This window comes from Mustelus asterias, unplaced genomic scaffold (genome assembly GCF_964213995.1).
Source record: "Mustelus asterias unplaced genomic scaffold, sMusAst1.hap1.1 HAP1_SCAFFOLD_1730, whole genome shotgun sequence".
In the NCBI taxonomy this organism is placed as follows: domain Eukaryota; kingdom Metazoa; phylum Chordata; class Chondrichthyes; order Carcharhiniformes; family Triakidae; genus Mustelus; species Mustelus asterias.
The window spans coordinates 1-70729 of NW_027591675.1; the positions used below are offsets into that span (position 1 = coordinate 1).

A 70729-nucleotide genomic window follows, 5' to 3' on the forward strand; every position below is an offset into this window, starting at 1 on the left:
GGAGACCCGGGGGGGGAGTGGGAGGAGACCCGGGGGGGGGAGTGGGAGGAGACCCGGGGGGGGGGTGGGGGAGTGGGAGGAGACCCGGGGGGGGGGGGAGTGGGAGGAGACCGGGGGGGGGGGGGGAGTGGGAGGAGACCGGGGGGGGGGGGGAGTGGGAGGAGACCCGGGGGGGGGGGGGGAGTGGGAGGAGACCCGGGGGGGGGGGGGGGAGTGGGAGGAGACCCGGGGGGGGCGAGTGGGAGGAGACCCGGGGGGGGGGGGCGAGTGGGAGGAGACCCGGGGGGGGGGGCGAGTGGGAGGAGACCTGGGGGGGGGGGGGGGAGTGGGAGGAGACCAGGGGGGGGGGGGCGTGGGAGGAGACCCTGGGGGGGGGGGACGAGTGGGAGGAGACCCTGGGAGGGGGGGGGGCGAGTGGGAGGAGACCCTGGGGGGGAGTGGGAGGAGACCCGGGGGGGGGGCGGGGGGGGGCGAGTGGGAGGAGACCCGGGGGGGGGCGAGTGGAAGGAGACCCGGGGGGGGTGGGGGGCGAGTGGAAGGAGACCCGGGGGGGGGGGCGAGTGGGAGGAGACCCGGGGGGGGGGGCGAGTGGGAGGAGACCCGGGGGGGTGGGGCGAGTGGGAGGAGACCCGGGGGGGGGGGGGGAGTGGGAGGAGACCCGGGGGGGGGGGGGGCGAGTGGGAGGAGACCCGGGGGGGAGGGGGGGGGCGAGTGGGAGGAGACCCGGGGGGGGGGGGGCGAGTGGGAGGAGACCCGGGGGGGGCGAGTGGGAGGAGACCCGGGGGGGGGGGGGCGAGTGGGAGGAGACCCGGGGGGGGGGGCGAGTGGGAGGAGACCCGGGGGGGGGGGCGAGTGGGAGGAGACCCGGGGGGGGGGGCGAGTGGGAGGAGACCGGGGGGGGGGGGGGGGCGAGTGGGAGGAGACCCGGGGGGGGGGCGAGTGGGAGGAGACCCGGGGGGGGGGGGGGGCGAGTGGGAGGAGACCCGGGGGGGGGGCGAGTGGGAGGAGACCCTGGGGGGGGGGGGGGAGTGGGAGGAGACCCTTGGGGGGGGGGGGGGGAGTGGGAGGAAACCCTTGGGGGGGGGGGGGGGGAGTGGGAGGAGACCCTTGGGGGGTGGGGGGTAGTGGGAGGAGACCCTTGGGGGGGGGTAGTGGGAGGAGACCCTTGGGGGGGGTGGTAGTGGGAGGAGACCCTTGGGGGGGGGTAGTGGGAGGAGACCCTTGGGGGGGGTAGTGGGAGGAGACCCTTGGGGGGTGGGGGGGTAGTGGGAGGAGACCCTTGGGGGGGGTAGTGGGAGGAGACCCTTGGGGGGGGTAGTGGGAGGAGACCCTTGGGGGGGGGCAGTGGGAGGAGACCCTTGGGGGGGGGGGTAGTGGGAGGAGACCCTTGGGGGGTGGGGGGGTAGTGGGAGGAGACCCTTGGGGGGGGTAGTGGGAGGAGACCCTTGGGGGGGGTAGTGGGAGGAGACCCTTGGGGGGGGGGTAGTGGGAGGAGACCCTTGGGGGGCGGGGGGGAGTGGGAGGAAACCCTTGGGGGGGGGGGGGGGAGTGGGAGGAAACCCTTGGGGGGGGGGGGGGGAGTGGGAGGAAACCCTTGGGGGGGGGCAGTGGGAGGAGACCCTTGGGGGGCAGGGGGGGAGTGGGAGGAGACCCTTGGGGGGGGGGGGAGTGGGAGGAGACCCTGGTGGGGGGGGGGGGGGGGGAGAGGAGGAGACCCTTGGAGGGGGGGTGGGGGAGGAGACCCTGGGGGGGGGGGGCGGAGGAGGAGACCCTGGGGGGGTGGATGATGGAGATTGGGAGGACCTGGTTTGGGGGGGGGGTGGGGGGGGGATTGGGAGGAGACCCTGAGAGGGGTGGATTGGGAGGACCTGGGGGGCGGGGAGACTGGGAGTACTCGGGGGTGACTGGGAGGACCTGTGGGCTTTTGCCTGGGAGGACTCAGGGGGACGTGGGGGGAACTGGGATGTCTCAGTGTTTGACTGGGAGTTGTTTGAACTAAAAAGTTTATAAATTAGTCACAAGTAAGGCTTACATTAACACCGCAATGAAGTTACTGTGAAATTCCCCTAGTCGCCCACACCCCGGCGCCTGTTCGGGTTACACTGAGGGAGAATTTAGCACCCTAACCAGCACATCTTTCAGACTGTGGGAGGAAACCGGAGCACCCGGAGAAAACCCATGCAGTCACGGGGAGAACGTGCAGACTCCGCACAGACAGTGACCCAAGCCGGGAATCGAACCCGGGTCTCTGGCGCTGTGAGGCAGCAGTGCTAACCCACTGTGTCACCACCAACCTGGGGGTTGCTGGAGCCCATTATCTCGGATTTTATAGCTCAGCATTTTAAGTGGCATAATCAGACGGTCAGCATGGATTTACAAAGGGGAATTCACGTGTGACGAATCTATTGGAATTCTTTTGAGGATGTAACTAGTAGAATTGACCGAGGAGAACCAGTGGTTGTGGTTTATTTAGACTTACAGAAGGCTTCCGACAAGGTCTCACATAACAGAACATGATGTGAAGTTAAACCACATGGGATTAGAACATAAGAAATAGGAGCAGGAGTAGGCCATCTAGCCCCTCGAGCCTGCCCCGCCATTCAATAAGATCATGGCTGATCTGAAGTGGATCAGTTCCACTTACCCGCCTGCTCCCTATAACCCCTAATTCCCTTACCGATCAGGAATCCATCTATCGTGATTTAAACATATTCAACGAGGTAGCCTCCACCACTTCAGTGGGCAGAGAATTCCAGAGATTCACCACCCTCTGAGAGAAGAAGTTCCTCCTCAACTCTGTCCTAAACTGACCCCCCTTTATTTTGAGGCTGTGGCCTCTAATTCTAGTTTCCTTTCTAAGTGGAAAGAATCTCTCCACCTCTACCCTATCCAACCCCTTCATTATCTTATAGGTCTCTATAAGATCCCCCCTCAGCCTTCTAAATTCCAACGAATACAAACCCAATCTGCTCAGTCTCTCCTCATCTCTGGTATCAACCTGGTGAACCTCTGCACTCCCTCCAAGGCCAGTATATCCTTCCGCAAATAAGGGGACCAATACTGCACACAGTATTCCAGCTGCGGCCTCACCAATGCCCTGTACAGACGCAGCAGGACATCTCTGCTTTTATATTCTATCCCCCTTGCGATATAGGCCAACATCCCATTTGCCTTCTTGATCACCTGCAGGCTGGGTTTTTGCGTCTCATGCACAAGGACCCCCAGGTCCCTCTGCACAGCAGCATGTTGTAATTTCTTTCCATTTAGATAATCCAATTTGCTATTATTTCCTCCAAAGTGAATAACCTCGCATTTGTCAACGTTATACTCCATCTGCCAGATCCTCGCCCACTCACTCAGCCTGTCCAAATCTCTCTGCAGACCTTCTACGCCCTCCACACGATTCACTTTTCCACTTATCTTTGTGTCGTCTGCAAACTTTGTTACCCTACACTCAGTCCCCTCCTCCAGATCGTCTATATAAATGGTAAATAGTTGAGGCCCCAGTACCGATCCCTGCAGCACGCCACTAGTTACCATCCACCAACCAGAAAAGCACCCATTTATTCCGACTTGCAGGTAATGCCTTGAGACGGATAGAAAGCTGGTTAGCAGATAGGAAGCAAAGAGTTGGCATAAATGGGTCTTTTTCTGATTGGCAGTCAGTGACTAGTGGGGTTCCGCAGGGATCTGTGCCACGACCCCAACTGTTCACATATATTAATGATACGGTGGCACAGTGGTTAGCACTGCTGCCTTGCAGCGCCAGGAACCCGGGTTCGATTCCCGCCTTGGGTCACCGTGCGGATTTTGCGTGTTCTCCCCATGTCTGCGTGGGTTTCTCCCACAGTCCAAAGATGTGCGGGTTTGGCAAATTGGCCATGCTAAATTTTGTCCCTTAGTGTCAGGGGACTAGCTAGGGTAAATGGATGGGTTTACGGGGATAGGGCCTGGGTGGGATTGTGATCGGTGCAGACTCGATGGGCTGAATGGCCTCCTTCTGCACTGTAGGATTCTATGATTTGGAAGCGGGAACTAAATGTGTTATCTCCAAATTTGCGGATGATACAAAGTTGGGTGGGAGGGTGAGCTGTGAGGAGGATGCAGAGATGCTTCAGCGTGATTTGGACAGGCTGAGTGTGTGGGCATCGGCACGGCAGATGCAGCATAATGTGGATAAATGTGAGGTTATCCACTTTGGGAGCAATATTAGGAGGATGGATTGTTGCTTGAATGGGTGTAAATTGAGAGGTGGATACTCAGCGAGACCTTGGAGTCCTCGTGCATCAGTCGCTGAGAGTAAGCGCGCAGGTACAGCGGGCAGTAAAGAAGGCAAATGGTATGTTGGCCTTCATAGCGAGAGGATTGGAGTATAGGGATAGGGATGTTTTTGCTGCAATTGTACAGGTGAGGCCACAACCTGGAGTATTGTGAGCAGTTTTGGTCTCCTTATCTGAGGAGGATGTCCTTGTTATAGAGGGAGCGCAGCGAAGGTTTACCAGGCTGATTCCTGGGATGGCGGGTCTGTCATATGAGGAGGAGACTAAGTCGGTTAGGATTATATTCACTGGAGTTTAGAAGAGTGAGAGGGGGATCTCATAGAAACTTATAAAATTCTAACAGGGTTAGACAGGGTGGATTCAGAAAGAATGTTCCCGATGGTGGGGGGAGTCCAGAACTAGGGGGTGATAGTTTGAGGATAAGGGGTAACCTTTTAGGACTGAGGTGAGTAGAAATTTCTTCACCCAGAGAGTGGTGGAATTCACTCCCACAGAAAGTAGTTGAGGCCAAAACGTTGTGTGATTTCGGGAAGGAATTAGATTTCGCTCTTGGGGCTAAAGGGATCGAGGGATATGGGGGGAAGGGGGGGATCAGGATATTGAATTCGATGATCAGCCATGATCAAAATGAAAGACGGAACAGGCTGGAAGGGCTGAATGGCCTCCTCCTGCTTCTAGTTTCTATGTTGGTGAGGCCACACCTGGAGTATTGTGTGCAGTTTTGGTCTCCGTTTCTGAGGAAGGATGTTCTTGTTATAGAGGGAGCGCAGCGAAGGTTTACCAGGCTGATTCCGGGGACTGATGTATGAGGAGAGATTGACCAGGTTAGGATTGTTTTCACTGGAGTTCAGACGAATGAGGGGGGGGATCTCATAGAGACTCATAAAATTCTAACAGGACTGGACAGGGTAGATGCAGGGAGGATGTTCCCGATGGTGGGGGGAGTCCAGAACCAAGGGGGTCACAGTCTGAGGATTCGGGATAGACCATTTAGGACGGAGGAGACATTTTCTTCACCCGGTGAGCCTGTGGAATTCATTCCCACAGGAAGTAGTTGATGCCAAAAACATTGAATGTATTCAAGAGGCCGGCTGGATATAGCACTTGGGGCGATCGGGGTCAAAGGTTACAGGGAGAAAGCAGGATTAGGCTATTGAGTTGGACAATCAGCCATGATGGTGATGAATGGGGGAGCAGGTTCGAAGGGCCGAATGGCCTCCTCTGCTCCTGCTCCTATCTTCTCTGTTTACTGGGAGGACATGTGTGGGTTTGACTGGGAGGCCCTGGCGGGAAGGGTTAATGGGAGGACTTGAGGGGGATTGGGAAAGATGTGTAAGTTAAATGGATTAGCCATGGTAAATGTATGGAGTACAGTTAGAAGTCTCACAACACCAGGTTAAAGTCCGACAGGTTTATTTGGTAGCACGAGCTTTCGGAGTGCCGCCCTTCATCAGGTGAAGGAGCAGCGCTCCGCAAGCTCGTGATTCCAAATAACCTGTCGGACTTTAACCTGGCGTTGTGAGACTTCTTACCGTGTCCCAACCCCAGTCCAACGCCGGCATCTCCACATCATGTGTGGAGTTACGGGGATGGGACATTGCAGCACGTCTCTTAGAGAGTCGGTGCACTCTCGACGGGCCGAATGGCCTCCTTCTGCGCTGCAGGGACGCTATGGGGTGGATTGGGGAGACACAGCTGTGGGGCAAGAAACAGGGAGGGTGTGGACCTGGAATCTGTCGAGGACTGGGAAACGACCAGAGGTGGATAGAGTGGGACGTGGAGGAGGGGGGATGGGTGGATGCGGAGGGGGGGGGGGGGGGGAGTGAGATTAGGATGGGGGTCAGGGGTGAATTTCTGCTCCCTCCCCCCCCCCCCCCCACTGAGGTGATGAGTGGGAGTTACAGACCGGGATGTAGCCGAGGCTGATTCTGTCGCCAGTCGGGTTTTGATTGTATTTTCTGTTTGATTCACACAGGCCAGGATCAAGAAAATCATGCAGACTGATGAAGAAATCGGAAAAGTGGCAGCTGCCGTTCCCGTGATAATCTGTATCCTCCGACCTGGATTCCCCAACAGCAGAAAATGCTGGAAAATCTCAGCGGGCCTGACAGCATCTGTGGGGAGAGAACATGGCCAACGTTTCGAGTCTGGATGACCTTCCGTCAGAGCCCTGTTTCCTCCGGGTGCTCCGGTTTCCTCCCACAGTCTGAAAGACGTGCTGGTTAGGGTGCATTGGCCGTGCTAAATTCTTGAAGTTTATCTATTAGTCACAAGTAGGTGGGGGGGAGGGAGGAGCAGGGCAGGAAGCCGGGGAGGGATGGTGGGACTAACTGAATAGCTGTTTCACAAAGATTTTCTTAATTTTAAAGTTTATTTATAAAGTTTGTTTATTGGTGTCACTAGTAGGCTAATGTTAACATTTTGCAATGAAGTTACTGTTCACGGTGGCACAGTGGGTTAGCACTGCTGCCTCACAGCGCCAGGGACCCAGGTTCGATTCCCGGCTTGGGGATCACTGTCTGTGTGGAGTTTGCACATTCTCCCCCGTGTCTGCATGGGTTTCCTCCGGGTGCTCCGGTTTCCTCCCACAGTCCGAAAGATGTGCTGGTTAGGGTGCTAAATTCTCCCTCAGTGTTACCCGAACTGGAGTGTGGCGACTGGGGGGATTTTCACAGTAGCTTCATTGCAGTGTTAATGTAAGCCGACTTGACACTGAGGGAGAATTTAGCACGGCCAATGCACCCTAACCCGCACGTCTTTCGGGCTGTGGGAGGAAACCGGAGCACCCGGAGGAAACCCACGCAGACACAGGTGATTCATGTTGGTAGGACAAATTTGAATGCGGATTACAGGGTCAAAGGTAGGGTTCTGTGGAGGAACAGAGAGATCTTGGGGTTCATATCCGCAGGTCTCTGAAGGTTGCCCCTCAAGTGGATAGAGCCGTGAAGAAGGCCTATAGTGTGTTAGCATTTATTAACAGGGGGTTTGAGTTTAAGAGCCGTGGGGTTATGCTGCAACTGTACAGGACCTTGGTGAGACCACATTTGGAATATTGTGTGCAGTTCTGGTCACCTCACTATAAGAAGGATGTGGAAGCATTGGAGAGAGTGCAGAGGAGATTTACCAGGATGCTGCCTGGTTTGGAGGGTAGGTCTTATGAGGAAAAGTTGAGGAAGCTAGGGCTGTTCTCTCTGGAGCGGAGGAGGCTGAGGGGAGACTTAATAGAGGTTTATAAAATGATGAAGGGGATAGATAGAGTGAACGTTCAAAGACTATTTCCTCGGGTGGATGTAGCTGTTACTAGGGGGCAGAACTATAAGGTTCGTGGTGGAAGATATAGGAGGGATGTACGAGGTAGGTTCTTTACGCAGAGTGGTTGGGGTGTGGAATGGACTGCCTGCAGTGATGGTGGAGTCAGACACTTTAGGAACTTTCAAGCGGTTATTGGATAGGCACATGGAGCACACCAGGATGATAGGGAGTGGGATAGCTTGATCTTGGTTTCAGATAAAGCTCGGCACAACACCGTGGGCCGAAGGGCCTGTTCTGTGCTGTACTGTTCTATGTTCTATGTTCACCCGGAGGAAACCCACGCAGACACGATGAGAATGTGCAAACTCCACACAGACAGTGACCCAAGCCGGGAATTGAACCCAGGTCCCTGGCGCTGTGAGGCAGCAGTGCTAACCCACTGTGGGCGGCACGGCACAGTGGGTTAGCACTGCTGCCTCACAGCGCCCAGGGGCCTGGGTTCGATTCCCGGCCTCGGGTCACTGTCTGCGTGGAGTCTGCACATTCTCCCCGTGTCTGCGTGGGTTTCCTCCGGGTGCTCCGGTTTCCTCCCACAGTCCGAAAGACGTGCTGGTTAGGGTGCATTGACCCGAACAGGCGCCGGAGTGTGGGCGACTAGGGGAATTTCACAGTAACTTCATTGCAGTGTTAATGTAAGCCTTCCTTGTGACTAATGAATAAACTTTACTTTACCCGTCAGAGCTCTGACGAAGGGTCATCCGGACTGGAAACGTTGGCTCCATTCTCTCTCCACGGATGCTGTCCAGACCCGCTGTGATTTTCCAGCATTCTCTGTTTTTGTTTCAGATTCCAGCATCCGCCGCACTTTGCTCAAATCCCCGAGTCCAAGACACTGGCGTGTGGACCAAGGCTATAGATTAGTGCCAGGCCCTTCAGGAGGGAGGTGAAGATACACTCACGTTTGGAGCTCGTAGAATTGTTCCAGGGCAGGCAGAGGCCATTTGGCCCATTGTGTATGCGCCTGGCTCTCCCAGTGAGCAACTTGCCTCCTGCCACACCCCCCACTTTCCCCCCCCCCCCCCCCCCCCCCCCCCCCCGCCCGCCCCGGTAACCCAGCTCGTCCTTCCTCTCCAGATGATCCGATTCCCTCCTGAGAGCCTCGATTGAGCCTCCCTCCTCCATACTCTGAGGCAGCACCTTCCAGACCCGGGCCGCTCGCTGGGTGAAAAGGTTTTCTCCTTGTGCCTCCATGGCACAGCGGGCTAGCACTGCTGCCTCACAGCGCCCAGGGACCCCGGTTCGATTCCCGGCTCGGGTTTGTGCGGAGTCCACAAGACACAGGAGCAGAATGAGGCCACTCGGCCCATCGAGTCTGCTCCGCCATTCAATCCTGGCTGATATTTTTCTCATATCCATTCTCCTGCCTTTTCCCCCAAATCCCTGATCCCCTGCACATTCTCCCCACCCCTGCCCGTGTCTGCGTGGGGTTTCCTCCGGGTGCTCCGGTTTCCTCCCACAGTCCGAAAGACGTGCTGGTTCGGGTGCTAAATTCTCCCTCAGTGTAACCCGAACAGGAGTGTGGCGACGAGGGGATTTTCACAGTGACTTCATTGCGGTGTTAATGTAAGCCTACTCCTGACACGAATAAATAAACCTGAAAGCCTTCTTTATCCCAGTTAACCTTCGATCCGGGCCCCCGGTTCCCGATCCTGCTGCCAGTGGGAACGGTTTCCCCTCCATCTGCCCTCTCCAGATCTTCATAGAATCCCTACAGTGCAGAAGGAGGCCATTTGGCCCATCGGGTCTGCACCGACCACAATCCCACCCAGACCCTATCCCCATAATCCTAGCTGGTCCCCCTGACACTAATGGGCAATTTAGCACGGCCAATCCACCTAACCTGCACATCTTTGGACTGTGGGAGGAAACCGGAGCACCCGGAGGAAACCCACGCAGACACGAGGAGAATGTGCAGACTCCGCACAGACAGTGACCCGAGGCCGGAATCGAACCCAGGTCCCTGGCGCTGTGAGGCAGCAGTGCTAACCCACTGTGTCGCCCTAATCCCTCCTTGAATTTTGGCCCTCAAGAGTCCAGCTATTTGGGTAAATCGTCACTGCAGTCCTTCCAAGACAGATATCCATTTCTGTGATATTCAGCACTGACCCTCCCACAGTGCGGCACTCCCTCAGCACTGACCCTCCGACAGTGCGGCGCTCCCTCAACACTGACCCTCTGACAGTGTGGCGCTCCCTCAGCACTGACCCTCCCACAGGGCGGCGCTCCCTCAGCACTGACCTTCCGACAGTGCGGCGCTCCCTCAACACTGACCCTCTGACAGTGTGGCGCTCCCTCAGCACTGACCCTCCCACAGTGCGGCGCTCCCTCAGCACTGACCCTCCGACAGTGCGGCGCTCCCTCAGCACTGACCCTCCGACAGTGTGGCGCTCCCTCAGCACTGACCCTCCCACAGGGCGGCGCTCCCTCAGCACTGACCCTCCGACAATGCGGCGCCCCCTCAGCACTGACCCTCCGACAGTGCGGCGCTCCCTCAGCACTGACCCTCCCACAGTGCGGCGCTCCCTCAGCACTGACCCTCCCACAGTGCGGGCGCTCCCTCAGCACTGACCCTCCCACAGGGCGGCGCTCCCTCAGCACTGACCCTCCCACAGGGCGGCGCTCCCTCAGCACTGACCCTCCCACAGTGCGGCGCTCCCTCAGCACTGACCCTCCGACAATGCGGCGTTCCCTCAGCACTGACCCTCCCACACTGCGGCGCTCCCTCAGCACTGACCCTCCCACAGTGCGGCACTCCCTCAGCACTGACCCTCCGACAGTGCGGCACTCCCTCAGCACTGACCCTCCGACAGTGCGGCGCTCCGTCAGCACTGACCCTCCCACAGTGCGGCGCTCCCTCAGCACTGACCCCCCGACAATGCAGCGCTCCCTCAGCACTGACCCTCCCACAGTGCGGCGCTCCCTCAGCACTGACCCTCCCACAGTGCGGCGCTCCCTCAGCACTGACCCTCCCACAGTGCGGCGCTCCCTCAGCACTGACCCTCCCACAGTGCAGCGCTCCCTCAGCACTGACCCTCCCACAGTGCGGCGCTCCCTCAGCACTGACCCTCCCACAGTGCGGCGCTCCCTCAGCACTGACCCTCCCACAGTGCAGCGCTCCCTCAGCACTGACCCTCCCACAGTGCGGCGCTCCCTCAGCACTGACCCTCCCACAGTGCGGCACTCCCTCAGCACTGACCCTCCCACAGTGCGGCACTCGCTCAGCACTGACCCTCCCACAGTGCGACGCTCCCTCAGCACTGACCCCCCGACAGTGCGGCACTCCCTCAGCACTGACCCTCCCACAGTGCGACGCTCCCTCAGCACTGACCCCCCGACCGTGCGGCGCACCCTCAGCACTGACCCTCCCACAGTGCGACGCTCCCTCAGCACTGACCCCCCGACAGTGCGGCACTCCCTCAGCACTGACCCTCCCTCAGCGCTGGCACTGGGGACTGTCCGAGGGTCTTCGCGAAGGAGCTGCCCACTGACTCATTCCCCTGTTGGGCGGAGTGGCGCAAGGTCAGTGCTGATTTTCATTGGCGCTGTGCAATTCTGACAGTGCGTTCCACAGGGTGTGTGTGTGTGTGTGTGTGTGTGGGGGGGGATTGGTTGGGGGAGGGGTGGTGGGGAGAATCGGTGGGACTAGCATCGTGCGTGAGAAACCAAAGCAATTCCTTAACCCGTTTTCCGGTCAGCCCGGGCGTTGGAACTCTTCTTGGATTCCCTGCTGACCAAGGCCTGCCATGTGACCCAATCACGGAATGCCAAGACTATGACAACGTCCCACTTGTAAGGAAACTGCCTCCACTCGTTAATTTCCGCAGCCCTCCCATCGGTACGATGGGTTTGGGGTGTCTCGCCCAACCCTCCCCAGGGTACCTCGATTGGGCCATGTTCCCCACCAGTGCTGGGCACGCTTGGCGGGAGGGTCCTGGAGTGTTTGACCTCTGTGCTAATCTAGTTGCTGCGTCATCTGTGAGGACACCGGCCCTGCCCTGGGAGTGTTTGATGGGGGACAGTGTAGAGGAAGCTTTACTCTGTATCTAACCCCGTGCTGTGCCTGTCCTGGGAGTGTTTGATGGGGACAGTGTAGAGGAAGCTTTACTCTGTATCTAACCCCGTGCTGTACCTGTCCTGGGAGTGTTTGATGGGGACAGTGCAGAGGAAGCTTTACTCTGTATCTAACCCCGTGCTGTACCTGTCCTAGGAGTGTTTGATGGGGGACAGTGTAGAGGGAGCTTTACTCAGTATCTAACCCCGTGCTGTACCTGTCCTGGGAGTGTTTGATGGGGGACAGTGTAGAGGGAGCTTTACTCTGTATCTAACCCCGTGCTGTACCTGTCCTGGGAGTGTTTGATGGGGGACAGTGTAGAGGGAGCTTTACTCTGTATCTAACCCCGTGCTGTACCTGTCCTAGGAGTGTTTGATGGGGGACAGTGTAGAGGGAGCTTTACTCAGTATCTAACCCCGTGCTGTACCTGTCCTGGGAGTGTTTGATGGGGACAGTGCAGAGGAAGCTTTACTCTGTATCTAACCCCGTGCTGTACCTGTCCTAGGAGTGTTTGATGGGGGACAGTGTAGAGGGAGCTTTACTCAGTATCTAACCCCGTGCTGTACCTGTCCTGGGAGTGTTTGATGGGGGACAGTGTAGAGGAAGCTTTACTCTGTATCTAACCCCGTGCTGTACCTGTCCTGGGAGGAATAGAGTGGCTAGAGTGAATGTTGGACCCTTGGAGGACGAGAGGGGGGAGTTAATAGTGGGAAATGAGGATATGGCTGAGTCTTTAAATAAGTTTTTTGTGTCGGTCTTCACGGTGGAGGACACAAATAGTTTGCCAAATATTAACGATAGAGGGTTGGCAGCAGGAGAAATACTTAATACAATTAATGTTACCAGAGAGGCAGTGCTGGGTAGACTAATGGGACTGAAGGTGGACAAGTCCCCGGGTCCGGATGGAATGCATCCCAGGGTATTGAAAGAAATGTCAGAGGTAATAGTGGATGCGTTAGTGATTATTTATCAAAACTCGTTGCATTCTGGGGTAGTGCCGGTTGATTGGAAAACGGCTAATGTTACGCCGCTGTTTAAAAAAGGAAGGAGACAAAAGGCGGGTAACTATAGGCCGGTCAGCTTAACATCTGTAGTAGGGAAAATGCTGGAATCCATTATTAAAGAGGAGATAGCAGGGCATCTGGATAGAAATAGTTCGATCAATCAGACGCAGCATGGATTCATGAGGGGGAAGTCGTGCTTGACGAACATGTTGGATTTTTATGAAGATGTGACTAGGGCGGTTGATGGAGGAGAACCGGTGGATGCGGTGTTTTTGGATTGCCAAAAGGCGTTTGATAAGGTGCCCCATAAAAGGCTGCTGAAGAAGATTAGGGCACACGGAGTTGGGGGTAGTGTGTTAAAGTGGATTGGGGACTGGCTATCCGACAGGAAGCAAAGAGTCGGAATAAATGGGTGTTTTTCCGGTTGGAGGAAGGTAACTAGTGGCGTGCCGCAGGGATCGGTACTCGGGCCGCAACTGTTTACCATTTATAGAGATGATCTGGAGGAGGGGACGGAGTGTAGGGTAACTGAAGTTTGCAGACGACACAAAGATAAGTGGAAAAGTGAATCGTGTGGAGGACGGAGAAGATCTGCAGAGAGATTTGGACAGGCTGAGTGAGTGGGCGAGGATATGGCAAATGGAGTATAACGTTGATAAATGCGAGGTTATACACTTTGGAGGAAATAATAACAAATGGGATTACTATCTCAATGGAAACAAATCATGCTACCGTGCAAAGGGACCTGGGGGTCCTTGTGCATGAGACGCAAAAGCCCAGTCTGCAGGTACAACAGGTGATCAAGAAGGCAAATGGGATGTTGGCCTATATCGCGAGGGGGATAGAATATAAAAGCAGGGATGTCTTGATGCATCTGTACAGGGCATTGGTGAGGCCGCAGCTGGAATACTGTGTGCAGTATTGGTCCCCTTATATGAGGAGGGATATATTGGCATTGGAGGGAGTGCAGAGAAGGTTCACCAGGTTGATACCGGAGATGAGGGGTTTGGATTATGAGGAGAGGCTGAGGAGATTGGGTTTGTACTCGTTGGAGTTTAGAAGGATGAGGGGGGATCTTATGGAGACTTATAAGATAATGCGGGGGCTGGATAGGGTGGAGGCGGAGAGATTCTTTCCACTGAGTAAGGAAGTTAAAACTAGAGGACACAGCCTCAAAATAAAGGGGGGTCGGTTTAAGACAGAGTTGAGGAGGAACTTCTTCTCCCAGAGGGTGGTGAATCTCTGGAATTCTCTGCCCACTGAGGTGGTGGAGGCTACCTCGCTGAATATGTTTAAAGCGCGGATGGATGGATTCCTGATCGGTAAGGGAATTAAGGGTTATGGGGATCAGGCGGGTAAGTGGTACTGATCCACGTCAGATCAGCCATGATCTTATTGAATGGCGGGGCAGGCTCGAGGGGCTAGATGGCCTACTCCTGCTCCTATTTCTTATGTTCTTATGTTTGATGGGGGGCAGTGTAGAGGGAGCTTTACTCTGTATCTAACCCCGTGCTGTACCTGTCCTGGGAGTGTTTGATGGGGGGCAGTGTAGAGGGAGCTTTACTCTGTATCTAACCCCGTGCTGTACCTGTCCTGGGAGTGTTTGATGGGGGGCAGTGTAGAGGGAGCTTTACTCTGTATCTAACCCCGTGCTGTACCTGTCCTGGGAGTGTTTGATGGGGGGCAGTGTAGAGGGAGCTTTACTCTGTATCTAACCCCGTGCTGTACCTGTCCTGGGAGTGTTTGATGGGGGGCAGTGTAGAGGGAGCTTTACTCTGTATCTAACCCCGTGCTGTACCTGTCCTGGGAGTGTTTGATGGGGACAGTGTCGAGGGAGCTTTACTCTGTATCGATCCCCGTGCTGTAACTGTCCTGGAGTGTTTGATGGGGACAGTGTAGAGGGAGCTTTACTCTGGATCTAACCCCGTGCTGTACCTGTCCTGGGAGTGTTTGATGGGGGACAGTGTAGAGGGAGCTTTACTCTGTATCTAACCCCGTGCTGTACCTGTCCTGGGAGTGTTTGATGGGGACAGTGTGGAGGGAGCTTTACTCTGTATCTAACCCCATCCTGTACCTGTCCTGGGAGTGTTTGATAGGGGACAGTGTAGAGGGAGCTTTACTCTGTATCTAACCCCGTGCTGTGCCTGTCCTGGGAGTGTTTGATGGGGACAGTGTAGAGGGAGCTTTACTCTGTATCTAACCCTGTGCTGTACCTGTCCTGGGCGTGTTTGATGGGGACAGTGTAGAGGGAGCTTTACTCTGTATCTAACCCTGTTCTGTACCTGTCCTGGGAGTGTTGATGGGGACAGTGTGGAGGGTGTTGATGGTGGGCAGTGTGGAGGGTGTCGATGGGGACAGTGTGGAGGGTGTCGATGGGGACAGTGTGGAGGGTGTCGATGGGGACAGTGTGGAGGGTGTCGATGGGGACAGTGTGGAGGGTGTCGATGGGGACAGTGTGGAGGGTGTCGATGGGGACAGTGTGGAGGGTGTCGATGGGGGACAGTGTGGAGGGTGTCGATGGGGGACAGTGTGGAGGGTGTCGATGGGGGACAGTGTGGAGGGTGTCGATGGGGACAGTGTGGAGGGTGTCGATGGGGGACAGTGTGGAGGGTGTCGATGGGGACAGTGTGGAGGGTGTCGATGGGGGACAGTGTGGAGGGTGTCGATGGGGACAGTGTCGATGGGGGCAGTGTGGAGGGTGTCGATGGAGACAGTGTGGAGGGTGTCGATGGGGACAGTGTGGATGGTGTCGATGGGGACAGTGTGGATGGTGTCGATGGGGACAGTGTGGAGGGTGTCGATGGGGGACAGTGTGGAGGGTGTCGATGGGGACAGTGTGGATGGTGTCGATGGGGACAGTGTGGAGGGTGTCGATGGGGACAGTGTGGAGGGTGTCGATGGGGGCAGTGTGGAGGGTGTCGATGGGGACAGTGTGGAGGGTGTCGATGGGGACAGTGTGGAGGGTGTCGATGGGGACAGTGTGGAGGGTGTCGATGGGGACAGTGTGGAGGGTGTCGATGGGGACAGTGTGGAGGGTGTCGATGGGGACAGTGTGGAGGGTGTCGATGGGGACAGTGTGGAGGGTGTCGATGGGGGCAGTGTGGAGGGTGTCGATGGGGACAGTGTGGAGGGTGTCGATGGGGGCAGTGTGGAGGGTGTCGATGGGGACAGTGTGGAGGGTGTCGATGGGGGCAGTGTGGAGGGTGTCGATGGGGACAGTGTGGAGGGTGTCGATGGGGGCAGTGTAGAGGGTGTCGATGGGGGCAGTGTGGAGGGTGTCGATGGGGACAGTGTGGAGGGTGTCGATGGGGGCAGTGTGGAGGGTGTCGATGGGGACAGTGTGGAGGGTGTCGATGGGGACAGTGTAGAGGGTGTCGATGGGGACAGTGTGGAGGGTGTCGATGGGGACAGTGTGGAGGGTGTCGATGGGGACAGTGTGGAGGGTGTCGATGGGGACAGTGTGGAGGGTGTCGATGGGGACAGTGTGGAGGGTGTCGATGGGGACAGTGTGGAGGGTGTCGATGGGGACAGTGTGGAGGGTGTCGATGGGGACAGTGTGGAGGGTGTCGATGGGGACAGTGTGGAGGGTGTCGATGGGGACAGTGTCGATGGGGGCAGTGTGGAGGGTGTCGATGGGGACAGCGTGGAGGGTGTCGATGGGGGCAGCGTGGAGGGTGTCGATGGGGACAGCGTGGAGGGTGTCGATGGGGACAGCGTGGAGGGTGTCGATGGGGACAGCGTGGAGGGTGTCGATGGGGACAGCGTGGAGGGTGTCGATGGGGACAGTGTGGAGGGTGTCGATGGGGACAGTGTGGAGGGTGTCGATGGGGACAGTGTGGAGGGTGTCGATGGGGACAGTGTGGAGGGTGTCGATGGGGACAGCGTGGAGGGTGTCGATGGGGACAGCGTGGAGGGTGTCGATGGGGACAGTGTGGAGGGTGTCGATGGGGACAGTGTGGAGGGTGTCGATGGGGACAGTGTGGAGGGTGTCGATGGGGACAGTGTCGATGGGGGCAGTGTGGAGGGTGTCGATGGGGACAGTGTAGAGGGAGCTTTACTCTGTATCTAACCCCGTGCTGTGCCTGTCCTGGGAGTGTTTGATAGGGGACAGTGTAGAGGGAGCTTTACTCTGTATCTAACCCTGTTCTGTACCTGTCCTGGGAGTGTTGATGGGGACAGTGTGGAGGGTGTTGATGGTGGGCAGTGTGGAGGGTGTCGATGGGGACAGTGTGGAGGGTGTCGATGGGGACAGTGTGGAGGGTGTCGATGGGGACAGTGTGGAGGGTGTCGATGGGGACAGTGTGGAGGGTGTCGATGGGGGACAGTGTGGAGGGTGTCGATGGGGGACAGTGTGGAGGGTGTCGATGGGGGACAGTGTGGAGGGTGTCGATGGGGACAGTGTGGAGGGTGTCGATGGGGACAGTGTGGAGGGTGTCGATGGGGGACAGTGTGGAGGGTGTCGATGGGGACAGTGTGGAGGGTGTCGATGGGGACAGTGTGGAGGGTGTCGATGGGGACAGTGTGGAGGGTGTCGATGGGGACAGTGTGGAGGGTGTCGATGGGGACAGTGTGGAGGGTGTCGATGGGGGACAGTGTGGAGGGTGTCGATGGGGACAGTGTGGAGGGTGTCGATGGGGGACAGTGTGGAGGGTGTCGATGGGGACAGTGTGGAGGGTGTCGATGGGGGACAGTGTGGAGGGTGTCGATGGGGACAGTGTCGATGGGGGCAGTGTGGAGGGTGTCGATGGAGACAGTGTGGAGGGTGTCGATGGGGACAGTGTGGATGGTGTCGATGGGGACAGTGTGGATGGTGTCGATGGGGACAGTGTGGAGGGTGTCGATGGGGACAGTGTGGAGGGTGTCGATGGGGACAGTGTGGAGGGTGTCGATGGGGACAGTGTGGAGGGTGTCGATGGGGACAGTGTGGAGGGTGTCGATGGGGACAGTGTGGAGGGTGTCGATGGGGGCAGTGTGGAGGGTGTCGATGGGGACAGTGTGGAGGGTGTCGATGGGGACAGTGTGGAGGGTGTCGATGGGGACAGTGTGGAGGGTGTCGATGGGGACAGTGTGGAGGGTGTCGATGGGGACAGTGTGGAGGGTGTCGATGGGGACAGTGTGGAGGGTGTCGATGGGGACAGTGTGGAGGGTGTCGATGGGGACAGTGTCGATGGGGGCAGTGTGGAGGGTGTCGATGGGGACAGCGTGGAGGGTGTCGATGGGGGCAGCGTGGAGGGTGTCGATGGGGACAGCGTGGAGGGTGTCGATGGGGACAGCGTGGAGGGTGTCGATGGGGACAGCGTGGAGGGTGTCGATGGGGACAGTGTGGAGGGTGTCGATGGGGACAGTGTGGAGGGTGTCGATGGGGACAGTGTGGAGGGTGTCGATGGGGACAGTGTGGAGGGTGTCGATGGGGACAGTGTCGATGGGGGCAGTGTGGAGGGTGTCGATGGGGACAGTGTGGAGGGTGTCGATGGGGGCAGTGTGGAGGGTGTCGATGGGGACAGTGTAGAGGGTGTCGATGGGGACAGTGTGGAGGGTGTCGATGGGGGCAGTGTGGAGGGTGTCGATGGGGACAGTGTGGAGGGTGTCGATGGGGACAGTGTGGAGGGTGTCGATGGGGGCAGTGTGGAGGGTGTCGATGGGGACAGTGTGGAGGGTGTCGATGGGGACAGTGTGGAGGGTGTCGATGGGGACAGTGTGGAGGGTGTCGATGGGGACAGTGTGGAGGGTGTCGATGGGGGCAGTGTGGAGGGTGTCGATGGGGACAGTGTGGAGGGTGTCGATGGGGGCAGTGTGGAGGGTGTCGATGGGGGCAGCGTGGAGGGTGTCGATGGGGACAGTGTGGATGGTGTCGATGGGGACAGCGTGGAGGGTGTCGATGGGGACAGCGTGGAGGGTGTCGATGGGGACAGTGTGGAGGGTGTCGATGGGGACAGTGTGGAGGGTGTCGATGGGGACAGTGTGGAGGGTGTCGATGGGGACAGTGTGGAGGGTGTCGATGGGGACAGTGTGGAGCGTGTCGATGGGGACAGTGTGGAGGGTGTCGATGGGGACAGTGTGGAGGGTGTCGATGGGGGCAGTGTGGAGGGTGTCGATGGGGACAGTGTGGAGGGTGTCGATGGGGACAGTGTGGAGGGTGTCGATGGGGACAGCGTGGAGGGTGTCGATGGGGACAGCGTGGAGGGTGTCGATGGGGACAGTGTGGAGGGTGTCGATGGGGACAGTGTGGAGGGTGTCGATGGGGACAGTGTGGAGGGTGTCGATGGGGACAGTGTGGAGGGTGTCGATGGGGACAGTGTCGATGGGGGCAGTGTGGAGGGTGTCGATGGGGACAGTGTAGAGGGTGTCGATGGGGACAGTGTGGATGGTGTCGATGGGGACAGTGTGGAGGGTGTCGATGGGGACAGTGTGGATGGTGTCGATGGGGACAGTGTGGATGGTGTCGATGGGGACAGTGTGGAGGGTGTCGATGGGGACAGTGTGGAGGGTGTCGATGGGGACAGTGTGGAGGGTGTCGATGGGGACAGTGTGGAGGGTGTCGATGGGGACAGTGTGGAGGGTGTCGATGGGGACAGTGTGGAGGGTGTCGATGGGGACAGTGTGGAGGGTGTCGATGGGGACAGTGTGGAGGGTGTCGATGGGGACAGTGTGGAGGGTGTCGATGGGGACAGTGTGGAGGGTGTCGATGGGGACAGTGTGGAGGGTGTCGATGGGGACAGTGTGGAGGGTGTCGATGGGGGCAGTGTGGAGGGTGTCGATGGGGACAGTGTGGAGGGTGTCGATGGGGACAGTGTGGAGGGTGTCGATGGGGACAGTGTGGAGGGTGTCGATGGGGACAGTGTGGAGGGTGTCGATGGGGACAGTGTGGAGGGTGTCGATGGGGACAGTGTGGAGGGTGTCGATGGGGGCAGTGTGGAGGGTGTCGATGGGGGCAGCGTGGAGGGTGTCGATGGGGACAGTGTGGATGGTGTCGATGGGGACAGCGTGGAGGGTGTCGATGGGGACAGCGTGGAGGGTGTCGATGGGGACAGTGTGGAGGGTGTCGATGGGGACAGTGTGGAGGGTGTCGATGGGGACAGTGTGGAGGGTGTCGATGGGGACAGTGTGGAGGGTGTCGATGGGGACAGTGTGGAGGGTGTCGATGGGGACAGTGTGGAGGGTGTCGATGGGGACAGTGTGGAGGGTGTCGATGGGGGCAGTGTGGAGGGTGTCGATGGGGACAGTGTGGAGGGTGTCGATGGGGGACAGTGTGGAGGGTGTCGATGGGGGCAGCGTGGAGGGTGTCGATGGGGACAGTGTGGAGGGTGTCGATGGGGACAGTGTGGAGGGTGTCGATGGGGACAGTGTGGAGGGTGTCGATGGGGACAGTGTGGAGGGTGTCGATGGGGACAGTGTGGAGGGTGTCGATGGGGACAGTGTGGAGGGTGTCGATGGGGACAGGGTGGAGGGTGTCGATGGGGACAGTGTCGATGGGGGCAGTGTGGAGGGTGTCGATGGGGACAGCGTGGAGGGTGTCGATGGGGACAGTGTGGAGGGTGTCGATGGGGGCAGTGTGGAGGGTGTCGATGGGGACAGTGTAGAGGGTGTCGATGGGGGCAGTGTGGAGGGTGTCGATGGGGACAGTGTGGAGGGTGTCGATGGGGACAGCGTGGAGGGTGTCGATGGGGACAGTGTGGAGGGTGTCGATGGGGGCAGTGTGGAGGGTGTCGATGGGGACAGTGTAGAGGGTGTCGATGGGGACAGTGTGGAGGGTGTCGATGGGGGCAGCGTGGAGGGTGTCGATGGGGGCAGCGTGGAGGGTGTCGATGGGGACAGCGTGGAGGGTGTCGATGGGGACAGCGTGGATGGTGTCGATGGGGACAGCGTGGAGGGTGTCGATGGGGACAGCGTGGAGGGTGTCGATGGGGACAGTGTGGAGGGTGTCGATGGGGACAGTGTGGAGGGTGTCGATGGGGACAGTGTGGAGGGTGTCGATGGGGACAGTGTGGAGGGTGTCGATGGGGACAGTGTGGAGGGTGTCGATGGGGACAGTGTGGATGGTGTTGATGGGGACAGTGTGGAGGGTGTCGATGGGGACAGTGTGGAGGGTGTCGATGGGGACAGTGTGGAGGGTGTCGATGGGGACAGTGTGGAGCGTGTCGATGGGGACAGTGTGGAGGGTGTCGATGGGGACAGTGTGGAGGGTGTCGATGGGGACAGTGTGGAGGGTGTCGATGGGGACAGTGTGGAGGGTGTCGATGGGGGCAGTGTGGAGCGTGTCGATGGGGACAGTGTGGAGGGTGTCGATGGGGGCAGTGTGGAGGGTGTCGATGGGGGCAGTGTGGAGGGTGTCGATGGGGGCAGTGTGGAGGGTGTCGATGGGGGCAGTGTAGCGGGTGTCGATGGGACGGGGGAGTTAATGTTCTGCTTCATTTGCCTCCAGGAAGCAATGCATTGAGCTTGAGCAGCAGTTTGATTTCCTGAAGGACCTGGTGGCCTCCGTGCCGGATATGCAGGCGGATAACGAGGATAACCACATGGAAGGGGACAAGGCCCCTCGCAGGTCGGTACCGAGAATCAGCCAGAAACCTCCTCTTGGTTTGATGGACATCGTCCCAATCCCCAGACACAGGGTCCATCGCTGGCCCCTTCTTTAGTCCTGATGGACTTTCATCGGTGACTTGGCCAGCCTGTCCCTAATTGCTCCCTTGGAGAAGGTGGTGGGTGGGCCGCCATCTTGAACCCGCGCAGCCCCCTTGTGTGGTGTAGGTACACCCACAGTGCTGTTAGGGAGGGAGTTCCAGGATTGTGATTGGACATCAGTGAGTCCCCGTGTGTGGTGCAGGTACACCCACAGTGCTGTTAGGGAGGGAGTTCCAGGATTCTGATTGGACAGCAGTCAGTCCCTGTGTGTGGTGTAGGTACACCCACAGTGCTGTTAGGGAGGGAGTTACAGGATTCTGATTGGACATCAGTCAGTCCCCGTCTGTGGTGTAGGTACACCCACAGTGCTGTTAGGGAGGGAGTTCCAGGATTCTGATTGGACATCAGTCAGTCCCCGTGTGTGGTGTAGGTACAACCATAGCGCTGTTAGGGAGGGAGTTCCAGGATTGTGATTGGACATCAGTCAGTCCCCGTGTGTGGTGTAGGTCCACCCACAGTGCTGTTAGGGAGGGAGTTCCAGGATTTTGACCCCAGCCACAGTGAAGGAACGGCCGATATATTTCCAAGTCGGGATGGTGAGGGGCTCGGAGGGGGAGCTTGCAGGTGGTGGTGTTCCCCATGTGTCTTAAGATAGAATCCCTACAGTGCAGAAGGAGACTATTCGGTCCATGGATCCTGCACTGGCAACAATCTCTATCTCCGTAACCCCACGCATTTACCCCTGCTAATCCCCCTGACACTAAGGGGCAATTTAGCATGGCCAATCCACCTAACCCGCATATCTTTGGAGGAAACCCATACAGACACGGGGAGAACTTGCAAACTCCACACCCAGAATCACCCTGGGGCCAGAATTGAACCGGTCTCCCTGGCGCTGTGAGGCAGCAGTGCTAACCCACTGTACCATCGTGCTGCCCTTGTCCTTCTAGGTGGTAGAGGTGGCGGGTTTGGAAGGTGCTGTTGAAGGAGCCTTGGCGAGTCGCTGCAGTGCATCTTGTAGACGGTACACACTGCTGCCACTGTGCGTCGGTGGTGGAGGGAGTGAGTGTTTGTGGTTAGCGTGTCGATCGAGCGGGGCTGCTTTGTCCTGGATGGTGTCGAGCTTCTCGAGTGTTGTTGGGAGCTGCACTCATCCAGGCAAGTGGAGAGTGTTCCATCACACTCCTGACTTGTGTCCTTGTAGATGGTGGACAGGCTTTTGGATGGGGGGTGGGAGGAGGTGGTCGGGAGGTGAGCTACTCTCCGCAGGATTCCCAGTGGACAGGCTTTGGGGGGAGTCAGGAGGTGAGTTACTCTCCGCAGGATTCCCAGTGGACAGGCTTTGGGGGGAGTCAGGAGGTGAGCTACTCTCCGCAGGATTCCCAGCCTCTGATCTGCTCTGGTAGCCACAGTATTTATCTGGCTGGGTCCCAGTTCAGTTTCTGGTCGTAGAAAGTAGAAGCAGGAGTAGCCAGCCTGTTCCGCCATTCATTTTGATCGTGGCTGATCATCGAATTCAATATCCTGATTCCCCCCCCCATATCCCTCGATCCCTTTAGCCCCGAGAGCGATATCTAATTTCTTCCTGAAATCACACAACGTTTTGGCGTCAACTACTTTCTGTGGGAGTGAATTCCACCGCTCTCTGGGTGAAGAAATTTCTCCTCACCTCAGTCCTAAAAGGTTTACCCCCTTATCCTCAAACTATGACCCCTAGTTCTGAACTCCGACCCCCCCCCCCCCTGCCCCCTCACCACCATCGGGAACATTCTGAGTCAATAGTAACCCCCCCCAGGATGTTGATAGTGGGGGGATTCAGTGATGGCAATGCCAGTGAATGTCAGGGTGAAATGCTTTGAACTGATCTAAGCGGAGGCCGGATCTGAAGCCTGTCTCCTTTCCTGCCCTGGCTGGATGATGATGCAAGACTGTTCTCTTCCTGTGGGGGAGCACTTCAGCGGTCACGGGCATTCAGCCTCTGATCTTCGGGTAAGCGTTCTCCAAGGCGGCCTTCACGACACACGACAGCGCAGAGTCGCTGAGCAGAGACTGATAGCCAGGTTCCGCACACATGAGGACGGCCTCAACCGGGATCTTGGGTTCATGTCACACTTTCGGTAACCTCCACGACTTGCCTGGGCTTGCAAAGTCTCACTGGCTGTCCCGGCTGGAGACAATACACATCTCTTTAACCTGTGCTTAACCCTCCCTCCACTCGCATTGTCTGTACCTTTAAGACTTGATTAGCTGTAAAGACTCGCATTCCAACCATTATTTTGTAAATTGAGTTGGTGTCTGTATATGCCCTGCTTGTGAACACAACTCTTCACTCACCTGATGAAGGAGCAGCGCTCCGAAAGCTCGTGCTACCAAATAAGCCTGTTGGACTTTAACCTGGTGTTGAGAGACTTCTTACTGGCTGGGTGATTGCAGACAGAGAATGAGGGCCAGTCTGGGCGCCTGTAGCAGCACAGGTGGCACAGTGGGTTAGCACTGCTGCCTCACAGCGCCAGGGTCACGGGTTCAGTTCCGGCCTCAAGTCACTGTCTGTGTGGAGTCTGCCCGTTCTCCTCGTGTCTGCGTGGGTTTCCTCCGGGTGCTCCGGTTTCCTCCCACAGTCCGAAAGATGTGCAGGTTAGGTTTGATTGGCCATGCTAAAATTGACCCGAGTGTCAGGGGGATTAGCAGGGTAAATGTGTGGGGTTACAGGAAGAGGGCCTGGGTGGGATTGTAGTCGGTGCAGACTCGATGGGCCGAATGGCCTCCTTCTGCACTGCAGAGATTCTGCAGAAGGACAATTAAACCCAATTTCCTTTCATTCCAAAAGGGGGCGAAAGCCGGGGTCCGGACGGAGAAACACAAACGGAGGGGCCGGAGCCAAAGCAAAGGACAAGAAACAGTCCAGCACTGAATCGGAACAGGAGGTAAGTGTCAAACCCCCACCCCCCCCCCCCCAACCGACTCCCCCCCCCCCCCCCCCCCGACACTGGAGAGTATCTGATCAGAATGACCTGTCTGCGTCATCTGGGCGGTGGCACAGTGGGTTAGCACTGCTGCCTCACAGCGCCAGGGACCCGGGTTCGATTCCCGGCTCGGGTCACTGTCTGTGTGGAGTCTGCACGTTCTCCCCCCGGTGTCTGCGTGGGTTTCCTCCGGGTGCTCCGGTTTCCTCCCACAGTGCGAAAGACTCGCTGGTTAGGGTGCTAAATTCTCCCTCAGTCTCCAAAGATGTGCAGGTTAGGTGGATTGGCCATGCTGAATTCTCCCTCAGTGTAACCCCGAACAGGCGCCGGAGTGTGGCGGCCAGGGGATTTTCACAGTAACTTCATTGCGGTGTTAATGTAAGCCTAACTTGTGACTAATAAATAAACTTTAAACGGTGTGTGCATAACCTACAGAGGATTGTCAGTGTAGCCCAGTCCCATCACGCAAACCAGCCTCCCATCCATTGACTCTGTCTACACTTCCCGCTGCCTCGGGGAAAAGCAGTCGGCATAATCAAGGACCCCCCACGCACCCCGGACATTCTCTCTTCCACCTTCTTCCGTCGGGAAAAAGATACAAAAGTCTGAGGTCACGTACCGACCGACTCAAGAACAGCTTCTTCCCTGCTGCTGTCAGACTTTCGAATGGACCGACCTCGCACTAAGCTGATCTTTCTCTGCACCCTAGCTGTGACTGTAACACTACATTCTGCACCCTCTCCTTTCCTTCTCTATGAACGGTATGCTTTGTCTGTATAGCGCGCAAGAAACAATACTTTTCACTGTATCCCAGTACATGTGACAATAATAAATCAAATCAAAAAATAATAGAACGTGGGCAGCGATGCCTTGCTTAGTCAAATTGCCCATTAGCCACAGCCCCCCTCCCGCACCAGCACACGTGCTGACAGTGGAATATCACATTAGAATGGAATGCCGACCGGAATACCCACCTCTGCTCCTTCCTCCCCACCAGGACGAATCCGAGGACAGCGAAACGGATGAGGAGGAGGTGTCTCGGTCCAGCACGGACAAACCCGGAGACCAAATTCAGAGGTGAGCGTCCCCACGGCTTCTGGGAATCCCCCTTTCATCTCCCCACCCTTCCCGGTTAAGACCAGGACTTGAGAGAAAGATCGATAGGTTGAGTTGTCGGCGAGTATGTTTCGGGCAGAGGAGTACTGTGTGGGAACGTGTGAGGGTGTCCACTCTGGCAGGGAGGACAGAAAAACAGACGGTTATTCCAATGGGGAGAGACCGCAGAATGCCGCGGTGCAGAGGGATCTGGGCGTCCTTGTACACAAATCCCAAATTGTCAGCCCGCAGGTACAGCAGGGGATTAGGAGAGCAAATGGAATGTTGTCCTTTAGCGTCCTTTACAGTCCAATCCATTATTCCCAGGGGGAATGGAGTAAGAAAGTCTGGAAGTCTTGCTACAACTGTACGGTAAGAAGTCTCACAACACCAGGTTAAAGTCCAACAGGTTTATTTTGGAATCACGAGCTTTCGGAGCGCTGCTCCTTCATCAGGTGCATGTACAGGGCATTGGGGAGGCGATGGCCTAGTGATATTATCGCCAGACTATTAATCCAGAAACTCAGCTAATGTTTTTGGGGGACCCGGGTTCGAATCCCCACCACGGCAGATGGTGGAATTTGAATTCAATCTGGAATTAAGAATCTACTGATGACCCATTGTCGGAAAAACCCATCTGGTTCCCTTTAGGGAAGGAAATCTGCCGTCCTTACCCCGGTCTGGCCTACATGTGACTCCAGAGCCACAGCAATGTGGTTGTCTCTCAACTGCCCTCCAAGGGGCAACTAGGGATGGGCAATAAATGCTGGGCCCAGCCAGCGACGCCCATGTCCCACGAATGATGGTGAGACTGTATCGGGAGTACGGGTGTACAGTTTTCATCCCGTTACTTAAGGAGGGGTAGATTCCCATCGGAGGCAGTTCCGAGAAGGTTCGCCGGGCTGAATCTTGGGGTAAAGGGGGTTGGATTTACAACGAGAGGTTTGGACAGGTTGGGGCATTTACCCATTGAATGAGAGAGGATCTTATTGAAACCTATCCGATTCAGAGAGGGGCTTTGACAGGGTTGACGCTGAGGGGATGTTTCCCCCCTGTCGAGGGGAGCGGAATCTCGAACGAGGGGGGGGGGGGGGGGGCGGCCACAGATCCAGAATAAGGGGTCCCCCATTGAAGACGGAGATGAGGAGGGGGGTGTCGAGGGTTATGGAATAGGAGAGGGGGAAGAATGTGGGACTCGCTCCCACGGGGAGTGGGGGAGAATGTGGGACTCGCTCCCACGGGGGAGTAGGGGAGAATGTGGGACTCACTCCCACGGGGAGTGGGGGAGAATGTGGGACTCGCTCCCACGGGGGAGTGGGGGAGAATGTGGGACTCGCTGCTACAGGGAGTGGGGGAGAATGTGGGACTCACTCCCATGGGGGAGTGGGGGAGAATGTGGGACTCGCTGCTACAGGGAGTAGGGGAGAATGTGGGACTCACTCCCACGGGGAAGTGGGGGAGAATGTGGGACTCACTCCCACGGGGAAGTGGGGGAGAATGTGGGACTCACTCCCACGGGGAGTGGGGGAGAGTGTGGGACTCACTCCCACGGGGAAGTGGGGGAGAATGTGGGACTCACTCCCACGGGGAAGTGGGGGAGAATGTGGGACTCACTCCCACGGGGAGTGGGGGAGAATGTGGGACTCGCTGCTACAGGGAGTAGGGGAGAATGTGGGACTCACTCCCACGGGGAAGTGGGGGAGAATGTGGGACTCACTCCCACGGGGAAGTGGGGGAGAATGTGGGACTCACTCCCACGGGGAGTGGGGGAGAGTGTGGGACTCACTCCCACGGGGAGTGGGGGAGAATGTGGGACTCACTCCCACGGGGGAGTGGGGGAGAATGTGGGACTCACTCCCATGGGGGAGTGGGGGAGAATGTGGGTCTCGTTCCCACGGGGAGTGGGGGAGAATGTGGGACTCGCTCCCACGGGGGAGTGGGGAGAATGTGGGACTCGCTCCCACGGGGAGTGGGGGAGAATGTGGGACTCACTCCCACGGGGAGTGGGGAGAATGTGGGACTCGCTCCCACAGGGAGTGGGGAGAATGTGGGACTCGCTCCCACAGGGAGTGGGGGAGAATGTGGGACTCGCTCCCACGGGGGAGTGGGGGAGAATGTGGGACTCACTCCCACGGGGAGTGGGGGAGAATGTGGGACTCGCTCCCACGGGGAGTGGGGGAGAATGTGGGACTCGCTCCCACAGGGAGTGGGGAGAATGTGGGACTCGCTCCCACGGGGAGTGGGGGAGAATGTGGGACTCGCTCCCACGGGGGAGTGGGGGAGAATGTGGGACTCACTCCCACGGGGAGTGGGGAGAATGTGGGACTCGCTCCCACGGGGAGTGGGGGAGAATGTGGGACTCGCTCCCACGGGGAGTGGGGAGAATGTGGGACTCGCTGCGACAGGGAGTAGGGGAGAATGTGGGACTCGCTCCCACGGGGGGAGTGGGGGAGAATGTGGGACTCGCTCCCACGGGGGAGTGGGGGAGAATGTGGGACTCGCTCCCACGGGGGAGTGGGGGAGAATGTGGGACTCGCTCCCACGGGGGAGTGGGGGAGAATGTGGGACTCGCTGCGACAGGGAGTAGGGGAGAATGTGGGACTCACTCCCATGGGGGAGTGGGGAGAATGTGGGTCTCGTTCCCACGGGGCGAGTGGGGGAGAATGTGGGACTCGCTCCCACGGGGAGTGGGGGAGAATGTGGGACTCGCTCCCACTGGGAGTGGGGGAGAATGTGGGACTCACTCCCACGGGGGAGTGGGGGAGAATGTCGGGGGGGGGGGCAGCTGGATAAACACACGAGGGCGAGGAATGGAAGGAGATGTTGATGGGGGTGAGATGAAGAGGGGGGGGGGGGGGGCAGGCTTGCGAGGAGCCGGCGTGGAGGACGATGGGCCTGAATCGGTGCTGGAAGACTTGCTGGTTGTCGTTGTGTGGGCGCGAGCTGTTTTGCAAGGACCCGAACGTTTTAACACTGGGCCCTCCCTCTCTGTCACCCCTGTCTCCCGCAGCCCTCAGTCAGTCTTCAGCAGCCCTCTGCCCACGCTGCCCATGCCCACATGTTCGCCAGCGATGAGCAACCTGCCCATGCCAGCGGCCGCCCCCATGGTCTGCAGTCAGGACGGCGAGGAAGACGAGGACTACGATTCTTAGCGTTGTGTTTTTCTCACTTTCTCTTGGGTGATGTGGCGAAGCTGGAGTGGGGGGGGTTTTATTCCATTTGTGTGCGTGCGTGCGTGTGATTGCGTGTGCGTGCGTGTGATTGCGTGTGCGTGCGTGTGATTGCGTGTGTGTGCATGTGCGCAGACTTGTGCCTGTTCTCTTCCGAGATTTATTTTTTCACATCAGGTCATCTGGAGAGTTTTTTTTTCCCGTTCCCTCGGGCCGTTTTATTAATGACTGTGCCCCAGTTGCAGTTCTTAAAATCATTTTTATTCCTTCGCTGTGTCCCACGGCGTGCAGGGATCTCCCCTCTCCCCCACCACTCCCTCCGCAATCCCCCCTTTTCCCCCACCCCCCCCCCAAACAAAATGAAAGCAGACTTGAGTGGGGTGGCACAGTGGTTAGGACTGCTGCCTCACGGCACCAGGGACCCGGGTTCGATTCCCGGCTCGGGTCACTGTCTGTGTGGAGTCTGCACGTTCTCCCCGTGTCAGCGTGGGTTTCCTCCGGGTGCTCCGGTTTTCTCCCACAATCTGAAAGGTGTGCAGGTTAGGTGGATTGGCCATGCTAAATTGCCCCTTAGTGTCCAAAGATGTGCAGGTTAGGTGGATTGGCCATGCTAAATTGCCCCTTAGTGTCCAAAGATGTGCAGGTTCGGTGGATGGGCCGTGCTAAATTGCCCCTTAGTGTCCAAAGATGTGCAGGTTAGGTGGATTGGCCATGCTAAATTGCCCCATAGTGTCCAAAGATGTGCAGGTTAGGTGGATTGGCCATGCTAAATTGCCCCTTAGTGTCCAAAGATGTGCAGGTTAGGTGGATGGGCCGTGCTAAATTGCCCCTTAGTGTCCAAAGATGTGCAGGTTAGGGGGGATTGGCCATGCTAAATTGCCCTTTAGTGTCTAAGGATGTGCAGGTTAGGGGGATTGGCCATGATAAATTGCCCCTTAGTGTCCAAAGATGTGCAGGTTAGCTGGATTGGCCATGGTAAGTTGTCCCTGTGTCCCAGGATGCCCAGGTTAGGGGGATTAGCGGGGTAAATGTGTGGCGTTACGGGGGGATAGGGTCTGGGTGGGATTGTGGTCGGTGCAGGCTCGATGGGCCGAATGGCCGCCTCCTGCACTGTCGGGATTCTCTGATGAAAAGCTGTGTGTGAGATGGGTCTTGCACTGGCGCTGCAGTCACTGGCATCTCCGGCCTAACTTTTAATTTTTTAATTTTAGGTAAAATAAAACGTAACCCAAAAAAAAAAATCCAAAATTTTTTTGTTTTTTAAAAAAAAAAAGAAACAAGTCTCCACTCCCTCAGTCACCCAGAAGTTTCTGTTGCTTTACCAGCGGAGGGAACTGTTTCGGTCTCTCAAGTGGAATCGTGGTGTATGTCAAAATCTGTGTGTATAATTTAGAATTGTGCCATTTGCCCCCCCCCCCCCCTTAGTTTTTTGTGAACCCCCTCTGCGCTATCCCTCTTGCGCTGTGGGCAAGACGCACAGCCTTGTTGACGTGGGAGAATGTATTTTGGTAGCAGTGGTCGGAGGAACATGTCCATTTTACTCTGAATAAAGGCATTTTAGGGGAGGTCGGAGTGTCTTGCTTTTGAGTGCTTCCTTTCTTTGACCAGTGAGACATAAGGGGGCGGCAGGGTGGCACAGAGGGTCGGCACTGCTGCCTCACAGCGCCGAGGACCCGGGTTCGATTCCGGCCTTGGGTCACTGTCTGTGCGGAGTCTCCGCATTCTCCCCCCCGTGTCTGCGTGGGTTTCCTCCGGGTGCTCCAGTTTCCTCCCAAACTCTAAAGATGTGCAGATTAGGTGGATTGGCCGTGCTAAATTGCCCCTTAGTGTTTCAAAGATGTGCGGGTTAGGTGGATTGGCCGTGCTAAATTGCCCCTTAGTGTCCAAAGATGTGCAGGTTAGGTGGATTGGCCGTGCTAAATTGTCCCTTAGTGTCCAAAGATGTGCAGGTTAGGTGGGTTGCCCATGCTAAATTGTCCCTTAGTGTCCAAAGATGTGCAGGTTAGGTGGATTGGCCATGCTAAATTCTCCCTTCGTGTCCAAAGATGTGCAGGTTAGGTGGATTGGCCATGCTAAATTCTCCCTTCGTGTCCAAAGATGTGTAGGTTAGGTGGACTGGCCATGCTAAATTGTCCCTTAGTGTCCAAAGATGTGCAAGTTAGGTGGGTTGGCCATGCTAAATTCTCCCTGTTCTCCCAAACAGGTGCCGGAATGTGGTGACTGGGGGATTTTCGCAATAACTTAATTGCAGTGTTAATGTAAGCCTACTTGTGACTAATAAATAAACTTTAAGAACTAGGAGCAGGAGTAGGCCATCTGGCCCCTCGAGCTTGCTCCGCCATTCAATAAGATCATGGCTGATCTCGTTGTGGACTCAGCTCCACTTACCCGCCCGCTCACCATAACCCTTAATTCCTTTACTGTTCAAAAATCTATCTATCCTTGCCTTAAAAACATTCAATGAGCTAGCCTCAACTGATGCACTATAGAAAGCATCCTTTCCGGATATATAAGACCGTAAGAATAGGAGCTGAATAAGGCCACTCGGCCCATCGAGTCTGCTCCGCTATTCAATCATGGCTGATATTTTTCTCATCCCCATTCTCCTGCCTTTTCCCCATAACCCCTGATCCCCTTATTAATCAAGAACCTATCTGTCTCTGTCTTAAAGACACTCAATGACCCGGCCTCCACAGCCTTCTGCGGCAAAGAGTTCCACAGATTCACCACTCTCTGGCTGAAGAAATTCCTCCTCATCTCTGTTTTAAAGGATCGTCCCTTTAGCCTGAGGTTGTGCCCTCTGGTTCTAGTTATCACAGCTTGGTATGGCTCCTGCTCTGCCCAAGACCACAAGAAACTACAAAAGGTCTTGAATGTAGCCCAATCCATCACGCAAACCAACCTCCCATCCATTGACTCTGTCTACACTTCCTGTTGCCTCAGCAAAGTAGCCAGCACAATCAAGGACCCCCACGCACCCCGGACATTCTCTCTTCCACCTTCTTCCGTCGGGAAAAAGAGACAAAAGTCTGGGGTCACGGACCAACCGACTCAAGAACAGCTTCTTCCCTGCTGCCATCAGACTTTTGAATGGACCTACCTCGCACCAAGTTGATCTTTCTCAACACCCTAGCTGTGACTGTAACACTACATTCTGCACCCTCTCCTTCTCTATGAACGGCAAGCTCTGTATAGCGCGCAAGAAACAATACTTTTCATTCTGCTAATACATGTGACAAATCAAATCAACTGCTTCACTGGGCAGGGAATTCCACAGATTCACAACCCTTTGTGTGAAGAAGTTCCTCCTCAACTCAGTCCTAAATCTGCTCCCCCTTATTTTGAGGCTATGCCCCCGAGTTCTAGTTTCACCCGCCAGTGGAAACAATCTCCCTGCTTCTATCTTATCTATTCCCTTCATAATCTTATATGTTTCTATAAGATCTCCCCTCATTCTTCTGAATTCCAATGAGTATAGCCCCAGTCTACTCGGTCTCTCCTCATAAGCCAACCCTCTCAACTCTGAAATCAACCTAGTGAATCTCTGCACCCCCTCCAGTGCCAGTATATCCTTTCTCAAGTAAGGAGACCAAAACTGTACACAGTAACTCCAGGTGTGGCCTCACCAGCACCTTATACAGCTGCAACATAACCTCGCTGTATTTAAACTCCATCCCTCTCGCAATGAAGGACAAAATTCCATTTGTTGCCTTAATTACCTGCTGCACCTGCAAACCAACTCCTTGCGATTCCTGCACAAGGACGCCCGGGTCCCTCTGCACAGCAGCATGCTGCAATCTTTTACCATTTAAATAATGTTCCATTTTGCTGGTATTCCTACCAAAATGGATGACCTCACATTTACCAACATTGTACTCCATCTGCCAGACCCTCGCCCACTCACTTAAACTATATCCCTCTGCGGACTCTGCATCCCGTAATCTCCCAGTCCTTGTCAGCTACCGTGATACGCAAAGCGTGTAGTGCTGACGATGGCTCGGAGATGGTGAAATCCGTGGATTGTGGACTTCTCCGGCTCGTTTGCACCGCTTTTCACCATCCCTGGGTATCTCCTCCACCTCGACAACTCCCCAAGGATCCTGTGTATCCCCCTGACTTCCATTGCTGTGGCAGATTCACAACCCTTTGGGTGAAGAAGTACCTCCTCAACTCGGTCCTAAATCTGCTCCCCCTTATTTTGAGGCCATGCCCCCGAGTTCTAGTTTCACCCGCCAGTGGAAACAACCTCCCTGTTTCTACCTTACCCATTCCCTTATATATGTTTCGATAAGATTTCCCCCCCTCATTCTTCTGAATTCCAATGAGTATAGCCTCAGTCTCTGCTCATAAGCCATAACTCCGGGGTCAACCTGGTGAATCTCCTCTGCACGGGATCTCCTCAAACGGAATCAAAAGACCTTGGGATGAATTTGAAAAAAATGCGGCACGGTAGCGCAGTGGTTAGCGCTGCTGCTTCACAGCTCCAGGGTCCCGGGTTCGATTCCCGGCTCAGGTCACTGTCTGTGTGGAGTTTGCACATTCTCCTCGTGTCTGCGTGGGTTTCCTCCGGGTGCTCCGGTTTCCTCCCACAGTCCAAAGATGTGCGGGTTAGTTCGATTGGCCAGGTTAAAAATTGCCCCTTAGAATCCTAAGATGCGTAGGTTAGAGGGATTAGTGGGTAAAATATGTGGGAGTAGGGCCTGGGTGGGATTGTGGTCGGTGCAGACTCGATGGGCCGAATGGCCTCCTTCTGCACTGTATGATTCTATGCAGCTCCTTCACTGCATCAGTCTAAACGGAACCTCAAAGGGAACTTGAAAGTTTTATAAAGCGGAGGTTGATTTCCCCCCCTACCTCTGAGAACCGACCCGCAAAGAGGAATACCTCACGCCACAATCTGTAAAAGGTGTGTGAGAAGTGCTGACCTGCTCTTCAGCCCCCCCTAGTGGTAAAATACAAATTATATCCCTGACACTCACTCTGAAATCCAACACGTGACAATTTATTTCTCTAACTAACATTGAGCAAATTAACTAAACTATTAACAAACCGAATAAATCCCTTCTAACTATTCCCAAGATTCTACTGGTACGCTGTTCAAATAAAGACAAGTCCCACTCAGTAGCAAAATAGAATTCAGCCACTCTCTAAATTACGACCAGGTTTTGTCTTTTTGGAATATTCTGGGCTTTCTCTGCTGATTCTTGTGTCTGGAACTTCTTTGGTACTTCGTAGTTGGTGCTTTCTTGAAGACTTAGATGAGGATGTGAGAGCCAGCGATTCGCCCTTGAGATAGAGAGAGAGCTGTTAGCTCTGGCAGGTGGCAGTTGCTCTCTCCAGTTTGTCCCACTGTCCCCTTCTTTTATACCCGTGGTGACGTATCAATATTTCCCACAATAGGATAACACAATAGGTCCTAAGTTGTCAAAAACCCATCCAATTTAAATTTAATAGGTTTTTGGTATCTAAGTGCCTGATTCAAAGCGATTGGCTGAATTCAAAAGCTGTCAGTCCCCCCGCCCCGCTGAGATTTTCCAGCATTTCCTGGTTTTGTTTCAGAATGTGGAGATGCCGGCGTTGGACTGGGGTAAACACAGTAGAACATAGAACAGTACAGCACAGAACAGGCCCTTCGGCCCACGATGTTGTGCCGAGCTTTATCTGAAACCAAGATCAAGCTATCCCACTCCCTATCATCCTGGTGTGCTCCATGTGCCTATCCAATAACCGCTTAAATGTTCCTAAAGTGTCTGACTCCACTATCACTGCAGGCAGTCCATTCCACACCCCAACCACTCTCTGCGTAAAGAACCTACCTCTGATATCAAAGAACAAAGAACAATACAGCACAGGAACAGGCCCTTCGGCCCTCCAAGCCCGCGCCGCTCCCCGGTCCAGGATTGAATCCTGAATCCAGGATCCCCGCCCAATTTTCCAGCCTATCTACATCCTAATATCCTATCCAACGAGCTGTCCCTCACAGCTACGATGCTTTGTTCATCACAACCTATTAACTCACCCCCACCCCCCCATATCCTTCCTGTATCTCCCACCACGAACCCTATAGTTATGCCCCCCTTGTAATAGCTCCATCCACCCGAGGAAATAGTCTTTGAACGTTCACTCTATCTATCCCCTTCATCATTTTATAAACCTCTATTAAGTCTCCCCTCAGCCTCCTCCGCTCCAGAGAGAACAGCCCTAGCTCCCTCAACCTTTCCTCATAAGACCTACCTTCCAAACCAGGCAGCATCCTGGTAAATCTCCTCTGCACTCTTTCCAGCGCTTCCACATCCTTCTTATCGTGAGGTGACCAGAACTGCACACAATATTCCAAATGTGGTCTCACCAAGGTCCTGTACAGTTGCAGCATAACCCCACGGCTCTTAAACTCCAACCCCCTGTTAATAAAAGCTAACACACTATAGGCCTTCTTCACAGCTCTATCCACTTGAGTGGCAACCTTTAGAGATCTGTGGATATGGACCCCAAGATCTCTCTGTTCCTCCACAGTCTTCAGAACGCTACCTTTGACCCTGTAATCCACATTTAAATTAGTCCTACCAAAATGAATCACCTCACATTTATCAGGGTTAAACTCCATTAGCCATTTTTCAGCCCAGCTTTGCACCCTATCTATGTCTCTTTGCAGCCTACAACAGCCCTCCACCTCATCCACTACTCCACCAATCTTGGTGTCATCAGCAAATTTACTGATCCATCCTTCAGCCCCCTCCTCTAAGTCATTAATAAAATAGTAAAAAGCCTAACAACACCAGGTTAAAGTCCAACAGGTTTATTTGGTAGCAAAAGCCACACAAGCTTTCGGAACAGGCTGTCCCTTCGTCAAGTGGGTGGGAGTTCTGATCACAAACAGACACAAACTCAATTTACATGAATAATGATTGGAATGTGAGTCTTTGCGCCCTGTTTGTGATCAGAACTCCCATCCACCTGACGAAGGGACAGCCTGTTCCGAAAGCTTGTGTGGCTTTTGCTACCAAATAAACCTGTTGGACTTTAACCTGGTGTTGTGAGATTTTTGCTGTGTTTCAGAATCTGCCATCTGCAAGTATTTCGGTTTTTCTCGTATCGTTTTGTGCTGATTCCTATGGTTTTTCCTAGGATTTCACATCCGAGGGAGATAGGCCATTTGGAACAAAAAGGGTCTATGTGGGTCTGTGCAAGACATGGGCAAACCTCCCCAAGTACCATCCGCCCGCCTCCTGCGCCCGGTGGGCACCGCAGGGGTCGGAGTGCGTTATCGACCCTAATAATCACATTATAATTTGATGTTTTTAAGTTTCCTTTGTACTTTGATTTCTGTTCGGGCTGTTGATTCCCCCTCCTTTTGGGGAGCTGCCCCTTTTACTTTGTCCTGATTTAACTTGAGTTGGTTTATTTGGTTTGACCTTAAAAGAGACGCCAAGTGCCATCCGACAATGAATGGGACAATGAAGTTGAGGGGGGAGTTGCCCCTGATAAAGATGGCGGACGGCTGTGCGGGGCGGAACTGACGTTTGGTCGTTGAGCAGAGCGCTGGCTGATTGGAGGGGCGGAGGCGGAAGTAGCGCTCGAGGGGGGCGGAAACTACCTTTGAGGGGGAAATCGCTGAGCGGTAGTGTCACGACTGTGGGGCGGAAGTGATGTCAGAGCGGAAGTGTGGGGCGCCGGTGGATGTGACGTCCCGAAAGGTGTCGAGTCCACGGAGCCAAAGTGACGCGTTACGTCGACGGATGTGACGTAGTTGCGGGTCGGAAGCGTCGCGATTCCGGAGCGTGAGTGAGGGGCGGAAGTGACGCCTCAGCGGGACGGAAGCGCATTTAGAACTGCGTGGAGAAGATGGCGGTGAGGGTTTTGTTGTTGGGTGCCGCCGCCGCGCTGTTCATCCTGCTCCCGGCCGGGGGGTCCAGCGTCATGCCGGGCGGCATCGCCCCCGTGGACGCGACCTCGCCCGAGGTGCTGCAGGCGGTCCACGCGGCGGTGGAACATTTCAACCGAAGGTCCAATGAAACGTTTCTCAGCAAAATGAGGAGAGTCCTCAACGCGAAGGAGCAGGTGTGAGAGGGGGGGGCGGGGAGGGGGGGGCGGGGAGGGTGGTGAGGGGGGAGGGGCTGAGGGAGAGGGGGCGGGGTGGGGCTGAGAGGGGGAGGGGCTGGGGGAGGGGCGGGGCAGAGAGAGAGCAGGGAGGGGCTGTGAGAGAGAGGGGGAGGGGCTGAGAGAGGGGAGGGGCTGAGTGAGAGGGGGCAGGGCAGAGAGAGGGGGGAGGGGTGGGGCTGAGAGGGGGTAGGGGCTGTGAGAGAGAGGGGTGAGGGGGAGGGGGCTGAGAGAGAGGGGGAGGGGCTGAGAGAGGGGGAGGGGCAGAGAGAAGGGGGCGGGGCAGAGAGAGAGAGGGGGCATAGGCACGTCACTAATACAGGGTCCTGAGGCCAAGGGGAGAGGGGGTGGTTTGTGATGGAGTTGGCTAGGATTCTCCCTGCAGCTGCTGTTTGGTGTGTGTGTGGTTTTGGGGTGGGGTGGGTCGGGACCTTGCCCCCCGCCCCCTTGCCCCCTGCCCCCCTGCCCCTGTGAGTGAGCTGACTGTAAGTTGCCTGCTGTGTCTCTCTCCCCGACAGGTGGTGACCGGGATGTTGTACCATCTGAGAGTCAAACTGGGAACAACAAACTGCAGGAAGACCGCACCAAACATCGACCTCGAGAGTTGTCAATTCCACCCAAGTCCAGCGCTTGCCAAGGTAAGAGAGAGAGCGAGAGGGAGGGAGGGAGGGAGGGGGCAGGGCGTTGGGCGGGGCTGCAGCGTCTCGCTAAAACCGCTTTCTCTTTTCACCGCTCTCGTTCAGACGAGGATCTGCAAGTTTCAAATCTGGGACCGGCCGTGGATGGGTCCAATGCAGGTCACGCTGCAGAACTGCAGGATCGTGTGACGCCCGCCTCGCCGAGTGCGCGACCCACGGCGGGTTCACCAACGCTTGGCTCTGCCGCAACTATAATCACCGACCCCTCTCCGAGGGAGGGAAGGGCTCTGCCGCTGTCCTGTCTCTCCTGCCCGCACCCCACTGGCTGCCCGCCCGAGATGACGGGGCAGGGTGGGCGATGATCCAACTCGTAGTGCGTCAACATCTTGAGAAAATGGACAGCTCTCAGCCTCGTTCAGTTAAAGCACACTGCCTGCTCAAGCTGCTTTGCACACCCCAGGGATATACACCTACCCACAGTTTCACCTGGAGCTCCCGATCACCAATCTGTCTCTCAGGCAGAGTATTCAACCCATCTCTCAGCTCCAGGGTGGACTTTCAACTCAGCACTTTTCCCACTGGAATTTGACCAGTGATGGCCGAACACTAAATATGCAACTTTTATACACTGCCATTCATTTACCAATAAACTTTACTTTTCAAATACTTTTGTGTCTGATGTGGTCTCTGTAAAAGCCTTTACTCTGTATCTAACCCCGTGCTGTACCTGTCCTGGGAGTGTTTGATGGGGGATAGTGTAGAGGGAGCTTTACTCTGCATCTAACCCCGTGCTGTACCTGTCCTGGGAGTGTTTGATGGGGGACAGTGTAGAGGGAGCTTTACTCTGTATCTAACCCCGTCCTGTACCTGTCCTGGGAATGTTTGATGGGGGACAGTGTAGAGGGAGCTTTACTCTGTATCTAACCCCGTGCTGTAACTGTCCTGGGAGTGTTTGATGAGGGACAGTGTAGAGGGAGCTTTACTCTGTATCTAACCCCGTGCTGTACCTGTCCTGGGAGTGTTTGATGGGGGACAGTGTAGAGGGAGCTTTACTCTGTATCTAACCCCGTGCTGTACCTGTCCTGGGAGTGTTTGATGAGGGGACAGTGCAGAGGGAGTTTTACTCTGTATCTAACCCCGTGCTGTAACTGTCCTGGGAGCAAATCCCACATTCCCCCCAACTCTGAGTAAAAGATGTTTCTCCTCAATTCCCCATTAGATTTATCAGCGCCTGTCTGGTTTTGATGACCCCACCTAGTTCTGGACTTGTCTTCAAATGCAAACACTCTGCACCTGTTAACTCGGAATTGTTCAAAGGCGTTTATTGCCTCACTGCTCCCAGCCTCTTGTTAGAAAAGAGGTCTACGTGATCAGACTTTTCCTGATAACTTTGTAGCCTCCCAGTTCTTCATAGAAACCCTACAGTGGCCATTTGGCCCATCGAGTCTGCACCGACCACAATCCCACCCAGGCCCTTCCCCCATATCCCAACATATTTACCCGCTAATCCCTCTAACCTACGCATCTCAGGACACTAAGGGGCAATTTGTAACCTGGCCAATCCACCTAACCCGCACATCTTTGGACTGTGAGAGGAAACCGGAGCACCCGGAGGAAACCCACGCAGACACGAGGAGAATGTGGAAACTCCACACAGACAGTGACCCGAGCCGGGAATCGAACCCGGGTCCCTGGAGCTGTGAAGCAGCAGTGCTAACCACTGTGCTACCGTGCCGCCCTTGTCGGCTATCGTGGTACGCCAAGCGCGCAGCGCTGACGATGGCTCGGAGACGGTGACTGCGGAATCCTCCGTCTCGTTTGCAGTACTCCTCGCCATCCCTGGGGATCTTCTCCACCTCGACAACTCCCCAAGGCTCCTGTGTATCTCCCCCGCCCCCACCCCCACCGCCGGACTTCTATCGCTGTCCTTTGGACATCCGGATGCTCTCATAGAACAGTACAGGCCCTTCGCCCCATGATGTTGTGCCGGACATGACTCCGAATGACCAGTCCGTTCTGCCTGCTCTTCCTCCCTACCCTTCTATTCTTTACATATTCCTGTGCTTATCTAAAAGCCCCTTAAACGCCCCTATCGCAGCTGCCTCGACACCACCACCCCTGGCAGCGCGTTCCAGACACCACCCTCACCAACTTTTACAGATGCACCATTGAAAGCATCCTTTCCGGTTGTATCACAGCTTGGTATGGGGCTCCTGCTCTGCCCAAGACCGCAAGGAACTACCAAGGGGTCGTGAATGTAGCCCAATCCATCACGCAAACCAGCCTCCCATCCATTGACTCCGTCTACACTTCCCGCTGCCTCGGGAAAAGCAGCCGGCATAATCAAGGACCCCACGCACCCCGGACATTCTCTCTTCCACCTTCTTCCGTCGGGAAAAAGATACAAAAGTCTGAGGTCACGTACCGACCGACTCAAGAACAGCTTCTTCCCTGCTGCCGTCAGACTTTTGAATGGACCTACCTCGCATTAAGTTGATCTTTCTCTACACCCTAGCTATGACTGTAACACTACATTCTGCACCCTCTCTTTTCCTTCTCTATGAACGGTATGCTTTGTCTGTATAGCGCGCAAGAAACAATACTTTTCACTGTATCCCAGTACATGTGACAATAATAAATCAAATCAAATATTAAGTTGATCTTTCTCTACACCCTAGCTGTGACTGTAACACTACATTCTGCACCCTCTCCTTTCCTTCTCTATGAACGGTATGCTTTGTATAGCGTGAGAAATAATATTTTTCACTGTATCCCAATACATGTGACAAATCGGAAAATCACTTTAAAAAAAAACTTGCCCCTCGCGTCTCTTCTGAACTTTCCTTTCAACTTGTGTCTAATACTTGGGGGCATGCACTTAAGGTGAGAGGGTTTTAAGTTTATTTATTAGTGTCACAAGTAGGCTTACATTAACACTGCAATGAAGCTACTGTGAAAATCCCCCCAGTTGCCACACACTGGCGCCTTTTTTATTCATTCCTGGGACATGGGCGTCGCTGGCTGGGCCCAGCATTTATTGCCCATCCCTAGTTGCCCCTTGGAGGGCAGTTGAGAGTCAACCACATTGCTGTGGCTCTGGAGTCACATGTAGGCCTGACCGGGGTAAGGATGGCAGATTTCCTTCCCTAAAGGGAACCAGATGGGTTTTTCCGACAATGGGTCATCAGGAGATTCTTAATTCCAGATTTTGTTTTTATTGAATTCAAATTCCACCAATCAGCGGTATTCGAATCCAGGTCCCCAGAATATTATGTATTCGGGTTACACTGAGGCCAATCCACCTAACCCCCACGTCTTTCGGACTGTGGGAGGAAACCGGAGCACCCGGAGGAAACCCACGCAGACACGGGGGGGAGAACGTGAAGACTCCGCACAGACAGTGACCCAAGCCGGGAATCGAACCTGGGTCCCTGGCGCTGTGAGGCAGCAGTGCTTAACCCGCTGTGCTGCACAGATCCTCCTGTTTTTAATGCATGTCTGAAAAAGCCTTGGGATTCCCTTTAACGCTATGTGCCGAGGTCATTTCATGGCCCCCCCTCCTTGCTCCTAATTCCCTGCATGAGTTCTTTCCAGTTTCCTTCACATGGGTAAGATGGGTGAAGAGGGATATGGGGCAAACGTGGGCAATTGGGACTAGCTTAGTAGTTTGAAGCCAGCTGAAGTTAGAGTCACAGAGTCAGAGGTTTACAGCATGGAAACAGGCCCTTTGGCCCAACTTGTCCATGCCGCCCAGTTTTTACCACTAAGCTAGTCCCAATTGCCCGCATTTGGCCCATATCCCTCTGCACCCATCTTATCCATGTAACTGTCTAAATGTTTTTTAAAAGACAAAATTGTACCCGCCTCTACTACTGCCTCTGGCAGCTCGTTCCAGACACTCACCACCATCTGTGTGAAAAAATTGCCCCTCTGGACATTTTTGTATCTCTCCCCTCTCGCCTTAAACCTATGCCCTCGACTCCCCGACCTTTGGGAAAAGATATTGACTATCCAGCTGATCTGTGCCCCTCATTATTTTATAGACCTCTATAAGATCACCCCTCAGCCTCCTACGCTCCGGGGAAAAAAGTCCCAGTCTATCCAGCCTCTCCTTATAACTCAAACCATCTGCATGTTCTCCCCGTGTCTGCGTGGGTTTCCTCCGGGTGCTCCGGTTTCCTCCCACAGTCCCAAAGACGTGCTGGTTAGGGTGCATTGTCCGTGCTAAATTCTCCCTCAGTGTTACCCGAACAGGTGCCGGAGTGTGGGCGACTAGGGGATTTTCACAGTTTATCCCGCTTCTTCTTATAACTCAAACCACCAAGTCCCGGTAGCATCCGAGTAAATCTTTTCTGCACTCTTTCTAGTTTAATAATATCCTTTCTGTAATAGGGTGACCAGAACTGCACACAGTATTCCAAGTGTGGCCTTACCAATGTCTTGTACAACTTCAAGAAGATGTCCCAACTCCTGTATTCAATGTTCTGACCGATGAAACCAAGCATGCCGAATGCCTTCTTCACCACTCTGTCCACCTGTGACTCCACTTTCAAGGAGCTATGAACCTGTACCCCTAGATCTCTTTGTTCTATAACTCTCCCCAACGCCCTACCATTAACTGAGTAAGTCCCGCCCTGGTTCGATCGATCAAAATGCATCACCTCGCATTTGTCTAAATTAAACTCCATATTGCCTCAATGTATGAGCTCGCCAGTATGTCTAAGAACAAAGAAAATTACAGCACAGGAACAGGCCCTTCGGCCCTCCAAGACTGCTGATCATGATGCCCTAACTAAACTGCAAATAAACCCTCCTGTCCTTACTCGGTCCGTATCCCTCTATTCCCTCCCTATTCATGGACCCATCCAGATGCCTCTTAAATGTTGCTAATGTACCCGCTTCCACCACCTCCTCTGGCAGCGCGTTCCAGGCACCCACCACTCTCTGCGTGAAAAACTTCCCCCCGCACATCTCCCTTAAACTTTCCCCCTTCTCACCTTGAATCTGTGCCCCCTTGCAATTAAACATAGAAGATAGGAGGAGGCCCTTCGATCCTGCTCCGCCATCCATCACCATCATGGCTGATCATCCAACTCAATAACCTAATCCTGCTTTCTCCCCATAACCTTTGACCCCGTTCGCCCCAAGTGCTCTATCCAGCCGCCTCTTGAATACATTCAATGTTTTGGCATCAACTACTTCCTGTGGGAATGAATTCCACAGGCTCACCGGGTGAAGAAATGTCTCCTCATCCCCGTCCTAAATGGTCTCCCCCGAATCCTCAGACTGTGACCTCTGGTTCTGGACTCCCCCCACCATCGGGAACATCCCCCCTGCATCTACCCTGTCTAGTCCTGTTAGAATTTTATAAGTCTCTATGAGATCCCCCCCCTCATTCGTCTGAACTCCAGCGAAAACAATCCTAACCTGGTCAATCTCTCCTCACACATCAGTCCCGCCATCCCCGGAATCAGCCTGGTAAACCTTCGCTGCGCTCCCTCGAGAGCAAGAACATCCTTGCTCAGAAAATTGACGCTTCCACCCTGGGGAAAAAGCCTCTGACTATCCACCCTGTCTGTGCCTCTCATCATTTTGTAGACCAGGTCTCCCCTCAGCCTCCGTCTTTCCAGTGGAAACAATCCCAGTTTATCCAACCTCTCCTCACAGCCGACACCCTCGAGACCAGGCCAACATCCTGGTGAACCTTCTCTGCACTCTCTCCAAAGCTTCCTTCTGGTAGTGTGGCGACCAGAACTGCCCGCAATACTCCAAATGCGGCCTAACCAAGGTGTTATATAGCCGCAACATGATTTCCCAACTCTTGTACTCAATGCCCCGGCTGATGAAAGCGAGTATGCCATATGCCGCCTTATCCGTCTGTGTTGCCACGTTCAGGGATCCGGTGACCCTGTACGCCCAGATCCCTCTGTAAGATAATGTTCCGAAGGGTTCTGCCATTCACTGTATAATTCACACCTAAATTTGAGCCTCCAAAACGCATCGTCTCTCTGAGTGCAGACATGACGTTCTCCCGACTTGTCAATGCAACTCCTCCACCTCGTACCTCCCTCTCTATCTCGTCCAAGACATCAAAAGCCTGGAACGTGGAGACCATAAGATATAGGAGCAGAATTAGGCCATTTGGCCCATCGAGTCTGCTCCGCCATTCAGTCATGGATGAGTCATAGAGGTTTACAGCCTGGAAACAGGCCCTTCGGCCCAACTTGTCCATGCTGCCCTTTTCTTTAAAAACCCAAAGCTAATCCCAATTGCCCACATCTGGCCCATATCCCTCTCTACCCATCGTACCCATGTAACTATCTAAATGCTTTTTAAAAGACAAAATTGTACCCGCCTCTACTACTGCCTCTAGCAGCTCGTTCCAGACACTCACCACCCTCTGTGTGAAACAATTGCCCCTCTGGACACTTTTGTATCTCTCACCTTAAGCCTATGCCCTCTAGTTTTAGACTCCCCTACCTCTGGGAAAAGATATTGACTATCTAGCTGATCTGTGCCCCTCATTATTTTATAGACCTCTATAAGGTCACCCCTCAGCCTCCTACGCTCCTGGGGAAAAATGTCCCAGTCTATCCAGCCTCTCCCTATAACTCAATCCATCAAGTCCCGGTAGCATCCTAGTAAATCTCTTCTGCACTCTTTCTAGTTTAATAATATCCTTTCTATAATAGGGTGACCAGAACTGTACGCAGTATTCCAAGTGTGGCCTTACCAATGTCTTGTACAACTTCAACAAGACGTCCCAACTCCTGTATTCAATGTTCTGACCTATGAAACCAAGGTGTTCATCCACACTCTCGTGCCTTCTCCCCGTAACCCTTGATCCCCTTATTCGAGAACCTATCCATCTCTGTCTTAAAGACCTGGCCTCTTGCTTGCTGCGTCGCGCGCTCCCAAAGCAAGCTCTGCATTGAGGGTGGGTGTGGGGGAAGGCTGATGCGATGGCTGGTCGCTTTGGAAAGAGACTGACGACTGCTTGTACTTTTATTAATAAATCAGTTCTTGAAACTCTGCGTCAAATCTGGGAGCCCCCTCCCCGGTGAGGCTGGGGCTGCAACATCGATAAATAGTGATTACAGTTTTTATTGGCAGATTTCCGAAGAGATTATGACTCTGAATTAACTGGGGGGTCAGAGGTGGGGGGGGTTGGAGGGGGACGTCAAGGCCGGAAAGGAGGTCCTTAAAGAAAAGCATCACACCACTCTCTGAGGCAGCGGTAGCAATCTTCCGATTGCCTGTTGCCCGCGAAGCATACTTGTCGCATCCAGCATTTGAAGGCAACTTTCTCTTGCTTCAAGAGCAGGAACTGGCCCAGGACATCTTTAGCCTGAAGACAAGGTCAGAACGGAGAGATTAAACCAAGGGAGGCTAATGATATTCCGCACACATTTCACTCACACACGCGCGCGCACACACATTTCACACACACACATTTCACACACACACATTTCACACACACACATTTCACACACACACATTTCACACTCACACATTTCACACACACACATTTCACACACACACATTTCACACTCACACATTTCACACACACACATTTCACACACACACATTTCACACTCACACATTTCACACACACACATTTCACACACACACATTTCACACACACACATTTCACACTCACACATTTCACACACACACATTTCACACTCACACATTTCACACACACACATTTCACACACACACATTTCACACTCACACATTTCACACACACATTTCACACTCACACATTTCACACACACATTTCACACTCACACATTTCACACTCACACATTTCACTCACACATTTCACACTCACACATTTCACACACACACATTTCACTCACACATTTCACACTCACACATTTCACACTCACACATTTCACACACACACATTTCACACTCACATTTCACACACACACATTTCACACACACACATTTCACACACACACATTTCACTCACACATTTCACACACACACATTTCACACTCACACATTTCACACTCACACATTTCACACACACACATTTCACACTCACACATTTCACACACACACATTTCACACTCACACATTTCACACACACACATTTCACACTCACACATTTCACACACACACATTTCACTCACACACATTTCACACTCACACATTTCACTCACACATTTCACACTCACACATTTCACACTCACACATTTCACACACACACATTTCACTCTCACACATTTCACACTCACACATTTCACACACACATTTCACACTCACACATTTCACACTCACACATTTCACACTCACACATTTCACACACACACATTTCACACTCACACATTTCACACTCACACATTTCACTCTCACACATTTCACTCACACACATTTCACACTCACACATTTCACACACACATTTCACACTCACACATTTCACACTCACACATTTCACACTCACACATTTCACACACACATTTCACACACATTTCACACTCACACATTTCACACACACATTTCACACACACATTTCACACTCACACATTTCACACACACATTTCACACTCACACATTTCACACACACATTTCACACACATTTCACACTCACACATTTCACACTCACACATTTCACACTCACACATTTCACACTCACACATTTCACACTCACACATTTCACACACACATTTCACACACATTTCACACTCACACATTTCACACACACATTTCACTCTCACACATTTCACACACACATTTCACACACACACATTTCACACTCACACATTTCACTCTCACACATTTCACACTCACACATTTCACACTCACATTTCACACACACATTTCACACTCACACATTTCACACTCACACATTTCACACTCACACATTTCACACACACATTTCACACACATTTCACACTCACACATTTCACACACACATTTCACACACACATTTCACACACACATTTCACTCTCACACATTTCACACACACATTTCACACACACACATTTCACACTCACACATTTCACTCTCACACATTTCACACTCACACATTTCACACTCACATTTCACACACACATTTCACTCACACATTTCACTCTCACACATTTCACACTCACACATTTCACACACACACATTTCACTCTCACACATTTCACACTCACACATTTCACACTCACACATTTCACTCTCACACATTTCACACTCACACATTTCACACTCACACATTTCACTCTCACACATTTCACTCTCACACATTTCACACTCACACATTTCACTCACACACATTTCACACACATTTCACACTCACACATTTCACACACACACATTTCACTCTCACACATTTCACTCTCACACATTTCACACTCACACATTTCACTCACACACATTTCACACACACATTTCACACTCACACATTTCACACACACACATTTCACTCTCACACATTTCACACACACACATTTCACACTCACACATTTCACACTCACACATTTCACTCTCACACATTTCACACTCACACATTTCACACACACACATTTCACACTCACACATTTCACACTCACACATTTCACTCTCACACATTTCACTCTCACACATTTCACACTCACACATTTCACTCACACACATTTCACACACACATTTCACTCTCACACATTTCACACACACATTTCACTCACACATTTCACACTCACACATTTCACTCTCACACATTTCACACTCACACATTTCACTCTCACACATTTCACACTCACACATTTCACTCACACATTTCACACTCACACATTTCACTCACACACATTTCACACTCACACATTTCACTCACACACATTTCACTCTCACACATTTCACACTCACACATTTCACTCTCACACATTTCACACTCACAAATTTCACTCACACATTTCACACTCACACATTTCACTCACACACATTTCACACTCACACATTTCACACACACACATTTCACACACACATTTCACACTCACACATTTCACACTCTCACATTTCACACTCTCACATTTCACACTCACACATTTCACTCACACACATTTCACACACACACATTTCACACTCACACATTTCACACACACATTTCACACTCACACATTTCACACTCTCACATTTCACACTCACACATTTCACTCACACACATTTCACACACACACATTTCACACTCTCACATTTCACACTCACACATTTCACTCACACACATTTCACACACACATTTCACACTCTCACATTTCACACACACATTTCACTCACACACATTTCACACTCACATTTCACACTCACACATTTCACTCACACATTTCACACTCACACATTTCACACACACACATTTCACACACACACATTTCACACTCACACATTTCACACTCTCACATTTCACACTCTCACATTTCACACTCACACATTTCACTCACACACATTTCACACTCACACATTTCACACACACATTTCACACACACATTTCACACACACATTTCACACTCACACATTTCACACTCTCACATTTCACACACACATTTCACTCACACACATTTCACACTCACATTTCACACTCACACATTTCACTCACACACATTTCACACTCACACATTTCACACTCACACATTTCACTCACACACATTTCACACTCACACATTTCACTCACACACATTTCACACACACACATTTCACTCACACACATTTCACACTCACACATTTCACACACACATTTCACTCACACATTTCACACACACACATTTCACACACACATTTCACACTCTCACATTTCACACACACATTTCACTCACACACATTTCACACTCACATTTCACACTCACATTTCACACTCACACATTTCACACACACATTTCACTCACACATTTCACACTCACACATTTCACACTCACACATTTCACTCACACATTTCACACTCACACATTTCACACTCACACATTTCACTCACACATTTCACACTCACACATTTCACACTCACACATTTCACACACACACATTTCACACTCACACATTTCACACTCACACATTTCACACACACATTTCACACTCACACATTTCACACACACACATTTCACACACACATTTCACACTCACACATTTCACACTCACACATTTCTCACACACACATTTCATTCACACATTTCACTCTCACACATTTCACACCCACGCACTTCTCACCCACGCACACAGTTTGAGGATAAGGGGTAAACCTTTTAGGACTGAGGTGAGGAGAAATTTCTTCACCCAGAGAGCGGTGGAATTCACTCCCACAGAAAGTAGTTGAGGCCAAAACGTTGTGTGAGTTCAGGAAGGAATTAGATATCGCTCCCGGGGCTAAAGGGATCGAGGGATATGGGGGGGGAAGAGTGGGGAATCAGGATATTGAATTTGATGATCAGCCATGATTATAATGAATGGTGGAACAGGCTGGAAGGGCCGAGTGGCCTCCTCCTGCTTCTAGTTTCTATGAGATGAGGAGGAATTTCTTCAGCCGGAGGGTGGGTGAATCTGTGGAACTCGTTGCCACAGAGGAGGCCGGGTCATCGAGTGCATTGAAGACAAAGAGAGATAGGTTCCCAATTGGTGAGGAGATCAGGGGTCACGGGGAAAAGGCGGGAGAATGGGGTTGGGAAATGTATCAGCCATGGCGGGGCAGATGGGCCGAATGGCCTAATTCTGCTCCTATCCCTTATGGATCTTTTACGGGCACCTAGGAGGGCAGATGGGGTCCTCGCGTTAACCTCTGGCCTGAAAGCGGGCACCAGTGGCAAGTGGAGGTTTCCCCTCGGTATCCCAGGGTGGCTGAATGGCCGCCCCCTCCAGCATCGCCTTGGGTGGGGGGAGTTAGCAATGGGCAAGTTCAGACTAGCCCTGCCAGAATATGTAGCTACAACAAGTAATTAGGAAAGCAAAATGGAGTGTTGGCCTTTATTGCAAGGTAGGGTGGAATTTCAAAGTCAGGAAGTCTTGCTACAGCTGTCCAGAGCTACAGATGTGCAGGTTAGGTGGATTGGCCATGCTAAATTGCCCCTTAGTGTCCAAAGATGTGCAGGTTAGGTGGATTGGCCATGCTAAATTGCTCCTTAGTGTCCAAAGATGTGCGGGTTAAGTGGATTGGCCATGCTAAATTGCCCCTTAGTGTCCAAAGATGTGTAGGTTAGGTGGATTGGTCATGCTAAATTGCCCCTTAGTGTCCAAAGATGTGTAGGTTAGGTGGATTGGCCATGCTAAATTTCCCCTTAGTGTCCAAAAAGTGTAGGTTAGGTGGATTGGCCATGCTAAATTGCCCCTTAGTGTCCAAAGATGTGTAGGTTTGGTGGATTGGCCGTGCTAAATTGCCCCTTAGTGTCCAAAGATGTGTAAGTTAGATGGATTGGCCATGCTAAATTGCTCCTTAGTGTCCAAAGATGTGCAGGTTAGGTGGATTGGCCATGCTAAATTGCCCCTTTAGTGTCCAAAGATGTGCAGGTTAGTGGATTGGCCATGCTAAATGCATGGGGTTACAGGGATAGGGCGGAGTTGGGCCTGTATGAGATGCTCTTGCGGAGAGGCGATGCAGTCTTGAATGGCCTTCTTTTGCACCGTAGGGACTTTGTGATTCTGAATTGGGCCGGCACCTACTGGAGTTGAGAAGAATGAGAGGTGATCTTATCCGATTCTGGGGGGGTGGGGGGACACGGAGAGGATGATTCCCCCTCGTGTTGGGGGAGGGAATCTAGAACATGGGGGACATAGTTGAAAAATTAGGGGTGCCCTGAAGGCGGAGATGAGGAGGAATTTCTTCTCTCTGGAGATCTGACTGAATGGCGGAGCGGGTCCAAATGGGCTCCACCTGCTCCTGTTCCTTGCCTCCGCCTCGGAGACCTCACCTTAGTGAAGCCTTTCTCCTCGAGCCTTCCTCCCAGGACCAGGCCAATACCCGCCAGCTCCTTCACCGACTTTTCTCTCATGGGCTCCAGCACAAAGTTCTTGTGCTTCTGAGATGTGGTGTTGACTGTTGGGCAGGTCGGAGGGCGATCTGGAACACACAGAGAGAGAGAGAGAGGCGCACACAGTTAGTGAGGGGAGGATCGAGACTGGGACAGGGCTGGAAAACCCGAAGCACCTTCCTTCCCGCGGGTCCTGCTGCCTGGAGAAACTCACGGTAGCACTCACATCGGGAAGCCATCAACCCCCGGGGACCCCCTCCAATCCCTCAGCCCGAATCCGGATCACACGATGTGGACACTTCATTTCATTTCGCTGCTGGAATTAGGATCCCCACAGTGCAGGAAGAGGCCATTGGGCCCATCGAGTCTCTACCGACAGAGTGTCTTATCCAGGCCCACCACCCTGCCCTATCCCCCCGTAACCACCCACACGGCCAATTCACCTACCCCAAGGCCTTTGGACACTAAGGGGCAATTTAGCATGGCCAAACCATCTAACCTGCACATCTTTGAACTCTAATTTAGCATGGCTTACACATCCTAAAGTTTATTAGTCACAAGTAAGGCTTACATTAACACTGCAATGAAGTTACTGTGAAATTCCACAAGTCACCACACTCTGGGTCAATGCACCGAATCAACACATCTTTGGACACTAAGGGGCAATTTAGCACGGCCAATCCACCTAACCTGCACATCTTTGGACACTAAGGGACAATTTAGCATGGCCAATCCCCCTAACCTGCACATCTTTGGACACTAAGGGACAATTTAACATGGCCAATCCACCTAACCTGCACATCTTTGGACACTAAGGGACAATTTAGCATGGCCAATCCACCTAACCTACACATCTTTGGACACTAAGGGGCAATTTAGCATGGCCAATCCACCTCACCTGCGCATCTTTGGACACTAAGGGACAATTTAGCATGGCCAATCCACCTAACCTACACATCTTTGGACACTAAGGGGCAATTTAGCATGGCCAATCCACCTAACCTGCACATCTTTGGACACTAAGGGACAATTTAGCATGGCCAATCCCCCTAACCTGCGCATCTTTGGACACTAAGGGACAATTTAACATGGCCAATCCACCTAACCTGCACATCTTTGGACACTAAGGGACAATTTAGCATGGCCAATCCACCTAACCTACACATCTTTGGACACTAAGGGGCAATTTAGCATGGCCAATCCACCTCACCTGCGCATCTTTGGACACTAAGGGACAATTTAGCATGGCCAATCCACCTAACCTACACATCTTTGGACACTAAGGGGCAATTTAGCATGGCCAATCCACCTAACCTGCACATCTTTGGACACTAAGGGGCAATTTAGCATGGCCAATCCACCTAACCTGCACATCTTTGGACACTAAGAGGCAATTTAGCATGGCCAATCCACCTAACCTGCACATCTTTGGACACTAAGGGGCACTTTAGCATGGCCAATCCACCTAACCTACACATCTTTGGACACTAAGGGGCAATTTAGCATGGCCAACCCACCTAACCTGCACATCTTTGGACACTAAGGGGCAATTTAGCATGACCAATCCACCTAACCTGCACATCTTTGGACACTAAGGGGCAATTTAGCATGGCCAATCCACCTAACCCGCACATCTTTGGACACTAAAGGGCAATTTAGCATGGCCAATCCACCTAACCTACACATCTTTGGACACTAAAGGGCAATTTATCATGGCCAATCCACCTAACCTGCACATCTTTGGACACTAAAGGGCAATTTATCATAACCAATCCACCTAACCTGCACATCTTTGGACACTAAGGGGCAATTTAGCATGGCCAATCCACCTAACCTACACATCTTTGGACACTAAGGGGCAATTTAGCATGGCCAATCCCCGTAACCTGTATATCTTTGGACACTAAGGGGCAATTTTGCATGGCCAACCCACCTAACCTACACATCTTTGGACACTAATTTAACATGGCTAATCTAACAACCTACAAGTCTTTATTAGTCACAGGTAAGGCTTACAGTAACATTGCAATGAAGTTACTGTGGAATTCCCCAAGTCACCACACTCCGGGTCAATCCACCTAACCAGCATGTCTTTGGACACCAAGGGACAATTTAACATCACCAATCCGTCTAACCTACACATCTTTGGACACTAAGGGGCAATTTAGCATGGCCAATCCCCCTAACCTGGACATCCTTGAACTCTAATTTAGCATGGCTAATCTACCAACTATACGTCTTAAAGTTTATTAGTCACATGTAAGGCTTACATTAACACTGCAATGAAGTTACTGTGAAATTCCCCAAGTCACCACACTCTGGGTCAACGCACCTAGCCCGCACATCTTTGGACACTAAGGGACAATTTAGCATGGCCAATCCACCTAACCAACACATCTTTGGATACTTTGGCATGGTAGGTTGTTGCACAAGGTTAAATTTCACGGGATCCAGGGTGAGGTAGCTAAATGGATTCAAAGTTGACTTCTTGACAGAAGCCAGAGGGTGGTTGTAGAGGTTTTTATTTCAAACTGGAGGCCTGTGACCAGCGGTGTGCCTCAGGGATCAGTGCTGGGTCCACTGTTATTTGTCATTTATATTAATGATTTGGATGAGAATGTAGGAGGCATGGTTAGTAAGTTTGCAGATGACACCAAGATTGGTGGCATAGTGGACAGTGAAGAAAGTTATCTCCGATTGCAACGGGATCTTGATCAATTGGGCCAGTGGGCTGATGAATGGCAGATGGAGTTTAATTCAGATAAATGTGAGGTGATGCATTTTGGTAGATTGAACCAGGGCAGGACTTACTCAGTTAATGGTAGGGTGTTGGGGAGAGTTACAGAACAAAGAGATCCAGGGGTACAGGTTCATAGCTCCTTGAAAGTGGAATCACAGGTGGACAGAGTGGTGAAGAAGGCATTCAGCATGCTTGGTTTCATTGGTCAGAACATTGAATACAGGAGTTGGGGCATCTTGTTGAAGTTGTACAAGACATTGGTAAGGCCACACTTGGAATACTGTGTGCAATTCTGGTCACCCTATTATACGAAGGATATTATTAAACTAGAAAGAGTGCAGAAAAGATTTACTAGGATGCTACCGGGACTTGATGGTTTGAGTTATAAGGAGAGGCTGGATAGACTGGGACTTTTTTCTCTGGAGCGCAGGAGGCTGAGGGGGTGATCTTATAGAGGTCTATAAAATAATGAGGGGCACAGCTCAGCTAGATAGTCAACATCTTTTCCCAAAGGTAGGGGAGTCTAAAACTAGAGGGCATAGGTTTAAGGTGAGAGGGGAGAGATACAAAAGGGTCCAGAGGGGCAATTTTTTCACACAGAGGGTGGTGAGTGTCTGGAACGAGCTGTCAGAGGCAGTAGTAGAGGCAGGTACAATTTTGTCTTTTAAAAAGCGTTTAAACAGTTACACGGATAAGATGGGTAAAGAGTCCCAAAGGCGGGCAATTGGGACTAGCTTCGGGGTTTAAAAAAAAAGGTCGGCATGGACAAGTTGGGCCGAAGCGCCTGTTTCCGTGCTGTATACCTCCATGACTATGACGAATTTAGCATGGCTAATCCACCAACCTACACATCTTTGGACACTAAGGGGCAATTTAGCATGGCCAATCCACCTAACCTTGCACATCTTTTGGGAAGAAACCGGAGCACCCGGAGGAAACCCACGCAGACACGGGGAGAACGTGCAGACTCCGCACAGACAGCGATCTGAGCCGGGAATCGAACCCGGGTCCCTGGCGCTGTGAGGCAGCGGTGCTAACCACGGTGCCAGCTCTTCAAACTGTGTCCGCCACTCTCGTTACCCACCCTCCCGCCACTGGGGAAACACTTTCTCCGTTATTCACTCTATCCAAATCCTTCCTGATTCTGAATGCCCCGATTAAATTTCCGCCTTAACCTTCTCTGCTCCGAGGGGAATGATCCCAGCTTCTCCCAGTCTCTCTGCATCAATGAGGGTCCCTTATATCTGCTCCCATATTATTGTAGGTCTCTCCTGATGCCCTGGGACTGGGATCAGATCCCCCTCTCGCTCTGTTTCCCTCTCAGTCGGACCCATGCTCGGGCGGTTCTCAGTGCTACATGGGTTGGAGCTCACACTCCCTGACATCTTACTACAGCGCAGAGAAATTTAACCTCACTGACATCTGGCGAGAGTTAATGTTGAGAGAGAGGGAGAGAGATGGAGACAGAATGACGGAGAGAGAGAGACGGAAAGACAGAGCAAGAGACAGCAACAAGAGGATGAGAGACAGACAGTGAATAAGAAAGATCCGGAGAGATAGCGAGAAGAGGGAGACGGGAGAAAGGCCGTGAGAGAGAAAGAGACAAGGGAGAGATACAGTGAGAGAGAGAGACACAGAGAGAGAGAGAGAGAGAGAGACACAGAGAGAGAGAGAGACAGAGAGAGACAGAGAGAGACAGAGAGAGAGAGATAGAGACAAGAGAGAGAGACACAGTGAGAGAGAGACATGAGAGAGACACACAGTGAGAGAGAGACACACACAGTGAGACAGACTCAGTGAGAGACACACAGTGAGAGAGAGAGACACACACAGTGAGAGAGAGAGAAAGAGAGAGAGATACAGTGAGAGAGAGACACAGAGAAAGACACAGAGAGAAAGACACAGTGAGGGAGAGACACAGATGGAGAGACACAGAGAGAGACACAGAGAGAGACACAGTGAGAGAGAGACAGTGAGAGAGAGAGTGACAGAGAGAGACACAGTGAGAGAGAGACACACAGTGAGGGACACAGTGAGAGAGAGAGACACACAGTGAGAGAGAGAGAGTCACAGTGAGAGAGAGAGAGAGAAACAGTGAGAGAGAGAGACACAGTGAGAAAGACACAGTAAGAGAGAGACAAGAGAGACACAGTGAGAGAGAGACAGTGGGAGAGAGACAGTGAGAGACACAGTGAGAGAGAAACAGTGAGAGACACAGTGAGACAGAGACAGTGAGAGACACAGTGAGACAGAGACAGTGAGAGACACAGTGAGAGAGAAACAGTGAGAGACACAGTGAGACAGAGACAGTGAGAGACACAGTGAGACAGAGACAGTGAGAGACACAGTGAGAGACACAGTGAGACAGAGACAGTGAGAGACACAGTGAGAGACACAGTGAGACAGAGACAGTGAGAGACACAGTGAGAGACACAGTGAGAAACACAGTGAGAGAGACAAGAGAGAGACAAGAGAGAGACACAGTGAGAGACACAGTGAGAGACACAGTGAGAGAGACAGTGAGAGACACAGTGAGAGACACAGTGAGAGACACAGTGAGAGAGACAAGAGAGAGACACAGTGAGAGACAAGAGAGAGACACAGTGAGAGACACAGTGAGACAGAGACAGTGAGAGACACAGTGAGAGAGACAGTGAGAGACACAGTGAGAGAGACACAGTGAGAGACACAGTGAGACAGAAACAGTGAGAGACACAGTGTGAGAGACACAGTGAGAGAGACACAGTGAGAGAGACACAGTGAGAGACACAGTGAGAGACAGCGAGAGACACAGTGAGAAAGAGAGAGAGAGAGAGACACAGAGAGAGAGAGAGAGACAAGAGAGAGACACAGTGAGAGAGACAGTGAGGACACTGTGAGAGAGACAGTGAGAGAGACAGTGAGATAGAGACAGAGAGAGACACAGAGAGAGAGAGAGAAGAGAGAGACACAGAGAGAGAGACAGTGAGGACACGGTGAGAGAGACAGTGAGAGACACAGTGAGATAGAGACAGAGAGAGACACAGAGAGAGAGAGAGAGACAAGAGAGAGACACAGTGAGAGAGACAGTGAGGACACAGTGAGAGAGAGAGACACAGAGAGACAAGTGAGAGAGTGTGGTAAACCACTGTTAGCTTATTGCCTGTGTGTGTGTGTGACATGCCTGGACACGCCCCTGCCGGCCCTGCCCAGGACTCCTCCCCCCCCGGTCCAGGTATAAAGGTGACTGCTCCTCACCCCCTGCCTCAGTCTCTGGACCAGTTCATCGGCGTGGGTGTGCTCCAAGTCTTTTGCGAATAAAAGCCTATTTGTTCTTGGATACAAACTAGTCTTTGCTTGATTGATGGTGCATCAATTTTATTCGCAAAAAGTTTGGGGATGGAGCAGATACTAAAACCCGATAGATTAGAATTGGACCCTCAAGCTGTAGGAGTCTCTAACGGCTTCGATCACTGGCTGCGATGTTTTGAAACTTTCCTCACCGCCTCCGCCTCCATCGTCCGGGCTGAAACCGACAAGCTCCACGGGCTCCACGCCCGGGTCAGCGATCAAGTATTCTCGATGATTAGAGACGCTGAAACTTACGAGGATGCGATCGAACTTTTAAAAGGCCAGTACGACAAACAAACTAATGTAATCTACGCCAGACATCTTCTGGCTACTCGCAGACAGCAGCCGGGAGAATCGGGCGACCAATTCCTGCGTGCGTTGCGAGCACTTGGCAGGGCCTGCAACTGCAAGGCCGTAACAGCCGCCCAAAACACTGAGGACTTAATCAGAGATGCCTATGTCACGGGTGATGCGCGATAAATCACACGGGAGGCTAGATTGTACCCGGGAAATAAAGGCTTTTATTACCAACAATAACGGAGCTACTATATACAATATACAATCCCAGACTAAAGGGTCACCAGACAGAGCAGTGGCCTTTATACATCTCCAGGAAGGCAGAGCCAACTGGAGTGTACCATAGGACAATATTAACAGGTAGAACAGCCCAACCCTAACCCCAACAGTAACATATCTACAAACCCATAGTGCTGGCCAACCATGGCTCAGCACTCCTGGTGGTAACCAACAATGGTTCACCACATTCACCCCTCCTTTAAAAACAAAGGCTGGCGGGGCACAAAAAAACAGCACAACTGTTCATCTGTCTATAAGTTCAATCGTTTTGGGGGACCGCACCGTCTCTGCGACCTCCTCAACACTGGCGATGACGCCGGTTCAGGCAATCGCGGTGACCTTCTCTCCAAGGCGGTGTCCAGTAACTCCTCCAGTTCCTCACGGGCCGGTAGACCTCGAGGTGGCGACAATCTCCTGGACTCAGGCAAGCTGTACACGGGAGTAAGAGGATTAAGTGGTGGTCCCGATACTGCCCGCGCCGTGTCAGGAGGAGAGATAATGGTCGGGGGTTCCCTAACTGGGGGTGTGGGAGCGACTGGGGTTTCCAAGCCCCCTGCAGGCGCCAGATCTCGAATCGAGACCATGTCCTCTCGCCCGTCAGGATATGCCACATAGGCATACTGAGGGTTGGCATGGAGGAGATGGACCTGTTCAACCAAAGGGTCGGACTTGCGGGTCCTAACATGCCGTCGCAGGAGGACAGGTCCTGAGTACGTCAACCAAGACGGTAATGAGGTCCCAGAGGAAGACTTCCTAGGGAATGAAAACATTCTCTCATGAGGAGTAGCGTTGGTTGCCGTACACAGGAGTGAGCAGATGGAATGGAGCGCATCAGGGAGCACCTCTTGCCAACGGGAGACTGGAAGACCTTTAGACCTCAACGCCAGTAAGACAACCTTCCAGACTGTAGCATTCTCTCATTCAACCTGTCCGTTACCCCTAGGGTTGTAGCTCGTGGTTCTACTTGAGGCAATCCCATTTGAGAGCAGGTATTGCCTCAAGTCGTCGCTCATGAACGACGAGCCCCTATCACTGTGGATATAACAGGGGTAACCGAACAGGGTGAAAAGATCCCGTAATGCTTTGATAACCGTGGCAGCGGTCATATCAGAACAGGGAATGACAAAAGGGAATCGTGAGTACTCGTCAATCACATTGAGGAAGTACACGTTCCGATCTGTCGAAGGAAGGGGGCCCTTGAAGTCCACACTCAGTCTTTCAAAAGGACGAGTGGCCTTAATGAGGTGTGCCCTGTCAGGTCGGTAGAAGTGCGGTTTGCATTCCGCGCATACCTGGCAGCTTCTGGTTATGGACCTGACATCCTCCACCGAGTAGGGTAGATTCCGGGCCTTTATAAAATGGAAGAGCCGAGTGACCCCCGGATGGCAGAGGTCATTGTGGAGAGCCTGTAATCGATTCTCCTGCACACTAGCGCATGTTCCACGCGACAGGGCGTCCGAGGGCTCGTTGAGCTTCCCCGGATGGTACATGATATCATAATTGTAGGTGGAGAGTTCGATTCTCCACCTCAAGATTTTATCATTCTTGATCTTACCCCGTAATGTGTTGTTGAACATGAACGCCACGGACCGATGGTCCGTGAGCAGAGTGAACCGTTTTCCTGCCAAGTAATGGCGCCAATGCCGAACGGCCTCCACAATGGCCTGGGCCTCTTTTTCCACCGCAGAATGCCTAATTTCAGGGCCTTGGAGGGTGCGAGAGAAAAAGGCGACGGGCCTGCCCGCCTGGTTAAGTGTGGCGGCCAGGGCGAAATCAGATGCATCACTCTCCACCTGGAAGGGGATGGACTCATCAATAGCGTGCATTGTGGCTTTCGCGATGTCGGCTTTTATTCCTGCAAAGGCTAAGCGAGCCTCTGCTGTCAGGGGAAAGGAGGGAGACTTGATGAATGGACGGGCTTTGTCCGCGTAATTGGGAACCCACTGTGCATAGTATGAGAAGAAGCCTAAGCATCTTCTCAGTGCTTTGATGCTAGTGGGCAGGGGAAGTTCGAGGAGGGGATGCATACGGTCTGGATCAGGGCCAAGGACCCCGTTTTCCACCACGTATCCGAGGATAGCTAGGCGGCGCTTGTGAAATACACACTTCTCCCTGTTGTAGGTCAGATTCAGGCGAGACGCAGTGCGTAAGAATCTAAGAAGGTTGGCATCGTGGTCCTGCTGGTCATGGCCGCAGATGGTGACGTTATCCAGGTACGGGAAGGTAGCCCGCAGCCCGTTCTGGTCCACCATTCGGTCCATTGCACGCTGGAAGACCGAGACCCCATTCGTGACACCAAAGAGAACCCTTAAAAAGTGGTACAGACGACCATCCGCCTCAAAGGCCGTGTATTGTCGGTCCTCTGGGCGAATGGGGAGTTGGTGGTAGGCTGACTTCAAGTCAATGGTGGAGAACACCCGGTACTGCGCAATCTGATTGACCATGTCAGATATGCGCGGGAGGGGATACGCATCCAGCTGCGTGTATCTGTTAATGGTCTGACTATAGTCTATGACCATCCGGGGTTTGTTCCCATTCTTAACCACCACTACCTGCGCTCTCCATGGACTAGCGCTAGGTTGGATGATCCCTTCCTTGAGGAGCCGCTGAACCTCAGATCGAATGAAGATCCGATCCTCAGCGCTGTAACGCCTGCTCTTTGTTGCGATGGGCTTGCAGCCTGGCACGAGATTCTGGAATAGGGAGGGTGGGGTAATCCTGAGCGTCGAGAGGCTACATGTGGAGCGCTTTGGGCAATTTAGAGGCTGCAGTGCTCCCACTGAAAGCGGAGGGAGTGGCCCATCGTACTGCAGGGTTACACTCTTCAGGTGGACCATAAAATCTAGTCCTAGGAGTATCGGCGCGCAAAGGTGCGGTAACACAAGTTCTCGTAAACCGTGCCCCGCACCGTCAGGTTGACCATGCAGCTCCCGAGCACGGTGACAGACCGGGACCTTGACGCCATCGAAATTGTCTGCCTGACAGTCCGAATCCGGAGACCGCACCGTTTCATGGTGTCAGGGTGAATGAAGCTCTCCGTGCTCCCGCTGTCAAACAAACAATAAATCTGGCGTCCGTTTACCTGTATGTCCATCATGGACTTGTCGAGTCTGTGAGGCTTGGCCTGGTCCAGGATGATTGACGCCACCGTTGGATCTTGGGTGCAACTGCAGGCAGCTGAGATGGTTGATGACGTCCCCTGCTGGTCATTTGCGGTCGGTGCCGACCAGAATGGCTGCCCCCATAGGTCGCACATGGTCGATGGCGCTAAAAGTGGCGGCCTCTGCAGGTCGCATGTGTCTTGCGACTCCGTCGTTAGGAATGGCGGCGCTCTGGAATCGCACGTGGTGGAAGACCTCGAAGACGCAGAAGACCAGGATACCGGCTCCGGAGAATCACACGCCGCACTGCTATGTTTGGAGGGTGGTTTGGTCCGGCATACTTTGGCATAATGCCCTTTCTTGCCACAGGCGGAGCACAATACCGTTTTAGCTGGACATCGCTGCCGAAGGTGTTTCACCCCCCCCACAGAAGTAACACCGCGGGCCTCCTGGAGCTGCTGCCGTCGTCAGGTCCGAGGTTGGAAACACAATCGCGCAGTTTTTCAGAGCCGCTGAATAAAGTGGAGTCTGTGGCTGTACCTGCCACGATGTCCCCACGCGGTCGTCGGGGTACATCTCCAGACTTTTGGAGGCCGTTTCTAGAGCGTCAGCTAATTCTACCGTTTTAGCAAGGTCTAGATTACCTTGCTCTAACAGCCGAAGGCGGATGTACGACGAGCCGATTCTCGCCACGAACGCATCTCGGACTAGATCGCTCATATACTGGGCCGCCGACACTGGCTTGCAATTGCAAGCTCTGGCTAGCTGCTGAAGTTCACACAGGTACTGTTCCGTCGTTTCGCCGGGCTGCCGCCGTCGAGTGGCTAGAAGGTGTCGAGCATGGATCTAATTCGGCGGTTTGTTGTATTGCTTCTTGAGAAGCTCGATGGCCCCTTTGTAGTGTAGGGTCTCACGGATCGATAAGTATACGGTGTCGCTTACCCTCGCGTGGAGGACCCGCAATCTGTCGGCGTCGTTTTGTACGGCTGTAGAGGCATCGAGGTAATCTTGGAAACACTTCAACCAATGGTCGAAAGTGTTCGACGCTCCTGCCGCATGTGGATCTAACGTAAGCCGCTCGGGTTTCAATATTTGCTCCATGGTTGTTTTGGTTTTTAAAAAAAATTTTGTTGGTAATAAAATTGATGCGCGATAAATCACACGGGAGGCTAGATTGTACCCGGGAAATAAAGGCTTTTATTGCCAACAATAACGGAGCTACTATATACAATACACAATCCCAGACTAAAGGGTCACCAGACAGAGCAGTGGCCTTTATACATCTCCAGGAAGGCGGAGCCAACTGGAGTGTACCATAGGACAATATTAACAGGTAGAACAGCCCAACCCTAACCCTAACAGTAACATATCTACAAACCCATAGTGCTGGCCAACCATGGCTCAGCACTCCTGGTGGTAACCAACAATGGTTCACCACAACGGGTATCAGGTCAAACTATTTCCGACAACGACTGCTGGAACAGGGTGGGCTGGACCTACAAAGGACTGTGGCGCTTGCCGACTCGTTAGAGGTGGCCTTCCGTAATCTCGAGGCCTACACCCCCGACCACGGGGGCGCATCGTGGACACCGCGGCCGCCGCCACCTCTCTACTCGGGAGGGCCGCAGGCCTACGCCACGTCCCACCAATGACCCGACTGCTGCGGCAGTCTCCGGAGGCCCGAAGTGCTACTTCTGCGGCCTGGGGAAGCACCCCCGACAACGCTGCCCGGCGAAGGATGCGATCTGCTCCGGGTGTGGAAAGAAGGGCCATTACGCGAAGGTATGCAGGGCGAAGTCGACCTCCAAGCCCAGTAGCGCCGGGTGCGACCCGCGGGGGCCGCCATCTTGGATGCCTTCAGCCGCGTGTGAGCCGTGCAACCCGCCATCTTGGCCGCCTTCAGCCGCGTGTGAGCCGAGCAGGCCGCCATCTTGGATGCCTTCAGCCACGTCGCAAAATCCAACGGTGGCTTCGGTTACGCTGGACCAATCCAGGCCTCACCAACTCGCCAGGTCCATGATGGACATGAGGTAAACGGTCGCACTACAAACTGTTTATTTGACTGTGGGAATATGGAGAGCTTTATTCACCCTAACACAGTGAGTCGCTACGCCCTTTCAGTACTGCCAGTGAAGCAAACGATCTCCATGGCTTCAAAGTCCCACTCGGTGGATGTCCTCGGGTACTGCGTGGCGACCCTGACTGTACGGGGCACAGTGTACAAAAACTTCAGGCTCCTCGTGCTGCCACAACTCTGCGCTGCCGTACTCCTGGGGCTAGATTTCCTGAGTCACCTTCAGAGCGTCACCATGGAGTATAATGGGCCTTTTCCCCCGCTCTCTGTTTGCAATCAGCAGTTCTTAGATCGCCCACCGCGCACCACCTGCAGCCTCTCGACCCTTAAAGTCGCCCCTCCCTCACTGTTTGAAAATCTCACCCCCGACTGCAAGCCCATCGCCACCAAGAGCAGACGGTTCAGTGCTGGAGACAGGGCTTTTATCAGGTCCGAAGTACAACGGCTCTTGGGGGAGGGGATCATCGAGGCCAGTACCAGCCCCTGGAGAGCCCAAGTAGTAGTTGTTAAGACTGGGGAGAAACATCGCATGGTCATTGACTACAGTCAGACCATTAACCGCTACACGCAGCTGGACGCGTACCCCCTTCCCCACGTATCTGACATGGTTAATCAGATTGTGCAATATCGGGTGTTCTCCACCATCGACTTAAAATCTGCAGACCACCAGCTCCCTATCCGCCCGGAAGACCGCCAATATACTGCCTTCGAGGCGGATGGCCGCCTCTATCACTTCCTTAGGGTCCCCTTCGGCGTCACCAACGGGGTCTCGGTTTTCCAGTGTGAGATGGACCAAATGGTAGACCAGAACGGGCTGTGGGCCACCTTCCCGGACCTGGATAACGTCACCATCTGCGGCCATGATCAGCAGGACCACGACGCCAACCTCCACAAATTCCTCCACACCGCCACACTCCTAAATCTGACCTATAATAAGGAGAAGTGCGTATTCCGCACACACCGCCTCGCCATCCTTGGTTGTGTTGTGGAAAACGGGGTCATTGGTCCCGATCCCGACCGCATGCGTCCCCTCCTGGAACTTCCCCTCCCCACCAGCCTCAAAGCACTGAGGAGATGCCTGGGCTTCTTCTCGTATTACGCCCAGTGGGTCCCCAATTATGCGGATAAAGCCCGTCTGCTCATCAAATCCACCTCTTTTCCCCTGACGGCAGAGGCCCGCCTGGCCTTCGACCGCATCAAAGCAAACATCGCGAAGGCCACGATGCACGCTATAGACGAATCCATCCCGTTCCAGGTGGAGAGCGATGCGTCTGACTTCGCCCTAGCTGCCACTCTTAACCAGGCGGGCAGACCCGTGGCCTTCTTCTCACGAACCCTCCAAGGCCCTGAAATTCCACACTCCTCTGTCGAGAAGGAGGCCCAAGCCATGGTGGAAGCTGTACGGCACTGGCGCCACTACTTAGCTGGTAAACGATTCACCCTACTCACGGACCAACGGTCAGTTGCATTCATGTTTAACAACACGCAGCGGGGCAAGATCAAAAATGATAAAATATTGAGGTGGAGAATCGAGCTTTCCACCTACAATTACGACATCTTATACCGGCCCGGGAAGCTCAATGAGCCCCCAGACGCCCTGTCCCGGGAATATGTGCCAGCGCACAAATAGACCAATTGCAGACTCTCCACAACGACCTCTGCCACCCGGGAGTCACCAGGTTTTTTCGCTTTATTAAAGCCCGTAACCTGCCCTACTCCATTGAGGAAGTCAGGTCTATAACCAGACACTGCCAGGTCTGCGCAGAGTCCAAACCACACTTCTATCGGCCAGACAGAGCACACCTCATAAAGGCCACCCGCCCTTTTGAGCGCCTAAGCGTCGACTTCAAAGGCCCCCTCCCCTCTTCTGACCGCAACATATACTTCCTCAACATCATTGACGAATATTCACGTTTCCCCTTCGCTATTCCCTGCCCGGATATGACCTCGGCCACGGTCGGCAGGGCCCTGCACAGCCTCTTCACCCTGTTCGGTTTCCTTAGCTATATCCATAGCGACCGGGGATCCTCCTTTATGAGTGATGAGCTGCGACAGTACCTGCTCTCCAAAGGCATAGCCCCGAGTAGGACCACCAGCTACAACCCCAGGGGGAACGGACAGGTAGAGAGGGAGAACGCGACAGTCTGGAAGGCCGTTTTACTAGCTCTGAGGTCTAAAGGTCTTCCAGTCACCCGCTGGCAAGAGGTCCTCCCTCACGCACTACACTCGATTAGATCACTCCTTTGCACAGCTACCAATGCTACCCCTCACGAAAGAATGTTTGTTTTCCCCAGAAAGTCCTCCTCGGGGACCTCACAACCGTCGTGGCTGACGTCCCCAGGCCCTGTCCTGCTCCGGAAGCAAGTGAGGACCCATAAGTCGGACCCCCTGGTCGAAAGGGTCCAGCTCCTCCACGCCAACCCCCAATACGCCTATGTGGCGTACCCCGACGGGCGGGAGGACACAGTCTCCATTCGAGACCTGGCACCCGCAGGTGCCCCAGGCACCACGACGACCCACAACCCCACACCCCCAACCCCCGTATACAGCACGCCTGAGCCCCAGGAGCCGCCACCACGCACCTGACAATCGGAAGGGACGACAGACGACTCGAGCGACTAGGGCCTGGCGTCTGAACCAACACCGCGGCCACCGGAACCGACACCACAACCGGCACTACGGCGGTCACAGCGGCAGATCAAGCCCCCAGAGAGACTGAATTTGTAAATATTGTTCCACCCACCTCACCCCCGCCGGACTCTTTTTTTAAAAGCAGGGGGTGAATGTGGTAAACCACTGTTGGCTTATTGCCTGTGTGTGTGTGTGTGTGTGTGTGTGTGACATGCCTGGACATGCCCCTGCCGACCCTGCCCGGGACTCCTCCCTCCCCCCCTGGTCCAGGTATAAAGGTGACTGCTCCCCACCCCCCTGCCTCAGTCTCTGGACCAGTTCATCGGCATGGGTGTGCTCCAAGTCTTTTGCGAATAAAAGCCTATTTGTTCTTGCATACAAACTAATCTTTGCTTAATTGATAGTGCATCACTAACCCCGTGCTGTCCCTGTCCTGGGAGTGTTTGATGGGGGACAGTTTAGAGGGAGCTTTACTCTGTATCTAACCCCGTGCTGTACCTGTCCTGGGAGTGTTTGATGGGGGACAGTTCAGAGGGAGCTTTACTCTGTATCTAACCCCGTGCTGTACCTGTCCTGGGAGTGTTTGATGGGGGACAGTGTAGAGGGAGCTTTACTCTGTATCTAACCCCGTGCTGTACCTGTCCTGGGAGTGTTTGATGGGGACAGTGTGGAGGGAGCTTTACTCTGTATCTAACCCCGTGCTGTACCTGTCCTGGGAGTGTTTGATGGGGACAGTGTAGAGGGAGCTTTACTCTGTATCTAACCCCGTGCTGTACCTGTCCTGGGAGTGTTTGATGGGGGACAGTGTAGAGGGAGCTTTACTCTGTATCGAACCCCGTGCTGTACCTGTCCTGGGAGTGTTTGATGGGGGACAGTGTAGAGGGAGACTTACTCTGTATCTAACCCCGTGCTGTACCTGTCCTGGGAGTGTTTGATGGGGACAGTGTCGAGGGAGCTTTACTCTGTATCTAACCCGTGCTGTACCTATCCTGGGAGTGTTTGATGGGGGACAGTGTAGAGGGAGCTTTACTCTGTATCTAACCCCGTGCTGTACCTGTCCTGGGAGTGTTTGATGGGGGACAGTGCAGAGGGAGCTTTACTCTGTATCTAACCCCGTGCTGTACCTGTCCTGGGAGTGTTTGATGGGGGACAGTGTAGAGGGAGCTTTACTCTGTATCTAACCCCGTGCTGTACCTGTCCTGGGAGTGTTAGATGGGGGACAGTGTTGAGGGAGCTTTACTGTGTATCTAACCCCGTGCTGTACCTGTCCTGGGAGTGTTTGATGCGGGACAGTGTAGAGGGAGCTTTACTCTGTATCTAACCCCGTGCTGTTCCTGTCCTGGGAGTGTTAGATGGGGGACAGTGTTGAGGGAGCTTTACTGTGTATCTAACCCCGTGCTGTACCTGTCCTGGGAGTGTTTGATGGGGACAGTGTAGAGGGAGATTTACTCTGTATCTAACCCCGTGCTATACCTGTCCTGGGAGTGTTTGATGGGGACAGTGTGGAGGGAGCTTTACTCTGTATCTAACCCCGTGCTGTACCTGTCCTGGGAGTGTTTGCTGGGGGACAGTGTAGAGGGAGATTTACTCTGTATCCACCCTCGAGGCAGCTCTCTCACCTTTGTCCATATTGAAGTCAGTGACAGCCGTTGTCCTCAGTTCCATCCTTGTTCGCCAGTCGGCACGATCCCCCTGTCGCTCTGTCCTCTCTGCAAGCAAAGTCCACGCTCTCTCTCTCTCTCTCTCTGCCGCTCGCTGTGGGGTCAGTGTTGCCAGTGAGGAGGCAGGGCCCCCACACATAGTGGGATCATCCTTTGTGGTGTCAGCAGCACTGTGCCCATTGTGACACGGACACCCGGCCTCCCTGTGATATATGTTGTTGGGGTGGGGAGGGGGTTTACAACGATGCAGTCGTGGTGGGGGACCCTCATACCTTCTCCCCCATCGCCGACCTCTGCACTGGAGGACATTCAGCCCCTCAGACCTACTATCCCCTCCCAGTCAATAAAATCATGGCGGCTCCTCCACCCTCTTGCCATCCAAGCCCCATTGCGTACGATCGCAGTCTGAATCATACCCAAGGACCGGGCTTTTGCAGCGCCCCCCACGGGACTCGAGAGTTCCAAAAGATTCACCACCCCCCCCGTGCGAGACGGTGGACTCCAGTTCTCGAACCTACCCCACCCCCCAACCCTTCCTGTCAAGCGGGGAGTTGGTGGGGGGAGGGAGAAGCAACCTCTCGACATCCACCCTGTCACTCTTATGGGGACCCCCATAAATCCGGGCTGTCTCAATCCTGTGGGACCATTCAGAGAATCGTACAGTGCAGAAGAGACCCTTTGGCCCATCAGGTTTTCACCGACACACAAGAAGCACCTGACCTTTCGCCTACTCCTGTCTATCACAGACTCCCTCCAGTGCAGAAGGAGGCCATTCAGCCCATCGAGTCTGCACTGACAACAACCCACCCAGGCCCTATCCCCCTAACCCCATGGGCAGCATGGCGGTTAGCACTGCTGTCTCACAGCACCAGAGACCCGGGTTCGATTCCCGCCTTGGGTCACTGTCTGTGTGGAGTCTGCACGTTCTCCCCGTGTCTGCGTGGGTTTCCTCCGGGTGCCCCGGTTTCCTCCCACAGTCTGAAAGACGTGCTGGTTAGGGTGCATTGGCCGTGCTCAATTCCCCCCTCAGTGTACTCGAACAGGCGCCGGAGTGTGGCAACTCGGGGATTTTCACAGTAACTTCATTGCAGTGTTAATGTAAGCCTACTTGAGACACTAATAAATAAACTTTAGCCATGTATTTACCCTGCTAATCCTGATGTGCGGGTTACATGCATTGGCTATGCTAAATTGCCCCTTAGTGTCCCAGATGTAGGTTAGATGGATTAGCAGGGTAACTATGTGGGATTACAGGCATAGGGCCTGGGTGGGATTGTTGTCGAGGCAGATTCAATGGGCCGAATGGCCTCCTTCTGCACTGTAGGGATTCTATGAAATAATTCTCCTGACACTAAGGGGCAATTTAGCATGGCCAATCCACCTAACCCGCACATCTTTGGACACTAAGGGGCAATTTAGCATGGCCAATCCCCCTAACCTGCACATCTTTGGACACTAAGGGGCAATTTAGCATGGCCAATCCACCTAACCTACACATCTTTGGACACTAAGGGGCAATTTAGCATGGCCAATCCACCTAACCTGAACATCTTTGGACACTAAGGGGCAATTTAGCATGGCCAATCCACCTAACCTACACATCTTTGGACACAAAGGGGCAATTTAGCACGGCCAATCCACCTAACCTGCACATCTTTGGACACTAAGGGGCAATTTAGCATGGCCAATCCACCTAATCTACACATCTTTGGATACTGAGGGGCAATTTAGCATGGCCAATCCACCTAACCTGCACATCTTTGGACACTAAGGATTATGAGGATAGGCTGAGGGAGCTCGGTCTTTTCTCCTTGGAGAAACAAAGGATGAGAGGAGACCTAATAGAGGTATATAAGATGTTGAGAGGCACAGATTGGGTGGACTCTCAGAGGCTTTTTCCCAGGGTGGAAATGTCTGCTACGAGAGGACACAGGTTTAAGGTGCTGGGGGGTAGGTACAGGGGAAATGTTAGGGGAAAGTTTTTCACACAGAGGGTGGTGGGCGAGTGGAATCGGCTGCCATCAGTGGTGGTGGAGGCGAACTCAGTAGGGTCTTTTAAGAGACTCCTGGATGAGTACATGGGACTTAATAGGATGGAGGGTTATAGGTAGGCCTAAAAGGTAGGGATGTGTTCGGCACAACTTGTGGGGCCGAAGGGCCTGTTTTGTGCTGTAGTTTTTCTATGTTTCTAAGGGTTTCCTCCCACAGTCCGAAAGATGTGGGGGTTAGGTGCTAAAGCTCTCTCTCAGTGTACACGAACAGGCACCGGAGTGTGGTGACTAGGGGAATTTCACAGTAACTTCATTGCAGTGTTAATGTAAGCCGACTTGTGACACTAATAAATATGTTTTATCTTTGGACACTAAGGGGCAATTTAGCATGGTCAATCTACCTAACTTACACATCTTTGGACACTAAGGGGCAATTTAGCACGGCCAATCCACCTAACCTGCACGGTGGCACAGTGGTTAGCGCTGCTGTCTCACAGCACCAGGGACCTGGGTTCGATTCCCAGCTTGGGTCACTGTCTGTGCAGAGTTTGCACGTCCTCCCCGTGTCTGCGTGGGTTTCCTCCGGGTGCTCTGGTTTCCTCCCACAGTCCAAACGATGTGCTGGTTAGTTGCTAAATTCTCCCTCAGTGTTACCCGAACAGGCGCCGGAGTGTGGCGACTGGGGATTTTCACAGTAACTTCATTGCGGTGTTAATGTAAGCCTACTAATAAAATAGACTAAAAACATCGGTGTCCAAAACTCAGTTTCCAGCTCACACAACTTTTCAGTCAGAGTTGCTCAAGCAACGGACACCTACTGCAGATGAGAGTTCACACAGGAGTCTATGAGAACCCACATACCACAGCTGCAACACATCACCTCGCCTTCCATACTTTAGTATTTTAATCAACTAATTATTTCCTCAATTACATTTTTAATTAATGCCCCCAGTCCTGCTCGTCCTGCCACAGCCCGAGGTGGTTTGGTCCCAACTTGTGCCAGAGACCCATTTTGGGATGTTTTAATCCCATTAAAGAAGCAAATAGAATCATAGAAACCCTACAGTGCAGAAGGAGGCCATTCGGCCCATCGAGTCTGCACCGACCACAATCCCACCCAGGCTCTACCCCCACATATTTACCCACTAATCCCTCAAACCTACGCATCCCAGGACTCTAAGGGGCAATTTTTTTAACCTGGCCAATCAACCTAACCCGCACATCTTTGGACTGTGGGAGGAAACCGGAGCACCCGGAGGAAACCCACGCAGACATGAGGAGAATGTGCAAACTCCACACAGACAGTGACCCGAGCCGGGAATCGAACCTGGGACCCCGGAGCTGTGAAGCAGCAGTGCTAACCACTGTGCTACCGTGCCGCCCACATGGATAGATGGAAGATGGAAGTGTTACTCCGACACTCCATTCAGACACACAAGCCGATCAAAGACCGGGAATCAACTCACAAGCAGATGAAACATAGAAGATAGGAGCAGGAGGAGGCCATTCGGCCCTTCGAGCCTGCTCCACCATTCATCACCATCATGGCTGATCATGCAACTCAATAGCCTAATCCTGCTTTCTCCCCATAACCTTTGACCCCGTTCGCCCCAAGTGCTATATCCAGCCGCCTCTTGAATACATTCAGTGTTTTGGCATCAACTACTTCCTGTGGGAATGAATTCCACAGGCTCACCGGGTGAAGAAATGTCTCCTCACCTCCGTCCTAAATGGTCTCCCCCGAATCCTCAGACTGTGACCCCTGGTTCTGGACTCCCCCCACCATCGGGAACATCCTCCCTGCATCTACCCTGTCTAGTCCTGTTAGAATTTTATAAGTCTCTATGAGATCCTCCCCCCTCATTCGTCTGAACTCCAGCGAAAACAATCCTAACCTGGTCAATCTCTCCTCAGTCCCGCCATCCCCGGAATCAGCCTGGTAAACCTTCGCTGCGCTCCCTCGAGAGCAAGAACATCCTTCCTCAGAAAAGGAGACCAAAACTGCACACAATACTCTGGGTGTGGCCTCACCAACATAGAAACCAGAAGCAGGAGGAGGCCATTCTGCCCTTCTAGTCTGCTCCGCCATCCATTTTGATCATGGTTAATCATCAAATTCAATATCCTGATCTCCCCCCCCCCCCATATCCCTCGATCCCTTTCGCCCCGAGAGCGATATCTAATTTCTTCCTGAAATCACACAACGTTTTGGCCTCAACTACTTTCTGTGGGAGTGAATTCCACCGCTCTCTGGGTGAAGAAATTTCTCCTCACCTCAGTCCTAAAATGTTTCCCCCCTTATCCTCAAACTATGACCCCCTAGTTCTGGACTCCCCCCACCATCGGGAACATTCTTTCTGAATCTACCCTGTCTAACACTGTTAGAATTTGATAAGTTTCTATGAGATCCCCTCTCACTCTTCCAAACTCCAGTGAACATAATCCTCACCGACTTAGTCTCTCCTCATATGAGGG

The 70729-nt window shown here is 53.4% G+C and overlaps 3 protein-coding genes across 5 annotated transcripts; 2 read left to right on the top strand and 1 right to left on the bottom strand.

The window, feature by feature from the left end:
* Window positions 1–6239: 6239 nt before the first annotated feature.
* On the top strand, window positions 6240–30063 carry drap1 (DR1-associated protein 1 (negative cofactor 2 alpha)). Of its 3 annotated transcripts, none has more exons than XR_013496630.1 (7): window positions 6240–6328; window positions 11288–11381; window positions 21070–21189; window positions 24097–24193; window positions 25230–25309; window positions 28338–29093; window positions 29198–30063. XR_013496630.1 is itself a non-coding variant. In XM_078206701.1 (6 exons), the coding sequence occupies exons 1-6, from the start codon at window positions 6274–6276 to the stop codon at window positions 28477–28479; spliced, it is 588 nt and encodes a 195-aa protein (XP_078062827.1). In that variant the 5' UTR covers window positions 6240–6273; the 3' UTR covers window positions 28480–30063. The 3 variants fall into 3 exon arrangements, 1 of the variants encoding a protein (XP_078062827.1); XR_013496631.1 differs by having other exon boundaries at window positions 28338–28592; window positions 28633–30063; XM_078206701.1 differs by having other exon boundaries at window positions 28338–30063.
* Window positions 30064–36264: 6201 nt separating this feature from the next.
* Window positions 36265–37898, top strand: LOC144488637 (cystatin-like). The gene is made up of 3 exons (XM_078206703.1): window positions 36265–36555; window positions 37113–37232; window positions 37338–37898. The coding sequence occupies exons 1-3, from the start codon at window positions 36340–36342 to the stop codon at window positions 37419–37421; spliced, it is 420 nt and encodes a 139-aa protein (XP_078062829.1). The 5' UTR covers window positions 36265–36339; the 3' UTR covers window positions 37422–37898.
* Window positions 37899–44433: 6535 nt separating this feature from the next.
* On the bottom strand, window positions 44434–66607 carry LOC144488635 (barrier-to-autointegration factor A-like). The gene is made up of 3 exons (XM_078206700.1): window positions 66222–66607; window positions 50091–50239; window positions 44434–44580 (listed from the first exon to the last, which is right to left on the bottom strand). The coding sequence occupies exons 1-3, from the start codon at window positions 66400–66402 to the stop codon at window positions 44434–44436; spliced, it is 477 nt and encodes a 158-aa protein (XP_078062826.1). The 5' UTR covers window positions 66403–66607.
* Between the last annotated feature and the right edge of the window lie 4122 nt (window positions 66608–70729).

What these genes read in the sequence shown, in the direction of transcription:
- drap1 (XM_078206701.1), top strand. Translation starts at nt 6,274, where the DNA reads ATGCAGACTGATGAAGAAATCGGAAAAGTGGCAGCTGCCGTTCCCGTG. An exon ending in ACTATGACAACGTCCCACTT is followed by an intron (nt 11,382 to 21,069) that starts GTAAGGAAACTG and finishes ATTTGCCTCCAG; the next exon opens with GAAGCAATGCATTGAGCTTG. An exon ending in CCCGGAGACCAAATTCAGAG is followed by an intron (nt 25,310 to 28,337) that starts GTGAGCGTCCCC and finishes TGTCTCCCGCAG; the next exon opens with CCCTCAGTCAGTCTTCAGCA.
- LOC144488637 (XM_078206703.1), top strand. Translation starts at nt 36,340, where the DNA reads ATGGCGGTGAGGGTTTTGTTGTTGGGTGCCGCCGCCGCGCTGTTCATC. An exon ending in TCCTCAACGCGAAGGAGCAG is followed by an intron (nt 36,556 to 37,112) that starts GTGTGAGAGGGG and finishes TCTCCCCGACAG; the next exon opens with GTGGTGACCGGGATGTTGTA. An exon ending in CAAGTCCAGCGCTTGCCAAG is followed by an intron (nt 37,233 to 37,337) that starts GTAAGAGAGAGA and finishes GCTCTCGTTCAG; the next exon opens with ACGAGGATCTGCAAGTTTCA.
- LOC144488635 (XM_078206700.1), bottom strand. Translation starts at nt 66,402, where the DNA reads ATGTGTGGGGGCCCTGCCTCCTCACTGGCAACACTGACCCCACAGCGA. An exon ending in TGACTTCAATATGGACAAAG is followed by an intron (nt 50,240 to 66,221) that starts GTGAGAGAGCTG and finishes TGTGTGTTCCAG; the next exon opens with ATCGCCCTCCGACCTGCCCA. An exon ending in AGGAGAAAGGCTTCACTAAG is followed by an intron (nt 44,581 to 50,090) that starts GTGAGGTCTCCG and finishes CCTTGTCTTCAG; the next exon opens with GCTAAAGATGTCCTGGGCCA.